This window comes from Balaenoptera borealis, assembly GCF_965194805.1.
Source record: "Balaenoptera borealis genome assembly, chromosome: 4".
NCBI classification, from domain to species: Eukaryota; Metazoa; Chordata; class Mammalia; order Artiodactyla; family Balaenopteridae; genus Balaenoptera; species Balaenoptera borealis.
Genome location: NC_138861.1, coordinates 91,361,915 through 91,434,003, shown reverse-complemented (window position 1 = coordinate 91,434,003; position 72,089 = coordinate 91,361,915).

Genomic DNA, 72,089 nt, shown 5'->3' with positions numbered 1-72,089 from the left:
TTTGGGCAATTGTAAAAGAGTTCTGACCTAGCATTGCTGCCTATTCAGAATTTTTCAAGAAAAAGCAATTCTTAAAATGTTTTATGAGATAAAAAAGTTTAAGAAGGGTTACCTATTTCAAAAACAGACAAATACATAAATAATAAAGCAATTAGCGAGGGGAAAAACCTGTATGTAGTGTTCAAGTTATAGGTAATTTATGACTCCTAGATCTTCAAAATCAATGCCTATATAAGGTTGTCTCTGGAACACAAGACATATTCCTTTTTTCTCATGTCCTGAAATATGAAAAATAGGTCAGCTTCCCCAAAGGCCAAGAATCCCAGTGCTGACACCAATTCCTGATACAATGCATGGCATATTGTGTGGGTTATAAAAAGTCAACTTTATTTGTTCTAGATGAGTTCATAGCTTTAAAATTAAAGTATATTAATTAATTTTAATAATCATATATTTATCTTCTATACCTGTATGAAGAAGTTTCTAATTATTTAACCTTTTTTTCCTTGCATGTATGTCTGGTCTCAGTTGGTAGAACCTTGGAATTTAGGCTCATGGGAAAGCTATTAGAGAGGAATGACTAAAATAGGATTCTAAAAATGGAAGAAGCCTTTTTATACCTACAAAGTTGTCTTTGACACCTACAGAGTTGTACTGATGTCCATAGATACCTGACTGCTGAGTTGCAAAAAGGGGAATGAGGATATCTAACATGAAGTTGACATAACAGCATTAAAATTGTTTTTTTAATTGAAGATTTCTGTCTCTTCACTTTAAGTAATTAATATGTTTAATTTTATATCTACCATACTGCTATTTGCTTGCTATTATTTTGTATTCAATTTTCTTTTTTTTCTTGGCCTCTTTTTGATTAATGAATTATTTTTACTGTTCCGCTTTTCCCTATGTTATTAATTATGATTTATTTTATTGATTCACTTAGATATTACCATATGCTCCCTTTACAAATTGCAGTTTAAATATTATTACTTTTATCACTCTTCTGATAATGCTAGAATATCAGAACATTTAAATTCCATTTGCCCCTCTCTCCTTTTGCTTTTCATTTCTATGCATCTTTTGTCTACAAATTTATGTGTATCTGACATGATGATTATTCAGTTAAAAACGTTTTGCAGTAACAGATTTTGAAAAATAATGCCATGTTTTGAATGATATTTTTAATGTCATTTTAATCTAAAAAACTATAAAAAGTAATATTTATCATTCCAGTTTCAGGCGAAAAATTCACTCATTCTCTCAACACAGCAGTTTCTAGACAAAGAATATTATTTTAAAAACATATTTGAAATATACTCTGTGTATGCATAAACCAAAATTGAAATAAAAAGTAAATATCTTTGTATGATTCTTTAGTCTGTTGTACTCATGCACTATTTTCATGTTTCAAAGAACTCACATTATCTTTATCTTGTCCTAAATGTATTTTTTCTATGCTAAACTTATACAGTATGGTGTGATTTTAAAGCAAAATACCATGAGCTCCCAATATGACAGTGGACCACAGAAAGAGTAAGATGAATATTTGAGAATTCCTGGGTGGTTTGGCCAACTGAAGAAGCACACATGATGTACATGTGAAAACAATGGGTCAAGTATCATCTGCTTATGCTGAAAGCAAAGAAAATTAATCATCATGTACTTCTGATTCTGATTTTGAATACCTGATTAAATGCTGGTCCTCAGACTCTCCACAACCTTCAAGATAATGACTCATTCACTGCCAATGTATTAAGGTCAGAATTCTCCCCAGAAACAGAACCAATAGGACATAAGAAATTGGCTCGTGCTATTATGGAGGTTGGCAAACCCAAGATCTATAGAGTTGATATCTCAGTTCCTGTTCAAAGGCCATCAGGTTGCTGTAGAACCAGGAAGACCCAGTGATCCAGTTTGAAGCCTGTCAGAACAAGAGAGAATTCTCTCTTCCTTGGAGGAGGGTCAACATTTTGTTCCATTCTGACCTTAAAATAATTGGATGAGACTCACATATATTATGGAGGTCACTCTGCTTTACTCAGTCTACCAATTTAAATATTACTCATCCAAAAACACTCTCACAGAAACATTCAGATGTTTATGTTCTTGTCATCAAATTTGGGAAGTTTTCAGCCATTATTTCTTCAAATATTCTCTCTGCTCCCATCTCTCCTTCTTTTGCTTCTGGAATTTTGACAATGTGTGCATTTGTCTCTTTGATGGTGTCCCACAGGTCCCTGAGGTTCTGTTCACATTTCTTTAATTTATTTTCTTTTTGTTTCTTAGATTTGATCATTTCCATCATTCTATCTTTAAGTTCACTTGTTCTTTTTTGGTCTGTTCAAATCTGCCTTTGAATATACCTCTAGTGGATTTTTCATTTTCATTATTATACTTTTCACCTCCAGAATTTATTTTTAGTTCCTTTTTAGGTTTTCTGTCTCTTTGTCAATGTTTCCATTTTATTCATAAATTGTTTTCTTGACTTTCTCTTTATCTTTCTTTAATGTTTTGAGCATATTTAAGATAGTTGTTTTAAAGTCTTTGTTTAGTAGATCCACCATCAGGTTTTTGTCAGGGACAGTTTCTGTTGATTGATTTTTCTTTTGAATAAGCCATGCTTTCCTGTTTGTTTGTATACCTTGCGATGTTTTGGTTGAGAGCTGGACATCAAATAATTGAATCAAATAATGTAGCAGCTTTGGAAGTCAAAGTCTTTCCCTTCCCCAGGATTAGCTGGGTTTTGTTGTTGTTTTCACTTTTTTGATTGTTGTAGGCTGTTTCTGTATCGAGGATCAGTATGAGGTGTAATCTCAAGGCCTTCTCAGGTCTTTTCTGAGCCTGCACCTTCCTCTGGGCATGCATGGTTTGTGTTTAATTTCCCCCTAATATGTAGTTGCTTTTGATGTCCTCGTCTTCAATATTTGGCTCCCAAAAGGGTAAAATAAGAAAAATAAAGGCGGGGGGGAACAAAAGGTGCCAGCCCTTTAAATTCAGTGGAAGTCATTTCAGCCACTGAAGGAGGGGCTTGAAACATGAGTGGAGGTGTGACAACAATGGCTGGCCACTTCTGTGTCTGCATGTCTGTGATCAGAAGCAGCACTGAGGTATCAGAGCACATATCTCCAATATTTGGAGGACAGCGTCCTTTTTGCCCACCCTGGCTTCTGAATGCTGTATGTAAACTGCTCCAGGAACATGTGAACAGGAGCCTGTCATAGAGCTAAGGAGTGAGGGATGGGTAGGTACTACTGTACTAAGATCTGAAATTTATGAAAATTAGCCACAATTTACCATCCAAGCCATGATCTGCAAGTGGTGACCATCAATAGGCTCCAGAGTTCTAAAATAGTTACATCAGACAGATTCTGCCAGTGCAATTGTTGTCTAGTTGGGGAGAAAAATTTCTGGTGCTTCCTACTCTGCCACCTTCCCAGAATTTTCTCATCAAGAGAGTTATATTTTTAACACATAACCATTATTACTTTGTTCAGTAAATATACATTTGATTTACCTTTGTAGTTTTATGTCTGTCATTTTACATTCTTTTCTGACAATAAATTCTCAGTTTGTGTGAAAATTGTGTTTACTTTATCATCACTTTTAGGGTATTTTCACTGAGTATGGAATTATAATTTAATAATTATTTTCTTTCAACACTTTGAGGATATCATTCCATTGTCCATGTCTTCCATTATTTCTACTGAAAAGTCAAATTAATGTCTTACTATTGCTCCTTTTATGTTTTTCCTTCCTCCCTCCCTCCCTTCTTCTTCCTCTTCCTCCTCTTTTTCTTCTTTTTCTTCTTCCTTCTCCTCCTCCTCCTCTTCTTCTCCTTTTCCTCTTCCTGCTCTTCATCCTCCTCCTCTCAATTACAATTTACAGAATGTCCTGAATCTGTGACTTACTGCCTTTTGACAGTTTTTGAAAAAAATTTTTAAATAATGTATCTTCAAATAATGTCTAATGCCATTCACTCTCTTCTTTTTCTCTGAGATTCCAATTACATGTATCTTTGAACTTTTCCTTGTGTCCCACAAGGTTTTAAAACATTTTTGTGTATTTTTCATTCATCCCTCTGTGCTTCAGTCTATATGATTGATATTGATATACCTTCTAGTTAGCTATTTCTGACTTCAATGGTGTCTAATGTGAAAATTAATAAAGGGAAATCCTGCTAAAGTGGAATCAGGAGACCAGAAGAGGGAGCTCTCTGCAGTACCACTCGATGTTGATTACAGGAAGAATTGCCAGTTGCAGACCCTAACAAAAGAATCATCAACAGGAAAGAATCATCAGTTACAGGCCCCAACAGGAAAAGATGTACATTGCATCTCCTACAAGAAATTGACTACACCAGCAGCCCAGCCAATGAGAAACCATTATCACCCTGAACTCTCACATTTCCTCAATGCTCTTTCATTCAAAACAACCCCTCCTGACTTCTTCCTTTTTCTCTATAAAATAATGTTCATCTCCTTTGTTTGTTGGCCTTGCCTATGGCTTTTGCTATAGCTTGCTTGTCCCAAATTGTAATTTCTCTGCTGTTCCTGAATTAACCCATTTTTGCTGGTAAAATAACTCACTGTTTTATTTTTAAGGTCAACACTAATTTTTTGTGAAAGCTATCACTAGATTGTTTGTTACAAATGTTTGATTTTTCAGTTTCAGTATGTCTATTTAATTTTTTGTTATGCAATTCTATGGAAAAAAATTCTTTTTTCAATTGTTTTCTCCATATTTTGGTCTCTTGTCTTAAATATAACAATCATAGATCTTTTAAAGACTTTGTCACCAATCTCTAATATCTGGATAATCCTTGGAAATATTTTTCTTTGGGGCCTGATTTTTGTCATGATTTTTGGTCATGTGGCATGTCTGATAGGTTTTTTAAAAATTGACTGTAGTATATTTTGTATAGAAAATATAAAGACCCCAAATGACGTTAAATTCTTCCAGAGAGAATATAATTTTCCCTCTATTAGAGTGATAAAGTAGTAGTCAATATCTTTTATCTAGTCAGGGACTGTGCTCACTCTCAGCTGGGTTGCTGTTCTGGTAATGCTTATGCTACCTCGACATTTCTGTTAGCTCTTACATGTTCTCAGATTAGAGTCCTGAGTGTTCTTCATGGTCTCTCTGGATTTTTGTTTCATAAAAAAGCAAATAACTCTTGTTTGCTTTTCAACATCTTTTCACTTAGGAATTTAGCTTCCTGCTCAAGGTGCACAGCCCAAAACTTCAGCAGATGTCCTAGGGAAAAAAACAGATTATGTAGTGCCTCACCCATGTGTCCTTCAAAAGTTCTGCTGGTTTTTCTGTCCCCAGAAGGGCCATCTTGGGTTCTTTGACTTGTATCTTTATCTAGTAACTGAAATACCTCCAGGGCAATATTAGTGGCTGAGTTCAGCTTACCTCTCTATGGCTCATAATTTTCTGCAGCTTTAACCCATTCCTGCTTTTTCTGTTCTCAAAAGGATTATTTCTCTGATTTCTCTGAATGTTTAAAGTAGATCTCATTAGAAGTGCTGACTTACTAATAGCTTCTCAATATCACTCAAAAGCAAAACTGTGTATTTATTGAATTAGCCAATTATTTCTAGAACAACCCATATGATAAAAACTATATTGGAGATTTTCAACATGTATGTTAGAAACACATTACATAGATTGTGTATATATAAAATGATAAATATATATCCTAATGATAAAACTTTATGAATGATACAATCATATCATTCAATTAGAAAGATAGTGTAGACTTGTCAAAGGTTCTTTTGCCATGAGATAATATATTGGAGAATTTGATTTATTCTTTATTTTAAGGAAGATAAGCTGTTATATTAATTTATTAACATTAACTGTCACACTTTGATTCCAGAAACATTTGCTATAATTTTGAAACTGAGAGAAAGTAATTTTTGTTGTTGTTGTTGTTTTGTTTTGTCTCTTTGGCCATGCTGAGCAGCCTGTGGGGTCTTAGTTTCCTGACCAGGGATTGAACCCATGCCCCCTGCAATGGAAGCGTAGAGCCCTAACCACTGGACTGCCAGGAAATTCCCGAGAGAAAGTAATGTTTTTAAATGAGGCCAGGGGGCTTGAGGGGGAATGTCTTACATATTTCTCCAAATAAGCTGAGTACAAGTTTAAAAGGGCATGGAGAGAAAATACCTTATAAATTTCCAGGAAACAAAAATTTAATTAAAAAAATTCTCTCATTTCATAATGAATGAAAAAGAATTCAGTTCAATAATGTTGAAATATGGACAGTTTCCACAAAGCATAAAGTATAAATTAAAAACAGCATTTAGAAAAATAGATTAGCTCTTTTGGAATGAATTAATTTAAAAATGTTTTACACTTATTCTTTTGTATGAACTTATATTTTAAAATTTAGCAAATACAATCAGCCCTCCATGAAAACATTCAAAATTTGAAAAAAAATATTTTGGAAGACATTAATTCCTAAGACTGCCATTGTAAACATGATTAGCATATATTTTAACTACCTTCTGCTGTGTGAAACTGATGATGTTAGTAGATTTTACTGAGAAAATGTTCTATTTAAAACCTCAAAACTTTCACACATTCAATTTATTAAAGCATTTTTGTTGTTTTAGAGAGAAAAATCAATTTACATTTCCTCTTATTCAAAAAATTCACAAAGTGATGAGGTAAACTGGATTTTCTTATTTTGCAATACTTTTAACTAGAAAGCATTATTCATTTATGTCTTAATCTAATTCCAGAGAGTTATATTTGCCTACCTTTTAAATACTATGCAAACTTAACTGAAGATTACTGATAATCAGTTTCAGCTCACTTTTCAATAAATTGGAAAAATCTAGAAATTAGTTTTTATCCCATATGTTAATTACATTTTGAAGAATGTAGTCCATTCCCCGATATATTAAGTATAACAAGATCTAATTTAATTTGTGAATATTAAAGATGTATACTTGACATCATAAAACATACTTTATTGGTATAAATATAAATATAGATAATACTGAGCTCTCATTATGTACCTGGGAGTATCAGGTAGTATTCAAATCTCATTTTGCATATTGAGAAACTAATAGAAATTATATAAGTGAATTGACCAAATTCACAGGTCTAGAAGTGGTGGAGCTAAGATTTGTATCTAGCCATCTGAGTTGTTTAGCAGCCATAATCCTAGTCACCATTATAGGACTTGATCTGTAGCACATCTTCTTCCAGAATATGAACTCTGAGTAAAAGACTCAGGAGGTACGCAGGTAAAGATCAAATTACTGTGTCAATGGTGTTATTGATAGAACAGCTGGAGACCATTACTTAAATATTTGGCAAACATGAACATCTTAATACAAAACCACAGAAGTAAAGGTTTCCTTACTCTTTTGCAGGCAGACCTGGCTGAATGCCAGGTTTCCTCTACAGTGAAGTACAGAATTCCTTCTGGAGATCTTAGATGCCAACTGATTCCTCCTTCCCAGAGCTAGAGTGAGTGAGCGAGCAGAAAATGACTAAGAGTATTGAGATACTCATAATATTCATTTCTCTGCACATGAGGTAAATGATGTTTGCCTTCCCACAAATCCACTATGATGTCATATACAGATGATAGATAGATAGATAGACAGATAATAGATGAGAGATAGGTAGAACTATATATCAATAAAAGGTATAAATTAATTAAAATCTTAGGGCATTTTCTAGAAATTTTGTTATATTTTCTTCTTTAGTTTAGGATGCCAACATAATATTTGGGAAATAAAGTTTGTTTTCTAAAATTCTCAATCTGATTTTGTAATTTTTCCATAAACTCAAGTTTTATGTTAAAGCATAATGTGTTTTTGCTCCAGTAACTTCCCAACATTTTTAAAGTAATAAATATTCAGACATCTTTTAAATGCTAGTTCAAAGTAATGATTTATTTTTTTCATAGTTCTTCCAGCAATTCTGGCAGCTGCTTCTCTCTCTTTTTGCAATTGATAAAATCAGTCTCTAGGCCCAGATGCCAGTGTACCACAGCCAGTATCATTGTACACTGTATTTCCTAAAACATCATCTTGTGATAGCACATTCATTTTACATTCATTCTCAAAACCAAAAACTGCAGTTTTCACTGGTTAATTGGTCACTTATTTGAGTAAATAGAATTTTGCCCAAGTCAATACACATAAGATATTTACTTTGTAATCTGATTTTGTTTGAAAGCTATGGCTATCGAGTGACTTGGATTTCAAAGTTTCAAAGCTTATGATCTAGTAGAATTATGGCTCAGTTAACCATGAAGCTTAATTGTTATAATGAAGTACAAGCATACATACCTCAGAGATATTGCAGGTTTGGTTCCAGATCACTGCAATAAAGCAAATACTGCAATATAGTGAGTTACATGAAATTTTTGTTTTCCCAGTGCATATAAAATTATGTTTACACTATATAACATTATGTTTAAAAAAACAATGTATATACCTCAATTAAAAATACTTTATTGCTAAAAAGTGCTAACCATCATCTGAACCCTCAGCGAATTAAAATCTTTTTGCTGGTGGAAGGTCTTGCCTTGATGTTAATGTCTGCTGACTGATCAAGGTGATGCTTAAGGCTGCGGTGGCTGTGGCCATTTCTTGAAATAATACCACAAAGAAGTTTGCTACATAGATTGACTCTTCCTTTCACTTGAGCACTTAGAGGCCATTGTAGGGTTAGTAATTGGCCTCCTTTCAATATTGTGGTGTCTCAGGGAATAGGGAGGCCAGGGGAGAAAAAGAGAGAGAGATGGGGGAATGACCAGTTGGTGGAGCAGTCAGAACACACACAACATTTATAGATTAAGTTCACCATCTTATATGAACACAGTTCATGGCACCCCGAAACAACTGCAATAGTAGCATCAAGATCACTGGTCACACATCACCATAACAAATACAACTAGTAATGAAAATGTTTGAAATACTGCAGGAATTATCAAAATGTGAAACAGCGAAAGAAAGTGAGCAAATTCTCTTAGAAAAATGGTGCCAATAGATGTTTGATGAAGGGTTGCCATATATCTTCAATTTATTAAAAAACAAAACAAAACAAGGTATCAGCAGAGTGCAATATAGTGAACTGCAATATAATGACGTATGCCTGTACAATCAACATTTCATGGACCATTTTGGGTGTTTCACAATGATTTTGTAGGTCACTTATCCTGCAAAAAAGGTAAACTCTGCAGATGAATTTAAATAGATCATAAAAGGACATCAATCTGACAAGTCACAGTTTTTGTTAACATTGGCATGAACTTTCACTTAGAGGAGGAATTAAAGCAGTAGATGTAAGGAACCACCAGCTTTGATCATAACCTGGGTCTCTGATCTTTTCAGTCATGGTAAGCAAGGTAAAGGACACAAACAGTTTGAGATTTGGTCAGTACAGAGAATTTGGTCTTTAATGTAAGTTTCCTGGCTCTCTGCTTAATTTATATTATTTCCTGTTAATGGAATTTCTTAACAGAAACATGAGTGAGAACGTTGCTTATAAAATAATTTATAGGCACACCTGTCACATAATATCAGGAGTACTGGAAAAGAGTGATATGCCAACAAGGCAATAGTCCATAAAACTAATTAACTGGATAACTCATGAAAGAGGACTCTGACCTGGGCATGAGATGTAAATTCCTAACACAGATATGTCTTGAAGTGTGAATCTATGCATTATTATTACTACTGTTGTTCTTGTGACAAGAAAATATTTTTATCAGCAAAAGGCAAAAATTATGAACTGAACTGTTTCAAGAAGATATTTGGCTTTGATTGAAAATACATGCATCACCCTCACCACCTTATCACTCTTATACATGGTTTCTGATCTGTCAGTGATATCCGTTGAATATCCCTCCAAATTAAACCTTAAATCCCCATCTTCAGTTTCCATCTACACAGTCTTTCCTCCAAGCCAACAAAGTAGATTCTCAGTGATGCTTTTGTCCCTCTCAACTGTTCATTCCTTATTGCTTTGGTAAAAGGATTGTCCTCCAAGTCCTCCAGTGAAAATATTTTTCTGACAAATCTTCCAGCTTTACATAAGCATATGCAATCTAGCATGCTCAATTCTGAGTCTTTTGTTCCTCTCCATTACAGCAGTTCTAGAATCTCTAATTCACTTAGTTTAGCCCATAAAATTTTCCAGTCTTCCAAGAGACATATGAGTACCATGTTTGCGCCACTTCCCAGGGTTCTTACCAGAGTAATCATGAATTCCAGAAAAATGCTCTCCTATTGATAAACTTTCCCTTAGCCAACCGTACCTTCTAGCCATTGCTCATTTGATTCAGCATCCTCAGAATATAGCCCTGTATGCTGTGCTCTCCTGGATCCTGCTTGCACACGTAGGTTATACATTTCACTGTTTTCAGGGTACAGTACCTTTTCTTCCATTCTTCCTTTAACAGTCTCAGCACTTTCCTGGCTGCAGCTTAACCTTAGCTATGGGTTTAAATGCTAGAAAGGAAGATAGAGACAGTTTGTGGAAGTCAGAGAATGTATTGTCTTGCATAATTTTCAACTAAGGAGAAGTATCAAAATTTAGTAGATGGGGTAGACTACTTTTGCAGGCTTAGGAGAATCTGGGAATTCACAGTTTTCAAGTGCATCAGCTCAGATATCTTAATGACGTATCACAGTGTCTCCTTCTTTCCTAATCAAGACCCTGATCTTGGCATAACAGATGTGTCTAGGAACCTCATTACACTTATGATTAAGTATCAGGGCTCAGTTTTTTCTGCCTGCTTACTGAAGGGAGATAAGAGTCTCCTTACAGCTGCTAAGTAGGTTCTCTGATAGCCACAATTCATTGTTTACAGGCTTTATTTTTTAGAGCAGTTTTAGGTTCACAACAAAATTGAGAGAAAAGTACAGAGATTACACATATACCCCTGCCTCCACAAAGCCTCCTCCATTATCAACATCACTCACCAGAATGATAACTTTGTTACTAAGGATGAGCCTAAATTGACACATCATTATCACCCAAAGTCCATAGTTTACTTTGGGGTTTACTCTTAGTATTGTACACTGTGGGTTTGGATAAATGTATAATGATGTACATACATCATTATAATTTCATACATAGTTTCTTCACTGCCCTAAAAATTCTCTACACTTTGCCTATTAATCCTTCCCCCTCCATTTCACCCCAGGCAACCACTGATCTTTTAATTATTTCCATAGCTTTGTCTTTTCCAGAATGTCATATACAGTTAACCCTTGAACAACACAAGTTTGAATTGCACAGGTCCACCTAACGTGGATTTTTTTCAATAGTAAATACTACAGTACTACATGATCCACTGTTGGTTGAATCTGTGGTTGCAGAACCACTGATGGGGAGGAACCATGTATACAGAGGGCCAACTATAAGTTATGTGTGGATTTTCAACCATGTAGAGGGTTGGCAGCCCTAACCCTGACATTGCAAAGTTCAACTGTAGTTGGAATCACATACAGATTGGCTTCTTTCACTTAGTATGCACTTAAGATTTCTCCATGCCTTTTCATGGCTTGATAGCTCATTTCTTTTTAGTGCTAAGTAATATTCCATTGTCTGGATGTACCACAGTTTATTTATCCATTCACCTATTGAAGAATATCTTGGTTGCTTCCAAGTTTTGGCAATCATGAATAAAACTACTATAAAATCCATGTGCAGGATTTTTATGTAGACATAAATTTTCAACTACTTCTTTGGGTACATACCAAGGAACATGATTGCTGGATCATATGGTAAGAGTATATTTAACTTTGTAAGAAAACTAAACTGTGTTTCAAAGTGGCTATACCATTTTGCATTCCTAACAGCAATGTATGAGAATTCCCGTTGCTTCATATTCTCATCAGTATGTGGCGTTGTCAGTATTCCAGATTTTGGCCATTCTAGCAAGTGTATAGTGGTATGTTATTGTGGTTTTAATTTGCATTTCCCTAATGACATATGATGTGAGCATCTTTTCATATGCTTATTTGTCATGTGTATATCTTCTTTCATGGGTTGTCTGTTAAGGTCTTTGGCCCATTTTTTAATTGAGTTGTTTGTTTACTTACTGTTGAGTTTTACACACTTAATTTTTAGATTTATCACAGTCAGCCTTTTATTGTATTTATCTAGAAAATTAAGTGCTCTGAGCAAAAAATATTTAATTCCATTATCCTTATAATTAATATCTCACCCACATTTCTATAACACCTAATACACTCTACTTGCTAATACAATTCCTTTCACCAATATAACATCCCAGTTCATGACTGATGGCTATTTTAATAATTGCACTGTTGTTTTTTTTTTTTTTATGCACAGTGCTGTGATTATCATTGCCAGCCAGCTGGAGGAATATCCAGTTCTGAAAACCCATTTTTACCATCTTCTGAGAATTCCTCCTTGTGTGTAGATACAATTCTCCAAAAACTGCCTTTGTTTCAGACTATGTTTTTCTAGAATGCTTATACAGAAAATAGCCTTTAAAATAGAGATAGTGTCTCCCTCTGGAGCAAAGGGAAAGTTTGTTTACTGTCCACTAATATAAAGATAATGTCTTCCTCTGGCAAAGCCTTGTCAGGCTGTGTGTTTGTAAGTTTTGGGTACGCTAAACTTTGGTTTCCTTTCCTGTAACGCACATCACTATGAATGCACTACATCATCCGGCATTGTGTAACCCCGTGGTAACTGAGCTTGGGGAATAAACACAAATGTTAATCTGGCTATTATTATTACTCTGGGTAATAAACTGCCCTCTGTGTCTGTCATAGTCCTCTTCTGTCTTCTGCCAACATCCATCAAACTTTGGCAAGCTAGATGGTTTTTTTGCAGGTAGGCTAAAAATCGCATAACCTTCACAGTTCTTAACATTGGAACCAGTTTTTAAAGTTCAGATTCCTAGGTAAACAGACTCTGTGATAGAGATGCATACAGGAATTTTGTTGGAAAATAAAATTGGGGGAAATCCTCTCAGGATCAGCACTGTGGCAGAGGGGGAGGAAGTATGGTTTATCACAGGAGAAAATTGGGTGTGTTGCAGTCTCAACCAAAGCCTCAGCCAACCTCACTGGGATCTTGGCAGTAAGAATAGCCATGCATACTTTTACCAGTTGGAGAGAAGGGGCCATGACTTCATACTCATGTATTAACTACTCATTGGACATAGGTTGCCCCAGGAGTGTATTAGGACCTTAAGCAACGTGGTTGTATTCAGCTGATAGCAGTTTTCATTGCCAGAGAGAGCACACAGGTGATCTGCTGGAATAATAAGTCATTCAGTCCTTATAGGAGATGCTGGGTGGTATAGCATGGCCTCTACTACAAGGGAAAATCCAGGAAAAATATAAATTGCTCTATTCAGAACCCTGACATCATTGACCTTCTTAATTCTTCAACCCACAAATCTTTTTTATGTTAAATTTTCTTGGATATTGTTATCTACAAGCTGTACATCTAATGCACATGCTTAAAATTCTCCCATGTCATTTTATTTTAAATCTCAAGTATTTTAAAGTTTAGTTTAAATATCAACTATTTACTACTATGTTTAACATCTTACATGGGTCACTGCCTTATGACACATGATCCTATTTCTTGCTGACTTTCAATACACTCTTACTACTCCTTTTTATGCTTTAGATTTCAGATTAGATGCCACTTTCTCAGAGATATTAGCTAAAGTGTCTCCTCCATTATTTTCTAATAGTAAACCCTCTTCATTCATTCACAGTACTCACAATGATTTAGAACTGTAGACATATTTAATCACCTGTTTATTTTCTGAATTCCCTAGTAGATTGTGAATGTCAGGAAGACAGAATAAACCGGCTTTGTTCAGTCCTGTTGTAGTAATCACGAGTGCTGTCACACAAATATTCCCAGCTTTCTGCCGTCCATGCCACAGTAATATTGCATTTCCTGGTCCCTTTGTGGTGGTTGTGGCCATGTGATTAATTGTAACCAATGCTCTGGGAGCAGAAGTGATGTGGGTCACTTCTGTGACCAAGCACTTAATTGCCTATATGGGACTCCATAGAGCAATTTTCCCTCTAGCACCACAATGGGTACCGTTTGAGATGAAGGCTGCTCTGTCAGCCTGATTTCCTGCAAAGCTATGATGAGTCATCCCCATCTGGCTACTTTTGATGTGGGTGCTCCGTGGGATTAAACAACAACCTAATGTTATTCTAAACCACTTGGATTGTTTAGTTGTTTGATAACAGAGCATAACCTAGACTATCCTGGATGATGTACTGCCTGATATCACACTAAGCCCAGAGCCTTGTATATAGAATAAACTAGATAATTGTTGATGGAGAGAAAGAATAATGCTGTTTATTTAGTAGTGTATGTTGTATTCTTGGATCTGTGGTCCACTTTTTAAATGAGAAGTTTCTCACTAATTTTTTCAACATGGATACTGCAAAACCAAAGAGCACCTCCAGAATGCAATGTAAGAAAAAAAAGAACTAATATTTGTTTACCAAAGGAGTCATCTTTTGGGACATTGTTAGAATACAAAACTTCTTTGTTGATTAAAAAATTGGTGGATTAGAAAAGAACAAAATGTTTCCAGCACTTTTGAGGGTGTTATGTCTAATAAAACCTACATGTTTCAGTGCAGGCAGAGAGACTCTATTTGGTTCAGCCTCCTAACGAATAAAAATCCACTAAAGAAATAGTATGAGGTGGTTAGAGGGAAGATTGCACTAGCGCTTTGCCAAAAACTAAGATATAGTCTTTTTACTCTAAATCAGGTATCTAGAATGTTTCCAAAAAATGTGTTCACCAGTGCCAACTGTGCTTCTTATTCCTACCACCTGACAGGTTTGTAAAGTGCCTCTGCTTCAGGAATCCTTGCAGTGCTATAATTCTGTGACGATCCTAGAGGCTTGCCTCAGTTTCTCTTAAAGGACTGTTGTTACCCTACCCAGCTACATCCATTCCTTTTCTCCTCATCGTCAGGTTGATTCCTAACATTTGTGAACATCTCTCATGGTAAGTCAGAGCTATTTATTTTCTATCAATGACATTTTCAAATATCTATCACATCCAATGTCTGTGGAAAGGTCTGTATGAATTTCAAATTATTTACTTTATTCAATGAAGTACAAAGTGTTCTTTTCTACCTATTTGAATATTATTACTGAATATGTGTTGTTTCACTCAGTTGCTTTTGTCTTCTTTTAAAACTCATGGAAACAGACATTTCTAAGACTCTCCAAAATTATCTCTTCTCTCAGGTCTCTAGACTTTAGCCTGGCAACTCTGTCCTATATTCCTTTCTTCTTTCTTTCCTTCCTTCCTTTCTGTCTTGCCTTTCTTCTTTCACCATAAATATAAGTCTGAATCCTTCTTTCTGTCATTTTGGTACGGGATTGGTGATGATGACAGGATTAGATAAGAGGGTTTGGCTTCAGTTGCTTTTTACTCTTTTTTTCTTTTTAAGCATTCAGATATAGTCCTTTTTGAAATGATACAAATGTTCCTTCATAATCCTTATATTTTTTTCAAACTTCTCCAAAAATTGAATCAGAGTTGTGAAAAGGGTGGTTTTGTTGATTCATCACAATCAGACTCAAGTATGGTGAGGTCCTTGAGTGTGACCATATACCACCATGTTGTCAGTATTATAGACTCCACTTGATGATTTCCTAATATAACTTAACACTTACCACCTATTGTTTTAAAATATATTTAAACTCAATGTTACTGTACATATACAAAGATTTCACCACTTTTGTTCCGCTGATATCCACTAACAGATTGGGGAAAACATTTTATTATGAAGAATCTAAAGAACTAAGGAATAGTTATGAATCACGGAAGAGATATAAAATTAACTCTATAGTCTTATTGCTGAAACAGATTTGCTAGGTTATAATTACTTTTAATCCTTCCATTGAAGTTATCATGATTTAATGAAAATCAAATTTTGTGATATCAATGCCACATTTTGAATCTCTCCCTTAATACTCAGTTTTAGTGTTGATAATGAATGCATTTGTTCAAGACTAGAAAATTATGGGTTGGAGATAGGCAGATGAGTATAATGAGAAAATCTGTTTTGCAATTATGATGGAAGGCAAATGCGTCAAAGATTAAGAAAGACATTTTTGGGGAAAAAGTAACTGTGCTTAGTTTAAGTTATATTATTAATAAATAATTATTCATACCATACTTTTATTCTCTGTACTGTGAATGTAGGTCAAAGAAGCTAATTATTGAGCATTACAAAGATATCACAAAGATAAACTATTTGAATTCTCAGAGATTATCAGTGTACTTTCGATGAAAAGTAAAGCATAATTTATTATCTCAAATTCCCAGAAGTGTTGTGACAAAAACTGTTGGACACATCAACTATCCAGGAGATTGCTTATTAAAACTGACGTGGTCTATTTAAAACATGATTCTTTCCTTCTTATACCCATGAGTTAAATATACATGTCAATACTAATTTTTAATGAATTGTAGCATTTGGCAGCTACTGTCACAACTTTCACATTCAACAGTAAAAGTTTATCCTATTAATTGTAGATTTATATTAGACTAATATTAGCATATAAATTTTTAAACTAACTTTTATTTTATGACTCCTTTAATTTAACATGAGGCCAGCTTTTTGTTTTAAATGCTAAACCAAGTTTAATAAGTTAATTTGTCTTAAAGTACTATTTTTCTAACTAGCTAAGAATACTTTATAGTTCTTTAGCCAAACTTGGATAGATGAATATTGCCAGAAGTCATTTTCAGGTTACTGCTGGTGAAGCTCCCCTTCACAGTACAAGCTCAGTAGCAATACAATAGTTTCCACTTATCCATGGGGAATATGTTCCAAGAACCCCAATGGATGCCTGAAACCATGGATAGAACAAAACCCTTGGGACTTCCCTGGGTCCAGTGATTAAGACACCATGCTTCCACTGCAGGGCGTGCACATTCAATCCCTGGTCTGGGAACTAAGATCCCGCATGCCACATGGCGTGGCCAAAAAAACAAAAAAACAAAAAACAAAAAACCCTATATACACTATGATTTTTTCTTATACATGCATACCTATGATAAAGTTTAATTTATAGTCACAGTAGGAGAATATCCAAATTGCCAGCATCACTACTCTTGCAGTTGGGGCCACTATTAAGTAAAATAAGGGTTACTTGAACACAAGCCCTGCAATACCTTGACAATCTGACAACCATGCCTACAAAGTGACTAATGGTTGGGTAGTGTATGTGGACACACTGGACAAAGGGATGATTCACATCCTGGGTGGGACAGAGAGGGAAGGTGCAAGATTCCATCATACTACTCAGAACAGCATGCACATTAAAACTTAAAAATTTTTTATTTCTGGAATTTTCCATTTAATAATTTTGGAGCATGGTTGACTGCAGGAAATTGAAACCATGGAAAGCAAACCGTGGGTAAGGGAGCACTACTGTGTATAATTTTATCTCCCAATAGGATTTGACTGTACTTTCTTATTTATTTGAAAATGATAAAATATAATATCTGAATAATGTTCTTAGCAAAACCCATGTATCTTTTCATAATTTATAATCCTGAATAATTATATTTTACCTTCTTTTTTCTGTAAGGTTAGTATTAACCCTTATTGGAAAAGCAGAGTACTGTAATAACTGCCTCACCCACCCCCATAGAAAGAAAATCAAAACAAATTCAAACTAACAACACCACAACACAACACAATTTGGTTGGGAATATATTCAGATTATGTCAATGAAAGCCAAGACTCTCAAGATAAACTCATTTTCTTTTCTCCTTTCTGCATTTTACTAACTTTTTAAAAAACAATCTTACTAATGGTGCTGCAGTATTCTTAGGACATATGCAGGGAAGGTAAGAGAAATATGAGGTGCTAGGTTCAATGATATCTCACCCTAGCAGAGGAAATTTTAATTGTCAGCTGTGATAGAGTCAGGCAGCTGGACCTGGCCTTAAGGATATAACCCTCCCAGAAAAAAGCCTAAGGTAAACCTTGTAGTTAGAAAGTACAAACCAAAAAGAAACACTGAAAAACTCTCTTTTTGTTCCTGTGATCAGCCATCACAAGGTTTTGTAATGATTGGCAGCACTCTCTGGGCTGTCGGTGACACCCATAAGCACTACCACAATAGGAAGTGAACCTGGCCTTGGTCTCACTGTTTCCAAGTATATGCAAATACATGGATCTTCAGAAATTTCTGGGAATGAGGGCTGCTTATCCGGTTGCTCTCAGGTGAATCATTTGACCTTTCTTTTTTAATCTAGTCCCTATGGATATGGAATGAAGGTAAAAATTGAAGACTCGAAATAAAAGACTGTAACATGAGTTATTTCAGTATTTCTCATTTTATTTCAATAGGTATCGGTAAATTAAAGCTTTTTCAATTTCCCCCACTAGTCCCACCAAAATTTCTGAAATGGTGGAATTTAAATACAAGTTAGAGAGTTCTTTAGTGCATAAACTCAGAGGTATACATTGACCCAAAATAATAACCCTCTAAATATATATATATTTATTTTTAAAATAGTACCTAAGCATGAACAGGTTGGCATTCAGTTTCCATCTAATGGAATATTACACAGAAAAATTCCAGAACTACCTATGGGATGTAGACATGACATTTTCAATCTTTTAACCTCAATTCCATCTTCTTTAAAATGGGGGGCTTCAACTAGATGATTCTCTAAAGCATCTGCTTAATCTAAGGTAGGAAATGATTTGAGCGAATTTTCTAGTATAAAAAAACTGAGATAACAAAGTGCTCTGAGTATTTGAAATCATTGTCTTATTTTATGCACACACTCACTTATCTTCCATTCCACTTTTCACGTCTTATTACTGCTAATAATAGCCAAAATGTTTTGAATGTTTACTATGTTCCAACCATTGTTCTGAAAACATTACATGGCTTATTTTGTAATTCTTACAACAGCTCTGAGGGAGATGTTTTTGTTATTACTATTACGGCCATTTTACAGATGAAGGAGAGAAAGTTCAATTGGCTCGTCATCACAGAGCTAGTAAGTGGTAAAAGAGATAGTTAATAAGCTCACTCTAAAAGACACACCATTAGCACTTATAATGCTGTCTCCTGCCAAGGTTGACTAAACAAAAGCAAGCACCAAGCTGTTATGCACACCCATTGCCTTTACCAAAGTCCATTCCTTTAGAGATTCTGTCTGTAAAAGGTAAGAGTAAGCAACAAAGTGAAATATTAGGATGGAAGAGTCAGAGGAAAATAGAAATATACAATTTTGTCTTAAAACATAAAAAATAAAATTCCAAGAATAGATGGCAGACAACAATGTCAAATGATACAGTTTTTGAATAGGACATAAGATTCCAAAGGTCTGGTAATTAGAAATTGTTGGTGGCTTTAGAGTGAGAAGGTTCACCAGTGTAACTGATAAGGAAGGAGATTAAAGTCAGTCGACTAGCATATACAAAGGGGAGCTAGAACATAGGGAAAGCCTATGTTTATTTAAGATATTTATACAGAGAGGGGAAGGAGAGAAGTGAAATTTATTAGGGCTAATTGTAAACCATTTGACTTATTTTTTTCTTTTTAAAATGGAAGTAATCTAAAAGAAAGTAACCAACCTGGAAGAAAATTTTAAGACAGATCCTTGAAGAAGTACAAAGAAAAGGTCTTTGGAGGGGGAAAAAAAAAATCAGTTTTTTTTTCTCAGAGTCAGTAAAAAAGGAGATAAAGCAAAAAGAGGATGGGGGAGCATAAAGCTGTTAGGAGAGAGGTTCAAACCCGAATGTTTCCGTTTCCTTGGGGAAGTTGGCTAGGTCAGCTGCTGAAGATGAACTTAAGATGGGGTTGGAGAGTAGAGTTAATTTGTGCATCTCATTGTCTAGGGCAGGCACAGAGGAAATGTGTTCCTCGGGTCTTTTCCTTCAGATCTCATGTATTCAAATTTCTTATTTTTGTATTAGAATTGATGTTAGGAAGCAAAATACTTGAGGATAAATTTATAACACCATATGAGTTAGCATATTATTTAATTATGAAAATCAGAGAGCAGAGAAGTGACAAAGTTGAGAGCAGCATATTGAAAAGGTGAGAAAAAAAGATTAGATATATCCTCAGAATAACATTCAAGGAATTCAGAGCTGGATAGAATTTAGTATTTAATAATCACTTATTTAACACCTATGGATACAGCAGTTTTGAAAATTTGTGGGAAATAGGGATATAAAGAGAGAAAACATTAACACTTGTTCATTGAAAAGCTACAATATAGAAGCTACTTTGACAGAATCTTGGAAGTTAAAAAAAAGGAATAAAATCATGACTTTGCCCTCAAATAGATGGTAATTTGTATCCATTTATTTATTAATATTTTATACTGGAGCAAATCAGTACTATTGATAATACTATTAAAAGTAATGCAGAATTTTAATATAAAAGAGGTCTTTTTTCCAACTTAAGTCACAGGGATGGAGGCTACTTAGACCTTGAATTAGTCAACAAATATGTTATAGGGCATTTTCACCAAAAGGTGAGCACCATACTAAGGTCAGTGGAAAGCACAAGTAGAGGATTGTCTTCCTACCATTTTAAGTTCACTCTTCAGTCCATTTCCTGGAAGATGTGAACTTAGACCTTGAAGGAGAGGTTGAATTTGGATATATAGAAGGGGGAGGAGTATTCTAGTTGAAGGAAATGTTATAAACAAAGTTATAGCTGTGGGAAATTATTTAGGCCCATGGAGTTGATTTAATGCAGTTTAAATATGTTGGAGGACAGGATGTGAGAAGGTAACTTGATGCCAGATTGAAAGATGTGTTAAAGAGTTTGGACATTTTAGAGTATGAGTTTTAATGGATTTTTGAGCAAAGTATGATAGCATTAGAAGTGTGTTTCAAGCATTATTCTCTTTGTCTTCTCTGACCTACCCTTCTCCCAAAGTAAAGCTAAGTTAAATGAACATTTTAGCAATAAGTACTTATATCTATGACAGTATTTACCCATGATACTATAATTACCTGTTTACCTATGGAATTCTACCACTGAATTTTAAACTGCTAAAAAGCAAAGACTAATTTTTACTTATCTCCGATTTCCAAGTACCCAGTGCAGTGCCCAGCATATTTCAGAGTTCAATATATTTTAAATTAAATGAAGATTTATCTATATGTAAGATAGATATTAAATTCAACAGAAGTGTGAAAGAATGGGAATGAGTAGTGTCGACAAAAAATTTATCAGTCAATCTAAGAAAGAATTGTAAAATTTTATTTGAGCCAAATTTGAGAATAATAACCCAGGAAGACCATTTCAGAAGGGCCTGAGAACTGTTCCACACTTTTAGAAGTCAAGACACAGTTTATATAAACTTTTTTGAGATAGAGGGCTGTATGTCAGATAATGTACTATTGACAGTTTACATAATCCAGATCTAAGCGCCATTGTGTTGGGTCATGTGACCCCTTACATGATCAAGAAGGAATGTTATCTTTTTTAAAGAGTTGTCTTGTTGATCCTGGGAGAATGTTGCTCTTTATGTTTGAGCAGGTATTCCTGCTGATGGGGAAGGTTTGGTCAATGCATAATGCTGGTACACAATGTATAGTGGAGAGAGAGAGGAAGCCAAAGGGCAGAGAATTTTTAGGTTTAAATTTTTCTTGTCTTGCCATAAAATATGAACTTTATTTCGCAGTAGGAAAAAAGTATTTGTCTCTAGGACGGTAACTTTTATTGTTCTCCAGTTTACATCATACCTCTAGGGTACAAATTTATTGTTAGCTCTTTCCTCTGTTTACAACTAGGTAAGAAAAAGCTATATATGGTGTTCAGTCAACCTTTCTACAGTTCTACTTTGGAATTTGAGGCTAATGTCATATCTAATTATTATTTTTTCGATGTTCTTCCTACTGTTATATGGCTAAGATGACAGTTTCGGGGGTATCTCTGAGGTAGCTCTTCCTTATGACCCAGATGGCCTTAACATTTCCCTCAGCTTGACTAAATGTTAAATAGACTTCTTCGTGCCTCTACGTCCCTGAACTCCTTCCCACTCCAGTCCTTAGAGTATCCAGATAGCATAACCAGAGAGGTTTCTCTCCTTCTTTTTCTTGGAGCATTTACTTAAGAAAACTTAGTACATCTACTTCATTGTCAATTCTTCTCTGCCCCTTGAAATGTAGGTTTTTGTTTTTGTTTTTTAAAGTCTCTTGCCAGTTTTACAACTTAGAACCATCTTTCTCGGGGACATGGGAGGCATCCCTTTGAAATGTAATCATCAAGGAAGATACTACTCTGACCTCCCAGTCTCTGTGAGAGGTCAGGAGCCTAACTTCAGTGATGCCTTGCTCCGGGTTACAAAATTATCTCCTGTCATAAAGAGAGGAGGAAGTTTACTTTCTCTTTGGGTAAGTCCAATTAGCAATTTCAGGTATCCTACAATTCCTCCAACCCCAGATCTTAAAAATTCTCCCACTCTTTGTTTCAGCAGAGCTGAGCTCAGACTATGCACGGATCTCTCTCTCCTAGTGCGCTCACCTTGAAAAAAGTCTTTCTTCCCTGTTTAACTTTGTTGCAATTTTTGCTGTGACTTTTACCTGGAGTAAGTGACATACACAGTGTTTATTGAAGCTTTGGGACCAACCCTTTCACTTCTCCCTTGACTCCTCATTTACACTCTCATCCATCATACCTTCCCTTGTCTTGAATTGGTAAAACACCATATTATCTTTGAGAATGGGTTGGAAGTAGGAAAATTTAACCTTTCTGCTGGCTTTTATTCTAGTCTATATGGACGTGACAGTTGAAGAAGAAAGGGCTTCTTTAAGTAACTCAACAAACCTCTATATGTGTTTAGATTTAAAGCCTTGTGGGTGATGAAATATTCCTTTGTACCTCTTCACCTTGTTTCTCAATAAAATTTCCATTAGTAACTCAGGAAACAAAGCTAGATATTAGAGGGCAGAGATTAAGTATCCTTAATCCTTGGCCTATTACATATCATTTTATTTAGTCACAACTATAATGAACCCCAAATTTCTTATAATTCAACATTAATTAAAGAAAATCTGCCTTAGGGTTATGGGGGCAAAATAAAAATGCAACAGATATTTTAAAAATCAAATCAAAATGATTTTTCAAAATATGCAATGTGAGTAAAAGAGTTAAGGGCTATTTTTTCCTTCTCTAAAGAACACAGTAGAGTTGTGGAGACAGAACAAAGAAATACTTGAATGTCTAATGGTTGATCTCCATGATTTGAAACAACAGCTTGTAAATATCCATTCATAACACAAACATTTTTCTATGTATAAATGCTAGAGGTGATCAGAAGTTAGCCAATTCATTTAAACTGGGGTGGATTGCATACAATCATAAGAAAAATATTGGATTTATTTTGGCTTAGGACAAAAAGCAAGAATTAGATAAATGGAGTATTACCAAGTTATAGTATATTAGGGACAAAACTGAAGTGGGTCAGGGGAATAGTGAACAGAATATTTCAGTTGCAGCAAGACTACCATAGTGAAAATCAGCAGCCAAAGTGAAGCAAGAGAATTCTGAAGAAGGAAAAGAATGAGGACAAACAAATGCAGAGTTAGAAGAACTGAAGAGGGTGAAGATAAAATTCTCTGGGTACCACAGCAAGTAATGACTTCCCAGACAATTTTAGAGAGTAAATTATTGTTCTTATTCTCCAATGTGTTTTATTCAGAGTATACCTCCAGTTAAATATAAAGACATAAAATGATATCATAGATTCATAATGATGGTATAATTCTACTCAAACTCCCAGATCCCCTAATTTTAATTTTTATATATGTTATAGGTTTGTGATATTGTTATCTAAGGAAAAATGGAATTTGTGCCAAGGGCCAATTATTATAAGGAATAGAGTAGCTTTATGAAAAGCAGTTTCTAGAGCAGATATGACACAACTGCCCCTTCCTTCTCCAGCCCCATTCTCAAGAAACTCAAAAGGCTTTCAGAGCTTTTGCATCAGATTTCTGAGAGATGGCTAGGATTTTTGAAGAGTTGGTTATGGAGGAGCCATAAAAATACTATTCTGTGGATGTTTATATTATCCTAGTCTTAACTTCAGACTTGGATAGCTTGTTAAATAAAAATTGCTTGGTTTTCCTGTTTATCTTAGTGTAAAATGTGCAAAATTTATTCTAACAGCCTTGTCCTCAGGTTGGCAATTATTGTTTTAGTTATATTTTTAGGTATCAAACCTCTAAATATGCTATTAAAAATGAAAATTCTTTCATGACTGTTCTCTGAAGCTTTTCTTCATCAATGTCAGAAAATATATGAGGTCTGAAACTTGACTTTTGAAGAATCAGGGGTTGTTGCTATCAAAATCAGGTTATGACCCAGGACAGCCACCACCAGAGAACACTCACATAATAGCATTGTAAGACCCGATGCTACAAGGATCTGGGAAGGGCAACTAGCCATAGGCACTACTATTTGGTTCAGAGAAGCACCAATTAATTTTCTGCTCTCTGATCCACTTGAAGAACTCAGCTGGAAACCAAATAAAGCCAGCTTTTAAAAAATCTAACATTTGAGTTATTTTATGTGTTCTTTCAAGTAGACTATATTTTAGACTCTAGAAGTAAGGGTCATAACTCTTGTATCCCTCTCTCTCTTCATAGAGTTAGAGTTTGTCAAAGATGTTAAAAATAAAATGAGTGTGAAAGCTCTATGAGGGTTATGAGAAGGGTGAGGAAAAAGTAAAGAAGGACTAAGGCACTACCTTTAGATAAGAGTAATAATAACAATAATGATAATGATGAAGATGAAACTTTCTTTTCACCTTCTTTGCTTCCCAATATTGCTTTTAAGAATCAAATTTGTATGTAACTTAAATTTCAGTGAGGATAACTATTAAAAAAATTAATCTACAGACTTTGAGTAAGGAACTGATGGAATTAAGCATTGATTTAAGAATTGATTTTGCATACCTGCAAAAATCCCAACAATCTCTCCATTTCCTAAATCCCTATCAAATATAGTACTATATACATGACCTTCCTCATTCTGTTAGAAATATACATAAACTTTATCACACATTGATAGTTATATCTGAGAACACTTCCCAGAAATTAAATTATTGCCCTAATCTCAGATATAATTTTGTGTTTCTTCCAAATTCCAAGTTTTCATCTTTTCAAGTCTAAGTGTCTCCAGAACTCTTACTCAATAAAAATTTTCTAGCACTGCCATATGTTCATATTTTTTTCTTTCTTGATTCTTTTTTGAGAGCCAGAGAGTTTTCAAGCATTGTGTGTGCATGTGTATGTGAGTAATGTGTGTCTGTGTCTGTGTTTAGCTCCCATAGAAATATATTTTTTTAAATATATAAAGAGACTTTCTCTCCTTGCCTTGATGGAATGATTGGCACCAGATTTACATTCTCTTTATCAGCTAGGAAACTGAACAGCACATATAAACAAGTGCTTTCAGGCTTTCAGACAGACAGTGGATAAAAGACATTACACAACTGTGATTCTTGGGATTAGGAAGAAGTTCTACAACATCACTGGCTTTCTGCCTGGAGGTACTTCTATTCTGTAGCATAGGGAGGGGAAATCCAGACATAGAGAAGGGAAATGAATAACACTGTGATCTTACTGAGTTGGGGAAACAGAAAATAAAGTTGAAGGAGGTTGAAGTGGCTAGAATTTACAGATCACAGTACCAAGAAAATAAAGCAAAGCAGAGAATGAAGTCCAGAAATCTGAATGGAGTAGCCTTGATTTTTTGTTGAATCCTAGACTGTAAATTCAGAGGGAGAACCTCCATAAGGTCAATGGAAAACTAAAAAGTTATAAGGTGAGCAATGCCCAACACTCACACAGGATGGTGTAGGCATTTGAATTCCAACAAAGCAGATTGAGAAAAAATGTTAAATACTAAGATAATTCAGTAGGATCTGTAGAAAGATTATAATCTCATAGTAAGATTAAACTTTCCCTAGAGGAAAAGCTATGGCCCCTCTATAACAAACCTCCAAAATAAGGCTTTGAAACCCTGGGGCTAATCCACAAGGAACTGGCTGTCTAAATAAAAGTCGACACATTTTAAAGGAAGAAAATACATCCAGACATTCAACAGCATAACATTCACCAAGTCTAGCACTCAATAAATTATACAGATATACCTGGAAAATCCCCAATATTTAGAAATTAAACAACATATTTTGAATAACTCGTTTATGATAAAATGTCTTGGCAAATAAACAATATAAGGGGACTTGATTAACTTGATAAAGGGACACTGCTAAAAACCGACAAGTGTATTTCCTCTCACAACTTCAAGTTAACATTAGCTGTCCTAGCATGTACAATAAGGCACGAAAAAGAAGTACAAGGCACAAAGCTTAGAAAGGAAGAAGAAAAGCCTCAATTCATAGAAAACAAGATCACTCTTGCAGGTTGGATTGCCTGCAGACTCTGAGATGGAGACTAGCAGCAGGTAGGGATTTTATTTAGAAACATCTCTGTAATCAATATCTGTGGTGGGGAGGATAAAGAAACAATATTGGGTAGAAGGAGAAGCCATGCTGAGATACAAAATCAACAAAGCTTCAAGTAACCCCATGGGATCTGTGGAATTAGAATGCCACTTTAGAGTTGGGACAAGGTAGACAAACTTTTATACTGATCCAGGAAGGGATTGATCTTTGGGCAAATTTGCTGCCTTGGACTGAGGCACTCTCTGAAAGAGTGAAAGCTGCACACTGACTACCAAGAGCATTCCCAGCATCTGGGTGGGAAGTCTTTCACTGAAGCATGATATGGCAGCAACACACAGTAACCACAGTAATTAAATGTATATAACATCCAAAATAATCTATTAAAAATTACTAGAAATAAGAAACATGAATTTACTAGGTAAAGGGATACATGATTTATATACAATAATAAAATGTGTTACTTTATACTAGCAATGAATAATTAGAAACTAAAATTAAAAAATATAATTTACAATACCATCCAAGTTAGGGAATGCTTAGGTATTAATTTAGCAAATTATGTACAAGACCTCTACACTGAAACTATACATCTGTGTTGGGAGAAATTAAAGAACTACTAGTAAATAAACATGTCATGTGCACAGACTGGGACTCATATTAAGTTGTCAATTCTCCCCTAAATGATGTATAAATTCAGTACAGGACCAATAAAAATCCCAGAAGACTTTATTTTATAGAATTTGACAAATGATTGTGAAATCTGTATAGCAATGTAAATGTCATAGAATAGTCAAAACAATTCTAAAGAAGAAAAACAAATTTGGAAGATTTCACTGCCTGATATGAAAACTTAGTTTAAAGCTATAGTAATAAAGAGAATCTAATCTTGGCATAGGAAGAGACAAATAGATGAGCAGAATAGAATAAAAACTCAAAATAGACAGATGCATATATGGTAGTTGGGTTTTAACAAAAATGCTGACATAATAAAATGGGGAAATAATAGTTGCTTCTACAAGTGATACTGGAACAATTAGACAGAGGTATGGAGAAAAGTGAATCTCAATGTTTATCTCACAAAATTTAAATTGATATGAACTTTAACCCTAAATACAAGCCCTAAAACTATTAAATTTCCAGATGAAAACATAAGAAAAAATCTTTTTACCTTGAGTTTGGCAAGCATTTCTTAGGACACAAAAAAGAAAAACCTAAAATAAAAACTTGATAAATTGGACTTAAACGCAATTAGAAAACTTCTGCTCTGAAAAACATCATTATGAAAGTAAAAAGACAAGGCACTAACATGGAAACTTATTTACAGCATAAGTATCTGACATAGTATGTGTATCCAGAATATATATAAAAAACTTATAATTCAATAATAAAACAATCAATTTTTTAAAAATATGCCAACAACTTGAATAGACACTTAACAATAAAATATTTACAAATGACCAATAAGCACATTAAAGGATGCTTAACAATATGTCATCAGGAAAATACAAATGAAAACCACAGTGAGATACTAGTACACACCAAGAAGGTTGAAGTAAAGGTCCAAATTGAAAGTAAGCATCTAGAAATATTTAGAGCACTCTGACAAAATAATTCCATGTCTGTTGCATCTAATGCTAACAAAATAGAGCCTGTATTGTAGAGGTTTTCCACTTAAATAGTAGTTTATTTTTGATAATTCATAATGTATCAGTTTTGAGAGACTGAAATTTTTTTAATGGTCCTTTACCACAGATATTTTGAGAAGCATTGCTCTAACTAATTGAAATTCAAAGTATTTGACCCATAGCAGTATACCAGCAAGATGACCACATGGAAATAGCGAGGAAGCTAAAGAAGTGTATGCTGTGGATATTTCTGTAATGTTTCTCACTTCCCTTTGGATTGCCCATGAAGACAGAAAGCACAAATAATTGCTTTGACTATCATGTTTCCCCCATATGTTATTACAATGTATGCATACCACGAGAGGTGAAAAGATTACAGAAAATGTGTATGTCTAATTCCCTGTGAGAGGAAGTTTAGAAACAGAAAATATGGCTAACCTTTGCATTGATGCAAATATGGAGACCAAATTTCATGCTGCTACTCCAGATGGCCACAACTTTCCAAAGCCTGACACACAAGTGTCAGGCTTACCCTTATAAAATGCTAAGTTAGTACATCAGTTGCTTAGCTTTAAATTAACATAATATCTTCTTTATGTGCTGTGATGATCAGACCTTCAGTAACTGAAAAAAGAGCAACATAAACCAAAATAATGCATTGATTGTGAAGTCTGGGCCTTTTAGCCAAAGGGAGTTGTGAATTGAGAATGTGCAGGCTTGTTTCCTTCCAATGTAAAGCTAAAACAAGTCCATTTGTTCAGGGCTACAATTTCAGTTATTAGATATTTTGTAGTGAAGGGGGCAACATCAATTTTACACATACACACAAAACCTCCCACAAATGGCAGTGTGCTCTGCTAGCATATGTTCAACTTAATGAAGTATTGTGATAAATGTTATTATATATTCTTTCTTTCTATTGCATGTAGACTAAAATGACATGGAAAACTAAGGAGAAATAGAGAATTGTTGTATCTCCAACTAGTTTTATTAAGTGATCAACAACAAGTAGAAGAAATGAAGTCTAATAATTATTTAGAATAAGTAACTTCATGTAAGGATTTATGGTTTAAATGATCCCTGTGCCCTAAACTCTTAGTATAGAAGGATGTGAAAAACACTGTATTGTTTCCATGTCTAGTAAAGATCCATCAGACTTAGGAGGGTATGTTTGTAGAGCTCTTTGGAAACTTTCTAAATATAGAAAACTTAATCTCAAAAAACTTTCTTGAACCTTGCTTTGCTAATAGATTCTATGTGAAAAGAAATTAATATATAACAGGTTGCTTTGGAAAACCTTTGTGATTATCCCCCCAATCTTTCTCTTCCACCAAAGAAATTAAACTGTGACTCAGTGTAGTAGTAAAAGTTTTCTGAAGAGACAGGCATGGTAGTTAGCTTTAAAATAGTTTTTGTTCTTTTTGTATGCCCGTCAGTGACTTATTTCCTATAGAGCAGTGAATGGAAAATCTAATACTTCTCCCAAATGTTTAATTGAAAATTCATATTCATAAAGTGGTAAAGTGTTTGTATAAAGGTAAACTTTCTGGAAAGATGTAAACCAGCGTATATAGGTAAGTGTGTAATTTTTCTGCATTTATTAGTTCTTACTGTTTTACAGTGGGAGTTGTTATTTGGCCATTATAGTATTGTATTAATTTTTTTGAGTAAATTTCTTGTTATAAAGCACTATAATTGATTTCATTTAATTATAGAAGTATCTGTTTTTCTTCACAAAGACATTGGATAACACTGAAGGTATTAAATTATATCAGTAACTCAAAGACCTTTGCTTGTTTATAGACAATACTTCACTCTGTGGGAGATTTTAGTGTAATTAATAATCATCAGTCATCCATGCTTCCTCTGTATCTGTTGTCCTCTTCTCTTCCACAGAGATAATCATAGTACTTGCTGCAAAAAACTGTTGGGAGAATTAAATGAGCTTTAAAAAAAAATGCGTGGAACATAATAAGGGCTGCATAAATGTTTGCTGGTATTATTATTATTATCATTCAAGCTATGAACAAAGTATCTTTAGCTTCCTCTTCACTTTTTATCATATCATTTTGCTCTTCTTTTCTTATTTCAATGAACCTTGATTCCATGTTCTAATTCTCTGAACCATGTGAATTTTTGGTTTTCTGTTTATTTTACAGTTTAAAATAATTATTGATTCTTTGAAAAAATGACAATGATAAATTGATATATTTTAACATAAGTATAACATTATTTCTGGAAAAGTAATTATATTTTCTAAAATCAAAAATTGGTTTTCCAGATTTATTGAGGAATAAATGACAAATATAATTGTATATATTTAAAGTGTACAATATGATGATTTAACATACATATACATTGTGGCTGCTTTGAATCTGGTTTCCTGTGTTGTGTGTGTGTATGTGAGTGTGTGTATATGTGTGTGTTATATTTCATTATTTGTATATCTCCAATTTCTGTGTTTTGTTTAGGAAATGGGTGGGTAATTGTAATTTTCATGCAGGCCCACATAGCTTGCATTCAATATGTAATTGTTCTAGAAAGTGAGTTCCTGTACACAAAGATGAGGAGTTTCTTAATCAAAAGCTCTGGGGATAGTAAAAACAGAGGAACAAAAACAGAAGAATAAGCCAAATTGATACTAAATCAGGAAACCAGATTTAGTGTACAGGAACTCACTTTCTAGAACAATTACATATTGAATGCAAGCTATGTGGGCCTGCATGAAAATTACACTTACCCACCCATTTCCTAAACAAAACACAGAAATTGGAGATATACAAATAATGAAATATAACACACACACACACACACTCACACACACACACACAACACACACAGTCATATTTCTGATCCAATTTAATGTATAATTATTGAGTGGGTATTATGTGCTCAAAACATGTGTTGGTAGGGAAAGAGGTGAGAAGGCTTGAGGCAGAGAGCTGCTTGGAATATTTGAGGATGGTCAGCTAGTTTGCTGCTCTTTAGAGAAATTTAGGCCCTTGTGAAGCATAGCGCACTCACCCTGGATTCTGACAAGCTTTCCTTGGCCTGTGTCAAGGGGAATGACTGTCCTTGTGTCAGTAGACTGAGTGGAAATGGGGAGTGATTACTGTTCTAAAGTGGACACTGGAGGAGGATCCATTAGGTCATGGCTCTTCCAGAGTGTGTGCCTTTGCCAGTGTCCTGCTCCTGTGGTGTGTGGCAGTCAAGAGTGCCCAGTGGCCAGCAGCTTCCCTGGCACCTTCTTGGATGATTTTGTAGCAGATTGCCTTCAGTGAGATACCTCCCATGAATAACTTTCCCTAGCCCCATAGAGGATGCATTTCCAGCAAATTTGGCCAACCAGCACAATGATGGCTTCTGTGCCATCTAGTGAGTCAAAGCTGTGCCCTCTCCAACACAGTCAGAATCTCTGCCCTGGGGTGGGTGCCTCTTCCTTGGGTGCTCTACCTCAGTCCCAGGGTTGTAGCTGTTCCTTATAGCTGGTCTTCCTATATGCTTTAGAGTCCCTTGAATTGCTCTTACTAGTCAATCTCTTGTTACCCCAGTCCTGGTTGTAGTTAAATATTGCTTATATTAAGCTTTTCTTGTTCAAATTACTGTGTGATTTCCATCTCATGATTGGACTGACTGATAGAAGACACCTTAAAGTATTGTCCGGAAAAATTGTGAAAGACTCTGAAATAAGCAAAAAAGATTACTTAGTATCTAGTGCACCCTTCTGTGTTATCTGTGCCTTTCATTTTCTTTGAACATTTTTATGTTTTGTCAAGCTATAGAAAAATGATAGTAGTGGAAATGATTCTTGTTCACAGAAATGCAAATTAATTTTATCCAGTGCAGATACGGTTGATGCCTCCCCTCCAAAACAGCTTTATATATATGTTAACACATTTATTTCAATATCCCTGACTGCCTACATATGTGGGCAGTTTGAATCTGTTGTAATATCCTCTGGTTCCATCTTTAATTAATGAACTAAATATAATCTTTGGTATCTGTTAAAAAATATGTTGGTAAAAATAACACTTACTACATGAAATGTCTGTGAAAATTAAATGAGGAATTGGGTGTGATGACACACATGCATAGCCTCTCCCGTCATCAACATCCCCCACCAAAGTGGTACATTTGTTATAACTGATGAACCTTCATTGACATAACATTATCACCCCAGCCCATAACTACATGAGGGTTGATTCTTGGTGTCGTATACTCTGAGTTTGGACAAATTTATAGTGACGTATATCTGCCATTATAACATCATACAGAATTGTTTCAGTGCCCTAAAAATTTTCTGGGTTTCTCCTATTCATTGCTCCCTCCCACTTAAGCCCCAGCTACCACTAATCATATTACTGTCTCCATAGTTTTTGCCTTTTTCAGAATACCACATAGTTGGAGTCGTATAATATGTAGCCTTCTCACATTGGCTTCTTTTACTTAGTAATATGCACTCAAGTTTCCTCCTTGTCTTTTCATGACTTGAAAGCTAATTTCTTTTTAGTGTTGAACAATATTGTGGAAATTGAAAAACTGATTCTAAAATTTATATAAATAGGCAAATAACCTAAAATAGCCAATTTTTAAAGATAAATATGAAGTTCTTACACTATCTGAATTCAATAATTAGTCAACCTTCAGTGAATAGTACAGTATGGCATTGGCTTAAAGGTAAGCAAGTACATCAATGGTACAGAATATAGTTCAGAAATAGGTCGACCTGTATATAGACAACTGATTTTCAAGAAAGATGCAAAGGCAATTTGGTGGAGAATGGAAAGATTAAACGAGTGGTGCTGGAACTATTGGAAATCCATATGCAAACCCAAACCAGAACAAAACAAAAGAAAATAAACTTTGATTCTAACCTTGAATTATAATCAAATATTAACCCCAAATGGATCCTTATCTGTTTTTTAGCATATTCACTAATAATCTTTCTTTTTTAAAATTTTAATTTCTATTAGACTACTAAGGGAAGCAATGGAGACAATTCAGTTTAAAAGATTTTCCAAAGTTCCTTATTAATTTTAGGCCTGTTTGTACCCATGCCTTATGGCTGAGATGCATAAATTTAGTAAATGCACAGAAGGGAATGAGAATCTATACCCAGATATTATGTAAGACTTATTTTGGTATGAGCATACCAGGCAATTGAATTCACTTTAATAGTTTTAAAAATAATTTTTCATTTTTACTTACTCTAAATTAGTTTATTGTTTTACTAAATTGCTAGTTGATCATAGTTTAAAAAAAAAGATTGCTTGAAAGAATTAATTTCAGATTTTATATATAGAATGGCTCTTTTTTGACAGGAGAAGAAACACTCTTGGATGAGGCCTTTGATCTTTACAGTCCCTCAAAGGATAATTCCTGCCCACTGAAGTAAATGATAACCCTTTCCTTCTGTGAGCACAAGGAAAGTGCAATTTCCATTGAGATTCCTTGTTTGTTCACCTTGAAGTTGATTGTTTGGGATCCATTTCCCTATGAAAATAACATTATCTCCCAAAGGGAACCAGCAATAGAAGTTTACTAACCATTACCCCACACAGAGAAGAATGTGTACACTATCTTCTGGAATTGCTTAGCAAAGACACGTACAGAGAGACAGCTTCTTTTACTTTTATCCTAAATAGTGCTATCCATTTTATTTTAGTACTTTTTGGTCAATGCTGTAAATCTCATGTTTATTCATGGTTGGATATAGTTCCTGGACCTATTATTTTAGGGCACACTACCTCTATGTTGTCCTTGATCATCTTTGTATCCAGCCCCAGAACCTAGCATGGTATCTGAAATATACTTGGTGCTCAATAAATATTCAATAATTTTTTTAAATGGTCAATTCTGGAAGGAGTTCAATGAAAGAGCTACTTTTCTATACTGGTGGTAGACAGTAATTTCTGAAGGGCATTTTGCCGAAAAGTATCAGTAATTCAAAAGATTTATATCTTTTATCTACTAATTTATCTTTTGGAACCATATCCAAAAGAAATAATCAGAACAATGCAAAGATGTACACATAAATAACTTCAATATAGCTGTGTTTATAATAGAATACACAAACAAATGCTAGTATAATCTAAGAGGCATAGTATATAAGAGAATGGGTAAGTAAATTATTCCAAAACTATAAAATGGAAGAATATGCTTCTCTTGAAAAGATATTTATAGTTTATTTATTTTTTCAGTTTCAAAATGTCCTCTTACCTATTCTTTTTCACACTTCGGGCTTTCATTATTTTTTATATCTATATATATACATATTTATACATTAATCTCTCCATATATAATATATATGTATATGTATGTGTGTATAAATATATATATATATATATTTTTTTTTTTTTGATAGGAGTAAAGTTTACCTTTTTCTTTGCTTTGGTTTTGGTTTTTTGTTTTTTTGCCAAATTTTCTTTGGATGAGATTAATTCCATCTGGGTTACTATTTGCCTCAAAAAGCATCTCTTCTCTGTTTACCTGGAGACTCTTAATCTTTTTGACACCGAGTGGGAGGACTGGGTGTACATGCTTTATTTTTATGAGTCAGCAGTTCTCTACCTGAGGAGAGTAAAGAAAGGAGACGGGGGCTTGTTTCAGCAGTCAACAGTTGGAAAACTTCAATTTAGCACATTTTCTCTCTGATTTTGTTGAAACTATTTTACCAGTGTTATCATAAGAATTACCCTAACCTTAGGTTTCTGTTTATACTTCAGCTTTGGGTATTCCCATCTAATTCATGGAGAACACTGGTAACAATGAGACACTACTGTAGGACTTTTGTCTGTGGTTACTCAGCACATATTTTTTCTGCATTGCCATGTCACTTCTGATTACAAATGTGAAATTGTAAAGACTTACAGTTTCCTTAAAGGACTTTGCCTTCTTAGTTTACAACCAGAATCAGGATAAAGAAAGTATAACTGCATGATGAAATTTCTTCACCTCCAATCCAGCCAGAATGATTGAGCCAGCTGGGGTAGTATTAGCCCTTTTTGTAACTTACTTTAGCTCTAACTCCAGCCTCTAGGTGGAAAAATATTAGTGGTGTCCTTAAAAGTGTATACTTCTTACATAAATCACTGCTAATAATTCTCTGCAACAAAAGAATATCGTGCCAGCTCCCTATGATTTGTTCCAATTTGTTTCTCTTTGGTCCATGGTATATTGTATTTAGCTGATAGTTCACAGACTTTGTTCTTTAAGTTATGGGCTCTAGTTCTAGTAGAAATTAATATTCTATGTTTTTTAAATTCTTTAGAAAAGAGAATCTGTTTCGTCTATCTCAGGTTAAATGTCCTTAAGTCCAAGCAGCCATGATTCACATATGTTGAATTCATCTACAAACATGTTTGGAGGGGCTCTATTTCTAGGTAAGGAGCAGTTCTTATGGAAAAAGTAAACAAATCAAAAAAATTAAATAATTGAGAAATGGATATACATTCAGAAATTTTTTACTAAAATCAATTAATTTCATTTTAGATAGTTGAGACACTTCACCTAATTCATTATCAATCAATCCCAAATTCAAAAGGACTTATCATAGTGAAATTGTTTTCCTTAATTGCATATATAATCTATCAAAGCAAATATTGCACCAGACAAAATTAGACAGGCAAGAAAGACTTTATTCAATGCTATTGCAATAGGAGAGAAAAGACAGAGTTGGGTACAGGCTGAACTCTGCTGACAAAAAGGGAGGGGGGTTTTTGTTCTTTTTTTTTTTTTTTCATCACTGGGGTGAGCTAGTGGAAAAGTACTGGAACATTAGGATGGAAGTTGATCAATGGGATATGTGATATTAAGTTATTGCTGAGTTTGCAACTGTTTTTCTCTATGATTAGGCCATCTGTGTTTGCTAATTGGCACCAATCAAAGTCAGGCTCCTACTCTGCACAGAGACTGAGAGATACAGCTTCTATATTTCTGGATAATTACATTTCAAAGGGATGGCTCTCAGGTCCTTGAGAAAGAAATTCCTGGGTTGTACAACTGGCTAGACCCTTTAGAAGAGATTTACATATATCACAAAGTGTTAGAGAAAGAATTTACAATGATAAGTTCACTAAAGTAAAGCTGAGAGAAACATTAAGGCCATCTTGGTCAAATCTTAGGTAAATAAAAATACTTTTAACTTCTCCCAATTCATTGTTATTTAGCCTATGCTAATTCTTATTGAATACCATCTTTTAAAGTAATGTCAAAACATCTTTTGTTTTCAAAACGTGTTAAAAGATGCTAAGTTCATGAGTTAGCTTTGAAAAACAAGTCTGTAAGTTTCAGTGCCACTTTTTTCTCTGTAGAATTGTTTGAATTACTCAGTTATGGTAGAAACAACAGGGGTGACAATGACATGGGTGAAAATTAGTCTTGTGTTCAAATCACTACTGAAGTACTTACTTACTTACCATCTTTGCTGGTTGGGGAAATTTCTCCAAGTGTCATTTTCCTTATTTGAAAAATGAAGGACATATTTACCTTGTAGAACTTTTATAAAGTATAATGAGATAATTTGTGTAAGGGGTCTAAATGAATAGAATATGTTCATAGTATGAACTCAATAAATATGTATATTATTATTACAATATTTGTGGGAAAAATTGTAATCCTTGAGTTGTAAATAATTAAGATTTGCAAGAACTCTCTGAGGGAAATTTAACAGAGAATAGGATGCCTGTAGCTTCCACCTTGGATCTGATGAGTTGACCCTATCATGACAGAGCTGCTGAGTACATTGCATTTACTTAAATTCTGTGGTCTTGTCTGCCAGCTCCACAAGAAATAGTTAACATTCTAGAACAGAGAGTTCAAATATGGACAGGGATATTCTTGCAAAGAAAGGTATAGTCTTGGTATAAGTCAAAGGAGTATGGCTAAAGCAGAAAAATAAGGTAAAAGATATGGGCCATATAGGCTATACTTCTTTTTTTTTAAATTTTTCTGTTGATATCTATACTCTGTGAAGAAATCTACAGGTAAGAATTATATAAGGAACATTGGGGGACTTTCAAGATGGTGGAGGAGTAAGATGTGGAGATCACTGTCCTCCCCACAAATACAGCAAAAATACATCTGAATGTGTAACAACCCCTACAGAACACCTACTGAACGCTGGCAGAAGACCTCAGACTTCCCAAAAGGCAAGAAACTCCCCACGTACCTGGGTAGGGCAAAAGAAAAAGGAAAAAACAGACAAAAGAATAGGGATGGGACCTGCACCTCTGGGAGGGAGCTGTGAAGGAGGAAAAGCTTCCACGCACTAGGAAGCCCCTTCGCTGGTGGAGACGGGGAGTGGGTGGGGGGGAAGCTTCAGAGCCACAGAGGAGAGCGCAGCAACAGGGGTGTGGAGGGCAAAGCGGAGAGATTCCCGCACAGAAGATCAGTGCTGACCAGCACTCACGAGCCTGGGAGGTTTGTCTGCTCACCCACTGGGGTGGTTGGGGGCTGGGAGCTGAGGCTTGGGCTTCAGAGGTCAGACCCCAGGGAGAGGACTGGGGTTGGCTGTGTGAACACAGCCTGAAGGGGGCTAGTGCTCCACAGCTAGATGGGAGGGAGTCCGGGAAAATGTCTGGAACTGTGTAAGAGTCAAGAGACCATTGTTTTGGGGTACGTGAGGAGAGGGGATTCAGAGCACTGCCTAAAACGAGATTCAGAGATGGGCATGAGCCGCAGCTATCAGCGCGGACACCAGAGACGGGCATGAAATGCTAAGGCTGCTGCTGCAGCCACCAAAAATCCTGTGTGCAAGCACAGGTCACTATCCACACCTCCCCTCCCGGAAGCCTGTGCAGCCTGCCACTGCCAGGGTCCCATGAATCAGGGACAACTTCCTGGGAGAACAAATGGCATGCCTCAGGCTAGTGCAACATCACGCTGGCCTCTATCAATGCAGGCTCACCCTGCATTCCGTGCCCCTCCCTCCCCCCAGCGTGAGCCCTCTAATCAACCGCTTCTTTAACCACCTCCTGTCTGGGAGAAGAACAGATACCAGAGGGCAACCTACATGCACAAGCAGGGCAAAATCCAAAGCTGAACCCCAGGAGCTGTGCGAACAAAGAAGAAAAAAGGAAATCTGTCTATGCAGCCTAAGGAGCAGAGGATTAAGTCTCCACAATCAACTTGATGTACCTGCATCTGTGGAATACCCGAATAGACAATGACTCATCCCAAAATTGAGGCGGTAGACTTTGGGAGCAACTGTAGACTTGAGGTTTGCTTTCTGCATCTAATTTGCTCCTGGTTTTATGTTTATCTTAGTTTACTATTTAGAGCTTATTATCATTGGTAGATTTATTTATTGATTTAGTTGCTCTCTTTTTATATACACATATATATATTTTTTCCTTTTTCTCTTTTTGTGAGTGTGTATGTGTATGCTTCTTTGTGTGATTTTGTCTGTATAGCTTTGCTTTTACCATTTGTCCTAGAGATCTGTCTGTCCTTATTTTTTTTTTTTTTTTAGTATAGTTTTTAGAGCTTGTTATCATTGCTGGATCTGTTTATTGGTTTGATTGCTCTCTTCTTTCTTTTTTTTAATTACTATTTTATTTTAATGATTTTTTTATTTTAATAAATTTTTAATTTTTTTAATTTTATTTTATTCTTTCTTTCTCTCTCTCTCTCTTCTTTTATTTTCTTACTTTCTTTTCTTTCTTTCTTTCTTTCTTTCTTTCTTTCTTTCTTTCCTTCTTTCCTTCCTTCCTTTCTTTCTTCCTCCCTTTTCTTCTGAGCCGTGTGGCTGACAGGGTCTTGTTGCTCTGGCCAGGTGTCAGGCCTGAGCCTCTGAGGTGGGAGAGCCGAGTTCAGGACATTGCTCCACCAGAGACCTCCTGGCCCCATGTAATATCAATGGGCAAGAGCTCTCCCAGAGATCTCTGCCATAACGCTAAGACCCAGCTCTACTCAACAACCAGCAGGCTCCAGTGCTGGACACCCCATGCCAAAAAACTAGCAAGACAGGCACACAACCCCACCCATTAGCAGAGAGGCTGCCTAAAATCATAATAAGGTTACAGACACCCCAAAACAAACCACTGGGTGCGGTCCTGCCCACCAGAAAGACCAGATCCAGATTCATCCACCAGAACACAGGCACCAGTCCCCTCCACCAGGAGGCCTACACAACCCACTTAACCAAGCTTACCCACTGGGGACAGACACCACAAACAATGGGAACTACAAACATGCAGCTGCGAAAAGGAGACCCCAAACACAGTTAGGTTATGCAAAATGAGAAGACAGAGAAATACGCAGCAGATGAAGGAGAAAGATAAAAACCCACCAGACCAAACAAATGAAGAGGACATAGGTAGTCTACCTGAAAAAGAATTTAGAGTAATGATGGTAAAGATGATCCAAAATCTTGGAAATAGAATGGAAAAAATACAAGAAAGTTTTAACAAGGACCTAGAAGAACAAAAGAGCAAACAAACAATGATGAACAATAAAATAAATGAAATTAAAAATTCTCTAGAAGGAATCAATAGCAGAATAACTGAGGCAGAGGAACAGATAAGTGTCCTGGAAGAAAAATAGTGAAAATAACTACCACAGAGCAGAATAAAGAAAAAAGAATGAAAAGACTTGAGGACAGGCTCAGAGACCTCTGGGTCAAACTTAAACACACCAACATTCGCATTATAGGGGTCCTAGAGGAAAAAGAGAAAAAGAAAGGGTCTGAGAAAATATTTGAAGAGATTAGAGTTGAAAACTTCCCTAATATGGGAAAGGAAATAGTGAATCAAGTCCAAGAAGCACAGAGAGTCCCATAGAGGAAAACTCCAAGGAGAAACACGTCAAGACACAGATTAATCAAACTATCAAAAATTAAGTACAAAGAAAAAATATTAAAAGCAGCAAGGGAAAAGCAACAAATAACACATAAGGGAATCCCCATAAGGTTAACAGTTGATCTTTCAGCAGAAGTTCTGTAAGCCAGAAGGGTGTGGCAGGACATATTTAAAGTGATGAAAGGAAAAACCTACAACCAAGGTTACTCTACCCAGCAAAGATCTCATTCAGATTCGCTGGAGAAATTAAAACCTTTACAGACAAGCAAAAGCTTAGAGAATTCAGCACCAGCAAACCAGCTTTACAACAAATGCTAAAGGAACTTCTCTAGGCAGGAAACACAAGAGAAGGAAAACACCTCCAATAAGAAACCCAAAACAATTAAGAAAATGGTAATAGGAATATACATCTCGATAATTACCTTAAATGTAAATGGATTAAATGCTCCCACCAAAAGATATCAACTGGCTGAATGGGTAAAAAAACAAGACCCATATATATGCTGTCTACAAGAGACCAACTTCAGACCTAGGGACACATATGGACTGAAAGTGAGGGGATGGAAAAAGATATTCCATGCAAAAGAAAATCAAAAGAAAGCTGGACTAGCAATTCTCATATCAGACAAAATAGACTTAAAAATAAAGACTATTACAAGAGAAAAAGAGGACACAACATAATGATCAAGGGATCAATCCAAGAAGAAGATATAACAATTGTAAGTATTTATGCACCCAACATACGAGCACCACAATCCATAAGGCAAATGCTAGCAGCCATAAAAGGGGAAATCAACAGTAACAGAATCATAGTAGATGACTTTACAATCCCAGTTTCACCAATGGACAGATCATCCAAAATGAAAATAAATACGGAAACACAAGCTTTAAATGACACATTAGACAAGATGGACTTAATTGATATTTATAGGACATTCCATCCAAAAAAAAACAGAATACACTTTCTACTCAAGTGCTCATGGAACATTCTCCAGGATAGATCGTACCTTGGGTCACAAATCAAGCCTTGGTAAATTTAAGAAAATTGAAATTGTATCAAGTATCTTTTCTGACCACAATGCTATGAGACTAGATATCAATTACAGGAAAAAATGTGTAAAAAATACAAACACATGGAGGCTAAACAATGCACTACTTAATAACCAAGAGTTCACTGAAGAAATCAAAGAGGAAATAAAAGAATACCTAGAAACACGTGACAATGAAAACACGACGTCCCAAAACCTATGGGATGCAGCGAAAGCAGTTCTAAGAGGGAAGTTTATAGCAATACAATCCTACCTCAAGAAACAAGAAACACCTCAAATAAACAACCAAAAACAATTAGAGGAAGAAGAAGAAGAACAACAACAACAAAAAGTTATCAGAAGGAAAGAAATCATAATGATCAGAAATAAATGAAAAAGAAATGAAGAAAACAATAGGAAAGATCAATAAAACTAAAAGCTGGTTCTTTGAGAAGATAAATAAAATTGATAAACCATTAGGCAGACTCATCAAGAAAAAAAGGGAGAAGACACTCAAATCAATAGAATTACAAATGAAAAAGGAGAAGTAACAACTGACACTGCAGAAATACAAAGGATCATGAGAGATTACTAGAAGCAACTCTATGCCAATAAAATGGACAACCTGGAAGAAATGGACAAATTCTTAGAAAAGCACAACTTTTTGAGACTACAACAGGAAGAAATAGGGAATAAAAACAGACCAATCACAAGCACTGAAATTGAAACTGTCATTAAAAACCTTCCAACAAACAAAAGCTCAGGACCAGATGGCCTCACAGGCAAATTCTACCAAACATTTAGAGAAGAGCTGACACCTATGCTTCTCAAACTCTTCCAAAATACAGCAGAGAGAAGAACACTCCCAAACTCATTCTGCGAGGCCACCATCACCCTGATACCAAAACCAGACAAAGATGTCACAAAAAAAGAAAACTACAGACCAATATCACTGGAAGATAGATGCAAAAATCCTTAACAAAATACTAGCGAACAGAATCCAACAGCACATTAAAAGTATCATACACCATGATCAAGTAGGATTTATCCAAGGAATGCAAGGATTCTTCGATATATGGAAATCAATCAATATAATAAACCATATTAACAAATTGAGTGAGAAAAACCATATGATCTTCTCAATAGATGCAGAAAAAGCTTTTGACAAAATTCAACACCCATTTATGATAAAAACCCTCCAGAAAGTAGGCATAGGGAGAACTTACCTCAACATAATAAGGTCCATATATGACAAACCCACAGGCAACATCATTCTCAATGCTGAAAAACTAAAAACATTTCCACTAAGATCAGGAACAAGACAAGGTTGCCCACTCTCACCACTATTTTTCAACATCGTTTTGGAAGTTTTAGCCACAGCAATCAGAGAAGAAAAAGAAATGAAAGGAAGCCAAATTGGAAAAGAAGAAGTAAACCTGTCACTGTTTGCAGATGACATGATACTATACATAGAGAATCCTATAGATGCTACCCGAAAACTACTAGAGGTAATCAATGAATTTGGTAATGTGTTAGGATACAAAATTAATTCACAGAAATCTCTTGCATTCCTATACACGAATGATGAAAAATCTGAAAGAGCAATTGAGGAAACATTCCCACTTACCATTGCAACAAAAAGAATAAAATACCTAGGACTAAACCTACCTAAGGAGACAAAAGACCTGTATGCAGACAATGATAAGACAATGATGAAAGAATTTAAAGATGATACAAACAGATGGAGAGATATAATATGTCCTTGGATTGGAAGAATCAACATTGTGAAAATGACTCTACTACCCAAAGCAATCTACAGATTCAATGCAATCCCTATCAAACTACCAATGGCATTGTTCACAGAACTAGAACAAAAAAATTCACAATTTGTATGGAAACACAAAAGACCCTGAATAACCAAAGGCATCTTGAGAAAGAAAATCAGAGCTGGAGGAATCAGGCTGCCTGACTTCAGATTCTCCTACAAAGCTACAGTAATCAACAAAGTATGGTACTGGCAAAAAAACAAATATAGATCAATGGTACAGGATAGAAAGCCCAGAGATAAACCCATGCACGTATGGTCACCTTATCTTTGATAAAAGAGGCAAGAATATACAATGAAGAAAAGACAGCCTCTTCAATAAGTGATGCTGGCAAAACTGAACAGTTACATGTAAAAGAATGAAATTAGAACACTCTCTAACACCATACACAAAAATAAACTCAAAATGGATTAAATACCTAAATTTAAGGCCAGACACTATAAGACTCTTAGAGGAAAACATAGGCAGAACACACTGTGACATAAATTGCAGCAAGATCCTTTTTTACCCATCTCCTAGAAAAAGGGACATAAAAACAAAAATAAACAAATGGTACCTAATGAAACTTAAAAGCTTTTGCACAGCAAAGGAAACCATAAACAAGACAAAAGGACAACCCTCAGAATGGGAGAAAATATTTGCAAATGAAGCAACTGACAAAGGATTAATCTCCAAAATATACAAGCAGCTCATGCAGCTCAATATCAAAAAAACAAACAACCCAATCTAAAAATGTGTAGAAGACATAAATAGACATTTCTCCAAAGAAGATATACAGATTGCCAACAAACACGTGAAAGGATGCTCAACATCACTAATCATTAGAGAAATGCAAATCAAAACTACAATGAGGTATCACCTCACACCAGTTAAAATGGCCATTAACAAAAAATCTACAAACAATAAATGCTGGAGAGGGTGTGGAGAAAAGGGAACCCTCTTGCACTGTTGGTGTGAATGTAAATTGATACAGCCCCTATGGAGAACATGTATGGAGGTTCCTTAAAAAACTAAAAATAGAACTACCATATGACCCAGCAGTCCCACTACTGGGCATATACCCTGAGAAAACCATAATTCAAAAACAGTCATGTTCCACAATGTTCATTGCAGCTCTATTTACAATAGCCAGGACATGAAAGCAACCTAAGTGTCCATCGACAGATGAATGGATAAAGAAGATGTGGCACATATATACAATGGAATATTACTCAGCCATAAAAAGAAATGAAATTGAGTTATTTGTAGTGAGATGGACGGACTTAGAGACTCTCATACAGAGTGAAGTAAGTCAGAAAGAGAAAAACAAATACTGTATGCTAACACATATATATGGAATGTAAAGGAAAAAAAGAGGTTCTGAAGAACCTAGGGACAGGACAGGAATAAAGACGCAGACATAGAGAATGGACTTGAGGACACAGGGAGCTGGGACAAAGTGAGAGAGTGGCATGGACATATATACACTATGAAATGAAAAATAGATAGCTAGTGGGAAGCAGCAGCATAGCACAGGGAGATCAGCTTGGTGCTTTGTGACCACCTAGAGGGGTGGGATAGGGAGGGTGGGAGGGAAATGCAAGAGGAGCAGATATGGGGATATATGTACATGTATAGTTGATCCACTTTGTTATATAGCAGAATCTAACACACCATTGTAAAGCAATTATACTCCAATGAAGATGTTAAAAAACAACAAAAAAAGAATTCTATAAGAAAATTTTTTTTTTTTTTTGGCCAGGGTACAAAGTGGATCCATATTTTAAAAGCTTACATTTGGGGGCTTTTATGGACTGAATTGTGTCTCTTCGAAATTCATATGTTGGTCCCTTAACCCCCAGTATAATGGTATTTGGGCTGCAGTATTTGGGAGACATTTAGGTTTAGATGAGATCATGAGGGTAGAGCCCTCATGACCTCCTGGGATTAGTACCTTGTAAGCAGAGGAAGAGACAGTAGTATTCTCTCTCTGTGACATAAGGACTCAGCTAGCAGATGGCCATCTCCAAGCAGAAAGAGAGCTCTCACACCAGGACTCAGCTATGCTGGCATCCTGATCTTGGACTTCCAGCCTCCAGAACTTGGAGAAAATTAATTTCTGTTTAAAATCTGTGCTATTTTATTCAGCCCACACTGACTAAGACAGAGCCCATCCTAGATTACCAAAAACTTAGAAAAAATGCAAAGAACTTCTTTCTAAAGAATCTTCTGAAAAATAAATGTCTCTGTGAAAATAAACCCTAAATGATCTCAAAATGAGTGTTCAGAAAAATGGATTAGTTTCCTCTTCATAAAATTCACTTGCCAGTGATGGAGTCCAGGGCACACTACCCCCAAATTTGGGAACATTGCACTTTGAATAAATTAAGCCAAAGGAGTTTGAGAAAATGGCAGAAGCAGGAAGATCACTCTGATATCCCCCGCCATCCACACCCCTCCCCAACTTCTTCCCTGAAATAAGTCACAGAACCTAATGTGAGAAGTGCCCTCCCTATACTCGGAAGAAAGGTGCATCCTTATATCCAAATACTAAGGGATGCTGAGAAGAATCCTTACAAACAAACTTGCTGAGTTTCCCCCAGTTTACTACATTTCCTCATACTCTTTAATTTCTCATAATTTCTCCACAACTGTCCACACTTCATCCAATTTAGCATAAAAGTACTCAAGCTTACCTGTTTTTTTCAGGTCATTTCCTTATGAAGTCTCCTGTGTCACATAAAATTTAAATAAATTTGTATGCTTTTCACCTGTTAGGCTTCTTTGTCAGTTCAATTTTTAGACCCGGTCAAGGACCCTAAGAGGATTGGGGACAACTTTTTCCTTCCCTACACCAGTTATTTAGGAGGAAATGGATTTCTATAAAGTAGATTTTACTCCAAGACAAAGTAATCCACTGGTGTTTGAAATCCAAGCATTTGAAATACCCTTTCTTGCAACTTTCTTTTCTTGAATCTAGTCTTGAAGCCAAACCTATCTTTAAACATATTGGTTAACTCCTCAAATTTTCTTCAACAAATGCTGCATTTCTTTAGCTTTAGGGGTTCCTTGACCTATTATAATGCAAACAAGTTTTTAAAAGTTAACATTATGAGTCAATAGTTCATTCATTGCACATTTTATTTATTTGTTTATTCAATAAGCTTTCACTAAGCCCTTATTGTCTCCCAGGCAGTGCTCTAGGAGTAGGGGACACAGTCCAGAACAAAGCAGACCCAAAGGCCAACCTTTTGGAGTTTATACTGTTTAAGTAGCTAACAGTCCTAGTTTCAGTTGGACAGTTAAAAGACCTATAAGAACCAGAAAATGAGAGAAACAGACACCTATAATATATAGATCATTAAATGCTCAAAGCTAACTTCACTTATTTGAAAACTTTCAGAGCTTGTGCTGCTTAGTGGATGTGTCCTAGTATCTTCTCTTCTCTGGTTTTGCTTTCTCTCTCTGGAAATTGAAGGGTTGGGAACCTCCCACTTCTAAAATTTACAGAATCTGTTAAGAGTTTGTAAAGGAATGGGTCTCAGCACAATGCCAAAGACTATATTACAGAGACACATTCTAAAAGGGAGATACATCTTCCTTTAAAATGTGAACATCTCCTCTGATTTATCCTTCATGATTTTATATCACAAGGCCACTTTATATGTAGTTCCCAAGGTCTAATTGAAGATCTGTTCACCAGAAGAAAGAAGGCAATTAAGGACAGCAGGACCCAGTTCACTTACCTTCTACTTGTGTCTAATTATGGAAAAGTTGTGCTTTTTAGTTTATATTTTCAGACGCTCCTGAAAACCTTTTTGGTTGTGTAGGTAAGCATCTTTCAGAAAAACATACCTTCCCCTGAGATGCTTGCAAATATCACATCTGTTGTAGAACACACAGAAAACAGAACTGTGTGCTCTAATTAGAGAGGAAAATTGAAATATATCAGTGGATCGCTAAGAGTGACTGATGCAAATAGTTGGAGGAAAATAGCTCTTTCTGATTTGAAACTATGCTTTCTACACTATTGGTATCCACATAATAGGTAAATCAAATCATGACTTTACTCCTCCATGACTGTAAATTAACAGTGAGTAAATGGCAAGACATTAGAATTGTACTGTTCCATAAGCATAAGTATAAGTGTTAATCTGAATCTCTTGAGTTTGCAAAATTTGACTGGAAATACTGTTAAAACATACTTTCTCAAGAGAATGTTCTTTGCTTCCACCCTCCAAAAAAACTGCAAATACAACAGCAGCAGCTTTTCATTGCAGCATTTTGGAACTGTCCCCATCCAGCAGGAAATAGGATATATGCAAAGGTCTGCAAAACTAAAAAAAAAAAAAAAAAAAAAAATACTGCTGTTTTAAAATAAAGTTCAACAAACTTTGGTTTAACTTCTTGCAAAGGTCGCATCAGGATTAGTTTAAATTTCAGGTCAAGAGGCAGCTTGCTTCCTATTTGATCTGCAGCAATTGAAGCATATCTAATAGAAGCACTATTTTAAACACAAAGGTTAAACACTGTTGCATTTTGACAAAGGTTAAATGCCTATTTACTGAAGTTAATGACTTAATAGCATTTTGAATACCATTCTTTATATAAAGGTTAATCTCATATTTTTAACTTCATGTTTCCTTTCTTAAAAGGAAATACTCATTAGGACCCAAACAATTATCTAATTGTTAATTTGTTTTGACCTTATTTATAGTTCTTCAACCAGAGTATTATCTGTTTTGATTGCAAGAGATTTTTTAAAGCATTCAAGAAGAAAAATGCTTAAAGAGAGAAATCAGGCTATTAGAGAATTACTGCTTTCAAAGAGTCCAAAGGAAAGGAATGAAGATTTTAGAAAGATATCTATTGCAAAGATATAATCTATTGTGGGATCGTATACTTGCCAAGGATGTACATGAGACCAGTCAATTTCTATTTTTTGTAAAAGCAAATAGTTGATTTCTATTTGTTGTAAAAACATAATTTTCTGGGCTCAATAGAAAAATCACAATCAGATGATCATACTGTCAACTGAAAAAAGTGCACATTGTGAGTGTCGTGAGTTAAGTTTTATTTGGGGCAAATTGAGGACTATGGGCCGGGAGACAGCGTTTCAGATAGCTCTGAGAAACCACTCCAAAAAGGTCGGGGGGAGTTCAGTGTTATATATGAATTTAGTGAAGGGGTGGGTATGTGACTGCACACAGTCAAGTGCACATTTTGGCAGAGGCTTGCTGCTCGTCACGGGGAGCAGATGTCACCATTAATGATTTTAATGCTTTGTAGATATGGGGAGATAAAAGAATTGGGCTCATAAAATCTTCTCCTGAAAATAACTAACTATCTAACGGCCTGGTCTGCCAGTTTTTCCCAGAGCACAGAGTGCCTCATTCCTGATCTCCACCCTGAACTCCTTTCAGGGTGTGTTGAAGGTCAGTGGCTGCAGTGGTTGTTGACTTATTCCTTGTTGAGGCAGATGGCAAGTACCAATTTTTAGTTGGCAATACTTATCAGAAGATGTAAAAAAAAATTTACTACACAAGAGAAAGGCTCCTAGTCAATTTGGCATTTACTTTGGATGACATTTTTAGTTAATATGATTCCAATAGTTTAATGGGTATAGTGCATTAATTAGAAAAAAATATGCTAAAGTATATCGTCCATCCTTTTTTCAATATCTCTAAATGACTAAAAACACCTCACCTTACTTACTACTCAGAAATTAAACTTAAAATTCAGACATTGCAAATGGGTGCTGAGTTTTGAAGATGGTATACATTTGGGGAAAATACTCATATTTTCTGGTGCTATAGATTTATTGCTTTACAGGTAAAATATCAAACTTTGATGAAACATTTCAAATTCAATCACATGTACTATTAAGAGTAGCACAGTTGTGGCAAAGTTTGTTACCCAAAAACTGGGTTTGCCTTATGGTGTGTGCCAAGCCAATAGACACAACCAAGCCAAAGATCAGGAGAAGGAAGGATTTATTATGACTTGCAGCAAGTAAGGAGAACACCAGGCCTCTTTCCCAAAGCAGTGTCTGCCTGAACTGCAAAATTGGGGATGTTTCAAGCTAAGGGTACATGCGTATTCATGAAGGGGCTTGAGCAGAATTGGGGCAAAGATCAACAGAGTCCAGGCTTTAGTTGATGGATGTCAGGAGGGTCAACATCATCATTCCATGCTCCACCTGGGTGGGGGGCCTTAGTTCCTGCAGAACTGTATATCCCTTGAGGGGAACTAGGACTCTGCTTTATCACTGAACTATTGTTTGCCTTTTCTCTGCTCTTGCGTCCCTTTGTTCTTTTAAGATCATTAATTACTGAGACCTGTTCAAGGGCAAGCATTGGGGCCAGGCTGAGATCACAAAATGGCTTAGGTCAAAATGGATTCTCTTATGTCAAGAAAGCCATTCCTGATTCTCTTTCTCTGGAGACCCCCTAACCTATCTGCTTACAAGTTTGTGCATATTACATGTAATTTATTTCAAGGTTATGGTATAGATGACAGAAAGTGAAGGAGGACAATATCAGAAAAACGATTGTGAGAACCCCCCTCCTTTTAAAGGAGAGAGCTCAGTCAGGCAAAGGAATGCCATCTGATCTGTCAGAAGGTGAAATTCAGTGAAGAGTGAAAGCCAAATTTCACTTTTGAATGAGGTAAACAAATGGGATAATGTAAATGGAGCCACACAGGGAACAAAGGATAGTGTGCTAAACTCATGACTAGTTCAAAAAGAATCTGAGGGTAAATCTAGGACTTCTTGGGATAAGGGAGTGGATAAAATCAACTGGTTCAATGTCCCAATAGATCCATGCACCATTTTGTATTTTACTGGTTTCATTGCTGTTCTGAAAGTGTTCTGTGTTTATTTCTCCATGATAATTCTTTCTCTTTTATTTTAGTATTCCCCACCCCCACCCCCAACTTCAGTTTAGTGTTTCTTGGGAAATGTTACTTTAAGTTTTAATTATATAAACCTGGTGTCTCCTGTCCATTAGGCCTGCATTTTGGTATTGGTCACCAAAACTCTTTCAGGTGACAATGACCGAAGACAAAGTAGAATGTATAAAAGGGCAAGAGATTATTGGAGGCTGTTTGCAGCGTTATTCTCATTTTGTGACTGTAAAACATTTTAAAGATGTTATTGTACTTTAGCTTTAAGAAAATGCAAATTTCCCATTTCATAGTGATTCTGAATTGGTAGAAAATATGAAGAAATTGTTGAGCTAAGCACATTATGGTTGGTTTTCTGGCTATGACCAATGGGTACACTATCTATAAAAATCTAATTACTAAAAGATTTAATTCAAGGGATATATAAAGTTTCCTCCAGTTTGAAAAGATTGTTCATACAACATTAAAGGAAAGATGAATAAATCATTTGGTTCAAATGAGGAGAAATACTTTAAAATTAACTTATTAACCTTGTTATGTTTAACATGGTTAAGGGGAGGGGAATATTTCCCCCTCTACCCTTCTTGAGTTCTTGTATCTGGACTAATAATAAAACTGACACAAGATAGATTAACAGGTTGTATGGTCAGGCCACTCAAGAAGGCAGTTCTCTTGCTCTCTATCCATCCCCTGCCTGACCAGTGCCTGCTGCACCTACACTCTACTCACATGACTGACCTTCCGACAACTTGCCCCAGGCCCCAGCTAGTAATTGTTCTATCAAAGGGGCGGTGAGGGGCGTGCCCCTCTGCTGGTCTCCCTGGTAACCGATGAGCCAACCTGACTTAATTCCCCCTACAACTGGCAATCTCCCCTTCCCCCAGGGAACCAAAGACTGTCACCTTGTCCTGCCCGCAGTCTACCTCACACTGTGGGGTGTCAGGACCTGGCTTCAGACATGTAAGCTCCCCTATCCATTAGATCATCTATGTCTCTGTTGCTGACTCCGGGCTCTTTGGTCTTAAAGCTGGGCAAGCACAGGCCTTGTCAGCCTGTGGGGTGCAGCCCAACAATGGGAGAAAAATAAACAAATTTTAATTCAGGTGCCTGGAGGTACCATAGAAATGGGACCTAAGAAGTGGCCAAAGCAGGCAGCTTTTTTACTTTTCAGACTAAGAAACAATAAATTTGTGAGGAATTGACAGGACAAAGAAATTTAGCTTTTGGGTGCTCAATTAGTGAAGAATCTAAACAGAATTTAGGCCTGGGGTATAATTAAAGAAGTAACAAAGTTGTTGATATAGGCTTCTTGGCCCGAATGCCCTGTCTCAGGCGATGAGTGTCCATTTACCTCCAGATGCACGAAGTGCACTTTTCACATTAGAGATTTATTTCCTGCTTTCAGGGAGACAGAAAGGAGGGTCAGAGTGTCTTATGTTGGCTGTTTTTAAGTAATTTTAATTCAAAATAGTCAATATGCCATTGAGGAACCTTTTGGGGCGGCTTACCCTGGGCTCCAACAGGGACAAACTGTCACAGCTTTCAAGTCATATCAATAGGTAACTCTCCTAAGTGCATCTACTGATATAATTAATTTATAAACTAATACAGTATTATTATTATTACTATTATTTTAAATTAGTTTAAAGCAAGAGATATAAATTAATAAATCAAGTATCAGGAATATTTACCTAAAACATGGGCTAAAATTCATATTATATAGTATTATAATTATTTTTAAAGGTAAAACAATATTTCTTTCAATAATTAAGCTTTTTATGTACCTAGTAATATTTTGGATATTATCATTTAATTAAAAATTACAATGCATTGAGTAATCATAAACGTGTTATTTAAATGGAAAATCAAAAATGGAAACTGAGTCATAAAAGTCATCTATGCATATAGGAAAGTTTCCATTCACACAACAAATATTTATGGAATTCATAATTTCCGATATCAAGGAAAATAGTATTTTTGAACAACTGTTATACATTCATGTGGCATTTATCTCAGAAATAATTTTTAGTCTCTACTTGGGTATGATAGTATTTGGTTAAAGAATAATTATTTTATCTGAATTATGTAAAAGCAAATTGCATCTATGTAGTGATGATTTACAGAAGCTACAGCTTCCATTCCAGCAAATGCAAGATTTCAACTGGATCAGTTTTGGTACCACATGAAATTCTCGCACCCATTATAATTTATTATTTAAAATTGTTGAGAATTATTTGGACAAAGGCCATCAAAGTCATTGACATTCAGTTCAAGAAACAAAGTCATTCAAGGAGTAATCATGAAATTTGTAGTTTGCAAACCAAAATAAACTTCTCATTTTCTCACTAATTATTTTCTGTTGATATAGGAAATGCTCCCTGAGTAGATGACATTTACATTAAGACCTGAAGGATGATAATGAGATAAAGGAGCAAGGGCACATTAGAAATAGAAAACGGCTTGGTACAGAAGAATAGAAAGGAAGCCATTTCAAATAAAGGACACCGAATGAGATAGAAATGCAGAGTCATGGGCTTCGAAAATTGGCCAACAAATTAATCACAAAGGTGAAGGTGAGGATTTTGAGTTTTATTCCAAATCCAATGGGAATCCAATTTTATTATAGTAAATGACAAAGTTATAGCAATTAGAGGCTAAGAGGAAACAGACCATATCTAGATGTTCTAAAAGTTTCAAAGTTTCCTGTTACTATAAAGCAAGACAATAAAATATTTTCCGGATTAGATTAAATTCATTAGAATAAAACTTGAAGAGCAATAACTGTAGAGTTTTAGTGTAGAAAGTAATCACTTTTAGATACAGGTATTCATAGTAGTACAGAACTGGAAGAAACCATATAACATAATTTAATTCATCTATAAATGAAGAAACTGAAGTCTGAAGGAGTTAAATGTATGTTTTCCTTTGTATTTTAAAAAATTCCAGACGATAACTTTACCTAAATTAAATTATGTAAACTTGCGTATCAAAATGTAATTAGTTTAAAAGAGTTTAAATGCATGTTTAAATACTCAATGTTATGGAGAAGAGATTTTTATGAAAATTAAAGAATACATACGCCTTCCACTCATGAGTTTACACTACAGTTTAACTTTTTCCCGTTCATATCCCATTGATTATTATGATTCAATTGTATCTGTAATAAGTATTCAGGTAAGCACTGTTAGAGGGAAGCAGATGCAGTCTCTGCAAGGAATCAATTGTGCATCGAGGTATTAATGTGGAGAGATTTGGGGAGCCATACAGTTAGAGTTGTTGCTGATATATATTTGAATTTTGGGAGACAAATGTATCTACACAAAAGAATAATAGTAGGCAAGATATGAAAGGTAATTAGAAATGTAAAACGCAGAACAATAGAGTCTGAAGAATCAAGGGAAGCAACATTTTCCGGGGTAGGAATCGTCAAGAAATGATCTCTGGAGTTTTCAATTGAAAAATCAGAAAGTATATCAGCACTTGACATCCCTGCATTATAAGGTCACTGTAACTGCCAAAAACAAACGAATTTGAAAAAAACATTAAAATCAAAAATAAAACCCTAAGTAAATCTACTTATGACTGCTCTTGTGAAAAAGCCATCTAATTATTTTGTAGGATAGATTGTATGTAATGATACTCTTTTATTTGTACTTGTAAGCCAAAGATTTCTAACACATTTTTGTTTTAGTTTAAATCTATCAATGGAAATAAATGGAATGATAATTTCATCAGACTTCCAAGTGTATTTTCTAATAATTCAAAGTTTAGTTTATTTTCTCTTATAAATGGATCAAGTTATTTACTCATTTATTCTATATTATTATAGGTCTACTGATTCAGGTACCGTAGATTCAATGCAGACCTGAAGTCTGTACTTAGAGAGCTTATACCCTAGTGAAAGAAACAAGACATAGATAAAAATCACAAAATAAATTAAGTTGTGATGATGGCTATAAAGCAGAAGTATGGTGTGTTACAAAAGGTTTAGCAGTGATCATTGAGTCTATATGCGGGATGAAAGGTATATTTGGTTTAAGGCTCCTAGGTTTTTAATGACTCTCCAGCCAGGTTTTATTAAACAGACTTGCCAACCAGTACATGACTTCTGAAAAGTTGATAAAATGTTTAAATTTGTATATTGAATCTGCAGTTCTGTCGAAAATTTTATAAACAAAGTTGATTACAAAAGCAGGTATAGATATACATAACTTGAAGGACACAAAAAGAAATCTAATCTCCAATACTCTACATCAATTGTTTACTTCATTCATTGTAATATGATATGATATACAATATATATTATTTTATTATGTCATATAATGACACACAAAATATAACATAACAAAAATTAAATATTACTTTGACACATGATTCATGTTTTCTTTCGATTTCAGATTGCAAATTTGCCTTTGATTTATTAGTTTTAGGATGTATTTGCATGTTTCCTCCTAGCTAATTCTGCTATGTGGAACAGGCTCATGCATGGTGGAATCAATGTCTTGCCATATTCATAAAAGAATAAAGAGATAGATATGGACATAGATGTAGATATAGACTAGACATAGACATAGCTATAGATATGTACTATGTATGTGTATATGTATATCTATGTATGTAGTTATATACACATGCATAAACACGTATCTTCCTTATGCTTGGTTTATTAGGTCTGTCACAGTGTCAGGCAATATTAGATTTGTGGTATAACTGTAATTTTACTAAGTCATATAAGCAACTACTAAGTAGCTTGATCTCTTAGGGTTGCTCAGATTGATCTGGGAATTTTTTCTGAGTATTTGCCTTACCATCTAAGCATTGAAATTAAAACTGAAATTTTACTCCAGCTTCCCTTTGGGGTCAGGGAGAATTGGTGATAACCTATGATTTTGGTTCAAATTCTAACTTTATGGTTAATTAGCTGTGTGGGTCATTACTTTTGGCATTTACAGGCATACCTTAGAGATATTTCAGGTTCAGTTCCAGACCACTGCAATAAAGGGAATATTGCAATAAAGCAAGTCACAGGAATTTTTTGTTTCCCAGTGCATATAAAAGTTATGTTAACACTATACTGTAGTCTATTAAGTTTGCAATAACATTATGTCTAAAAAATGTACATACCTTAATTTAAAAATGCAAAACAAAAAACCTCTTCCAACGGTAACATCAAAGATCACCGATCACGGATCACCATAACAAACATAATAATAGTGGAAAATTTTGAAATATTTCATCATTCAACAAAATGTGACACAGAGACCACAAAGCGAGCTAATGCTGTTGGAAAAGCGACACCAATAGACTTGCTGTATGCAAGGTGCCACAAACCTTCAATTTATAAAAACTGCAATACCTGTGAAGTGCAATAAAATGAGGTGTGCCTATGATCTCTCTCAGCCTCACATTAAAATTGGAAATGTGAGGTGGAATTCTATAAAACCATTCGGATTCTCTTCCAGCAATAAAATTCTCCAATTATTTTCCTCATCTAAAATGTTTCAAAACTGGTCAGAGGGAGGTCTTGCTCTGACTGAATCACTACTTGTTATGGAGCCAGCCGATCTTTAGACACAGGATATATTGAAGATATATCCAGCTGACTCGATCCCTGAGTTCAGCTAAAATACATTAAACATGTATTCTGTGTTCTTAATCTTTCTTGAAAGCAAACTAGCAGGCAAAAAATATATTCATTCCTTATCAGCTTAGCCCAAAATGTAAGCAGCAAAATCCTCTATCCTAAATAAGCATTTGGTATACAAATGAATGTGACAGGCTTACAATAAGGGGGAAATAGTGCCGCTGAGAAACTGGAACTCATTTCTTGCCAAAGTATAGATTGCAGTCTGTTGCCATAAAACTAAATTAAATAAAATGCAAGCAAAAATAATGATAAATTGCACAGATATCAGAGTGCTGCATAATTAAACTTCTAATTTTTTTGGAACTTACTTTTGGAAGAAAAGAAAAAAATGTCTATTTTATGGGATATATTGACACTAAAAGAGACTACTAAGATTCAGGCATCTTTTTTAATTTAAGAAAAGCCAAATAATAGAACCAAAATGCACTGTACTATGACTAAATCCATTTTAAGTGGAATGAGCATGTCTGCATACATATGAATTATAAATGAATAAATCATAAACATTGGAAGGTCAGTAAAATGCTTCCATGCTATTATTTTCTATTAGGATGAATACAATTTATAAACAAGCATTTATTTCAGTTCTCCTGAAATATAAATTTGTCCAGATTTACTGTGTTTGCCCTCCCCTTAAATCAGTCATTCACAACTGGGAACGATTTTGCCCACCAGGGAACATTTGGCGATGTCTGGAGATTTTTTTTTTTCACGACTGGGCAGGGGCAGGGGGAGGGTGTTGCTACTGTCATTGATTGGGTAGAGGTCTAGGACGCTGCCACACAATGTCCAGGAAAGCCTCCTCAGCAACAAAGAACTATCTAGTTCAAAACATCACAGTCCTGAGCCTGAGAAACCCTGACTTAGATAAAATATTACCCCACCATCCATTTCACTTAAAGTATGGATTTTGAAAGCTAAATTTATTCAATTTTATAATGTAGAATGAAGAAAACAAGAAAATGGAAGCAATTTTTAAAAAATTAAGATCGAAACTTATGTAAATTTTTAAAAAATCAATGACAAAACTCCAGTTGTATAGCTGTTTATTCTCAAATTGCATTGAATCTTTTTTGGTTTACTATAACTCTGACTGTAGTCTAGCTTGATCACTGTCACTTAAATAGAATCAAGATACTAATGGCCATATACTGAACTACATATACTCATCCAAATCTAAAATTGGTTAGAGCAGACTTCCAAAATTAAGAAATATTAGAAAATAGCACAATTAAAATACAAATAATAAAACTAGATAGACTGTATGAAGAAGAAAAAGATATATTTTTGCTTTATTTTACCTAAAGAATAAGATAGTATCCTATCTTTGCAGTAGACTAATAACAAGATATTGAGTTGCCTTATACTACAAGATTCTGGTTATAAATGTTGACACAAATATTTTAAGAGTAATTTAGTAATCTAAAGTACACACATATTATTACAAAAGTAATAGATGTTTACCAGGAAAGTGGAAAATACAAAAAGCACAAAAGTTGAAAATAAAAATTTTCCATAATTGTGATCATAATATTTTATAAAATGATTCTCTTCCCTCATCATTTCCAACAAACATTTTAATAAAGATTGCATTGCATTCCATCACATGAATTTACCTTAATATAAGTAACCATTCCCTTATTAATATATTCATTCACTTGACAAATATTTGAACTTTTACTATCTACCAGGAATTCACTGGAGATGGGTTAGGAGGCAAACAAAATAAATTTCCTACCCTTATATTTTGAACCTATATGTTATTGCAGAAGACAGGTGTGTATATGTGTGTGTCAAGAAGTGATAAATGCTATGAATAAAATGAAGAAGGGTTATGTGGACATAAAATTATAATCAAGGGTGAATGGCTGCTTTCCCAGGATGAGCAGGGAAAGAGTCTTTGAGGAGGCAACATTTGGAGAGAGGCCTTCTTGAAAGCATCTCTCTCAAGTGAGAACGATTTACTCTCAGCTGCCAAAAAAACATCAAATTCAAAAGCCCTGAGATGAGACCATGCTTGGTGTTATCAAGGAAAGATAAGTAGACCAGAGTGACGAGTGACGGGAGCACAGGAAGGTAACCAGGGGCTTGGTCAGATGAGGGTGTGAAGGCTGAGGTTGGGAGATGGGACTTTAAGTGGGATGGGAAGCTATTGGAGGGGATGAAATGATACAATTATATTGTAAATAGACCACTCTGCTTGCTATGTGCAAAGAACATGGGAAGGAGACTAGAGTAGCTGTGGGGAACCAGTTAGGATGTTACTGCAGTTGTCCCACAAACATGAGAATGACCTGCACTGGGGTAATACTGGAGGAACAGAATAGCAGAATTGGGACATAACTTAAAATGGAGCCAGTAGGCATTGTTCACGACTTTGGTGATTGATGAGAGAGAGAGAGAACAAAAATGATGCAATTTTAGCAGTTTGAAATATTTCTTGGGTGACGATCCTTTTTCATAAATCTTCTTACCCATCTTTAATAATTTATTAAGGGTAATTACTTATAACTTGAATGATTGAATTTCAGATATGCACATTTTACATTTTAAAGCCTATTAATATAGTAGGTAGTATGTTTCTTTTAAACAAATACCTCATAATCAGAGCTTGTTAAAAGGTAAACTGAGGCATACTAAAATTTTTAAGACTTTATTTGAGCATCTATCCATTCCAGTCAGGCAGTGCCAAATCAGAAGTGGTTAGGAGCGCTCCACTGACAGAAGCTCGGGAGAGACTTGTCTAGAGAAAAGACAGAAGAAAAGTGAGGAACTTACTGATTGGCTATAGCTTAAAGCCTAGTTGGCTGTTTGTGATTGGCTGTCCTTAGGTTTTGATTTGGTAACCTGGAGGCATTTACTTGCTTGGATTTTGGTTTGCTTATGTGGGCCACCTTGGCCTTAGACCCCCCCTCAGTCAAATGGCCTCCTTGTTTAATTAGTTTAACAAGCTAAATACGGGGGGATAATTATTTTTCATCATTATTACATCATTACATTATTAAATTTTTCCATAATTAGCTTGTTTGTGAGAAAATAAGCACTAATATACAACCAGCAGTGTATCAGAATATCATTTTCCTAAACACTCACCAACATTGCCTATTGCATTCTTCTACTGACATTTTTACAGGAAGAAATTCAATGATATTATGTTTTTCACCTATGTATTAGCCTTTTATATTTCTGTTTTAGTGAATTGCATATTTATGTCATTTGTTTCTACTTACCTCAAAAACTGATCAATATTTTTGTATACAAAATATATTTAGCCTTTATGGTATGTTGTAAATATTTTTCCAGGTTTTTATTTACATTTAGATTTTTCATTCCTCTTCTGTTATAAAAATGTTTTACTTACTGTTTGAAAAATCAATTGAATTTACCTGTAATAGATTCTTACTATGTTTTTATAGTACCAAAGAACTCCATTCAAAGAACAAATACTTGTTTTTGTACTTGTATACAAATACAAATAGTTATCAAAAAGATAAATGTGGAATCACATTGAATAAGTATACTTACTCAATGTGATTCCACATTTATCTTTTTGATAACTAGTTTCCTCTAATTTCTTGGTGATGTGTTCTTAATCCTTAAACTTCTATTCATTCATCTACTATTCTATCAATATAAATACTTACTGATAATCAAACAAATACCAGGCACTGTGCTAGGGACCAGGGAAAATATCATATGTGAAAACAGAAATGGTGTCATTCCTTGTGAATTTATGCTATAATAAGTAGAAATAGTTATCAGATAATCACTAAAATGCACAGTAAATTCCAACAGCCATATGTTACAATGGAGAGGAATCAGTCTCTAGGCCAGGATATAATATAATGGATAGATTAAGCTCTTCAAGAGAGGTTAGGAAAGTTATTTCTATGACACAAAGAAGCTAAAATCTGAAGGATGTATGTATGTAAGTCAGTGTAGGGGTTTAAAGGAACATTCAAACAGGAAAAAATATTTATTCAAAGACTTAACATCAAAAAGGAACACTTAGCATTCAAGGGACTGAAGGAATTCCAACTATTTAAGCAGTAAGGTAGAAATTTAAAATCATTCTTCTTCCAAATAGTAAATAATTTTTCCAGAATGAATAACTAAATAATCTGTCCATTCCCCACCTTAATTATATACAACTATTTTTATATTTAGATCTAGGTCTCAGAATATTTGTGTCTCAAGAAACTAAGCTTTTAGTCTGTCCTTTCATGAATACCAGATACCTTTAATCACTTGGCTTCTACAATATTACTAAATGCATTTGAAATGAAATGCTATTTTTGAATTATGCAAATGAGGCAACATTTTCTAATCACTTGTAATTTTTTTCAGTGTCAACAGTTGTCTCTTCCTTTGTACCAGATGATTGAATCATTTAGCTACTGCATGTTTGATAATGTGTCTTACACTATAATGAAACTGTGGAAACCAGTAAAGTCAAAGAAACACATGCTATTTATGAACAACTATCTCAAATGAAGCTTTGCTTTTATATGTGCTTAAATTATTATAATAACAGTAAAGATGCCAATTACATTTTGAACATTTGCACACTATGATCTACTGTAATAAAAGCATTGCATGTGTATCATTTAATCTTTACAAATCCAACAAAGCATAGACGTAATTTACTCCATTTCATTAATAAGAAAATTAAGTCTCAGTGACTAATCCACAGTCACACACAACTAATAAGGGTTGTGTTCAGGATTCCAGTTCAGAACCACCTTTATTTCAAAAGTCACATATTTAAGTCCAGTGCTTTATAGTTGGGAATTCAGTTAGGTTTGGCAGATTAAGTTAAACCTCTAAATTTCCTCGTGTATTGGTATATTTTAGGTCTTCAAACCATATAGATTATGTCGGAAAGAAAATCTGTTTTGGCATAAATATTATTAAGCCCCCACTCCCGACATTTCAATGTATTGGATAAAGATTCAGTCCTGAATCATTTGATCAACTTGGCCTTGAATGCTGAATTGTACTTACGTAGTCAATATTGCTTGCTCCTTTAGTCACAGATTTTTATTCTAGAACTCCAACTAAAAAAATATAAGAATTGAGGATTACATTTCTTGAGAAGGACCATTTATATATGCCTGTCTATATTGTCTCCCTTTGAGGCCTAGAGCAATTTTAGACTAAATTATACCTTTTTAAACTTCAAAAGTTGTGTATAGTAATAAACATTTATTTCTGTGAGTGGATACTACTCAAATAACGAATACATATGTGGAATCACTGGATTCTAATACCTCACATGAAAACAGTTGTGGCAGAGAATGCTGTGTAGTTTAAGATCCCTCAGGGGTGAATAATTTTAAATCAATGACTTCAGATATTGTGCTTCTGAAATATAGCCTCTCACAGGAGTTTCTTGGCAACACTGGTAAACATTATGCCATCTGTGTAATTGCTCTGTGTACTTTCATTCCTTTAACTTAAAAGGCAGTGTTGGGGGGAAGGACGATATTAGAAATGGATTACTCTGAAAGCAATTGACAAAATTTATCTGTCATATATATATATATATATATATATATATATATATATATATATATATATATATATATATATATATATATATGTCAGATTAACAGTTAGACATTAGACTCTGGACATTTCCGTAGCTAAAACACATTAGACTTTATTTCCTTCTCATAAGTGAATGCGTAGCTTCCCTTCACAAAGTAATTTAGGTACTCTAGCTCCATCTGTGTCATGACTCCATTATTCATTTGCTTCCCATTGCAATCTGCATCTTTTTGGAGGAAATATAGTGAATGCTGTGGTGTGCCCCACTCCTCGGACTCAAGTACTCATTTCTTCACTCTTGAGGGCAGAAAGCTGAGTGCCTCTTCAATTATCCTTGGCTGAAGAAGCTGTCTTTCCCAAGGTTACTCTTCTCCTCAGAGGCTGTCCACAACAAATAACCGGTCAATACAGAGTTACAAAGATCCGTCCCATTGCCTCAAGTGTTGCTGTCTCTTAAAGGCCATTCTAGCCTTGAACTCACTGTGATGTTGGCTGAGGCCTCTACTGCAGATGCATTCTTCTGTTGCCGAGAGAAGTGTTTAGCTACTCTCTCTTTTCAGTACTGCTTCCTTCACTTCCCTACAGGTATTGTTCTTGAGTATTCTCCAAAATAAACCACCTGTATTCAAACATGTCTGTCTCCTATGGAAACAGATTACAAGAGAAGAGAGAGAAAGTGTGGAAGGCACACCCCTGTTTCTTAAAACTCCCTAGCCTGGAAGCCACATGTATCACTTTCATTCACACTGCAATAGCTAGAACTAGTCCCTTGACTATACGTAGATATAAGACTACTGAGAAATATACTGCTTTCCTGGAGTATCTACAAAAGAGGAGGGAATAGTAATCACTGCCAGAGTGGTTATGTGAATAGTAACTTTTAGAAGCTAGGGGACTCAGAATGAAATTGGATTTAAATTGTTAAGATGCTTCAAGTACAAAAATGAGATATCCTTTTTACTTATGCTTACATTCAAACCAACTATAGACATAACAGAATTATATTCTGTTTCTAGGAATATCCTTTATTTTTAAATAAATTCAAAATAAATATTTTCTTGTCAAAGGTAATTTGTACACACCATTCATTCATCTCACAAGTATATTTAAACTACCTACTATGCACTGTGTTAGACAGTAGGATCATATATGAAAAAACAAATTCATACCCATATAATATTCATATTATATTGGTGAAAATGGATAAGTAGTTCTATACTGTTGGGGTAAATTTTATGATGAAGTCTAGATTAAGAGCCATGGGATTAAAAGGAGTGGTATCCAGAAAACTACTAGAGCTAATCAATTAATTTGGTAAAGTAGCAGGATACAAAATTAATGCACAGAAATCTCTTGCATTCCTATACACTAATGATGAAAAATATGAAAGTGAAATTAAGAAAACACTCCCATTTACCACTGCAACAAAAAGAATAAAATATCTAGGAATAAACCTACCTAAGGAGACAAAAGACCTGTATGCAGAAAATTATAAGACACTGATGAAATAAATTAAAGATGTTACAAATAGATGGAGAGATATACCATGTTCTTGGATTGGAAGAATCAACATTGTGAAAATGACTCTACTACCCAAAGCAATCTACAGATTCAATGCAATCCCTATCAAACTACCACTGGCATTTTTCACAGAACTAGAACAAAAAATTTCACAATTTGTATGGAAACACAAAAGACCCCGAATAGCCAAAGCAATCTTGAGAACGAAAAATGGAGCTGGGGGAATCAGCTCCCTGACTTCAGACTATATTACAAAGCTACAGTAATCAAGACAGTTTGGTACTGGCACAAAAACAGAAACATAGATCAATGGAACAGGATAGAAATCCCAGAGATAAACCCACGCACATATGGTCATCTTATCTTTGATAAAGGAGGCAAGCATATACAGTGGAGAAAAGACAGCCTCTTCAATAAGTGGTGCTGGGAAAACTGGACAGGTACATGTAAAAGTAGGAAATTAGAACACTCCCTAACACCATACACAAAAATAAACTCAAAATGGATTAAAGACCTAAATGTAAGGCCAGACACTATCAAACTCTTAGAGGAAAACATAGGCAGAACACTCTATGACATAAATCACAGCAAGATCCTTTTTGACCCACCTCCTAGAGAAATGGAAATAAAAACACAAGTAAACAAATGGGACCTAATGAAACTTAAAAGCTTTTGCACAGCAAAGGAAACCCTAAAGAAGACCAAAAGACAACCCTCAGAATGGGAGAAAATATTTGCAAATGAAGCAACTGACAAAGGATTGATCTCCAAGATTTACAAGCAGCTCATGCAGCTCAATAACAAAAAAACGAAAAACCCAATCCAAAAATGGGCAGAAGACCTAAATAGACATTTCTCCAAAGAAGATATACTGATTGCCAACAAATGCATGAAAGAATGCTCAACATCATTAATCATTAGAGAAATGCAAATCAAAACTACAATGAGATATCATCTCACACCAGTCAGAATGGCCATCATCAAAAAATCTAGAAACAATAAATGCTGGAGAGGGTGTGGAGGAAAGGGAACCCTCTTGCACTGTTGGTGAGAATGTAAATTGATACAGCCACTATGGAGAACAGTATGGAGGTTCCTTAAAAAACTACAAATAGAACTACCATACGACCCAGCAATCCCAATACTGGGCATATACCCTGAGAAAACCATAGTTCAAAAAGAGTCATGTACCAAAATGTTCATTGCAGCTCTATTTACAATAGCCAGGACATGGAAGCAACCTAAGTGCCCATCATCAGATGAATGGATAAAGAAGATGTGGCACATATATACAATGGAATATTACTCAGCCATAAAAAGAAACGAAATGGAGGTATTTGTAGTGAGGTGGATGGAGTTAGAGTCTGTCATACAGAGTGAAGTAAGTCAGAAAGAGAAAAACAAATACTGTATGCTAACACGTATATATGGAATCTAAGGAGAAAAAAAAAAAGGTCATGAAGAACCGAGTGGCAAGACGGGAATAAAGACACAGACCTACTGGAGAATGGACTTGAGGATATGGGGAGGGGGAAGGGTAAGATGTGACAGGGTGAGAGAGTGGCATGGACATATATACACTACCAAATGTAAAATAGATAGCTAGTGGGAAGCAGCCGCATAGCACAGGGAGATCAGCTCGGTGCTTTGTGACCACCTAGAGGGGTGGGATAGGGAGGGTGGGAGGGAGGGAGACGCAAGAGGGAAGAGATATGGGAACATATGTGTATGTATAACTGATTTACTTTGTTATAAAGCAGAAACTAACACACCATTGTAAAGCAATTATACTCCAATAAAGATGTTAAAAAAAAAAAAAGGAGTGGTATCAAAATAATTTTGGAGAAACCAAGGAAGTTTCATCAGCACAGCCATTGTGTATGTTTGTTCACATTGTAGGTAGATGAAAAATACCCCCTTCAGTTATGCAGAGTACATCCAGGAAAGCTATACTAAGAGCCTCTATCTAGAAGATTATACAACATGAACTATGTTTTTATTCATAGTCACTAGCCCAGACAAGTAGTGGAAAAAAACTTTTCTCAATTACATGTGTATGAATCCTGTCACATGGTATGCATTCCATGTATAGTTGAGGAATGCATGTATGCATAAAGTAATAAGTGTATTATCACAACATTTATTCAACATTAAGCAGGCACATTCATGAACTGTAATAATTTGATTGTATGACTAGAGCAACATTAAGATTATTCAGTGGAAAGTATTACATCAAAAGGGAAATTTAGAAATGCAGAAGTGGCAGCAAATTTAGCCAGAAGACATTTTTAGAAAGGCTCATTAGTTATAGTGATTAACCAAATCTTGTGAAAAGAAAAAGATAAAACAGAGAGAACTGGGAAATGATTTGCATTCTTGCAACTACAAAAGGAATATTGCCAAGAGTTAACACCTATCCTTCTCAAATTATTCCGAAAAATTGCAGAGAAAGGAATGCTTCTGAACTCATTCCACAAGGCCAGCATAATCCTAATACCAAAACCTGTTAAAGATATCACAAAAATAAAATTACAAGCCAATATAACTGATGAACATAGATGCAAAAATACTCAACAAAATATTAACAAACCAAATTCAACAATATAGTAAAAGAATCATACACCATGATCAAGTGGGATTTGTCTCAGGGATACAAGGATGGTTCAATATCAGCAAATGAATCAGTGTGATACACCACATTAACAAACTGAAGCATAAAAATTAGTTGATTACCTCAATAGATGCATAAAAGTCTTTTGACAAAATTCAACTTCCATTTATGATTTAAAAACTCTCAAAAAGAAGGGTTTGAAGGGAATATACCTCAATATAGTAAAGGCCATGTATGATAAGCTCACAGTTAACATCATACTCAATGGTGAAAAGCTGAAATCATTTCCTTTAAGATCAGGAAAAGACAAGGATGTCCACCTTCATCACCTTTATTCAACATAGTACTGAAAGTCCTAGCCACAGCAATCAGACAAGGAAAGGAAATGAAAGGAATCCAAATTGGAAAGGAAGAAGTAAAACTGTCACTCTTTGTAGATGACATAATACTATATACAGAAAATCCTTAGACACTACCAAAAAGCTACTAGAGATCATAAATGAATTCAGTAAAGTTGCAGGGTACAAAATGAATATACAGAAATCTGTTGTATGCCAACAGTGAACTATTAGAAAGAGAAATTTAAAAAACAATCCCATTTAAAATCACATCAAAAAGAATAAAATACCTTGGAAAAAATCTAACTAAGGAGGTAAAAGACCTGTACTCTGAAAACTATAAGACATTGATGAAAGACGTTGAAGACAACACAAACAGATGGAAAGATATACCTTGTTCATGGATTGGAAGAATTAATATTGTTAAAATGGCCAGACTACCCAACACAATCTACAACTTAAATGCAATCCCTATCAAAATGCCAATGACATTTTTCACAGAACTAGAACAAATAATTCTAAAATTTGTATAGAAACACAAACGACCCCAAATATCCTGTGGAATCATCAGAATGAAGAGCAGAACTGAAGGAATCATGGCCCCTGACTTCAGACTACACTACACAGCTACAGTAATCAAAATAGCATGGTATTTGCACAAAAAAGGACATGTAGACCAATGGAACAGAATAGGGAGGCCAGAAATGAACTCACACTTACATGTGCGATTAATCTATGACAAAGGAGGCAAGAATATACAATGAGGAAAAGACAACCTCTTCAATAAATGGTATGGGAAAACTGGACATCTATATGCAAAAGGATCAAGCTGGGCTAGTCTCTCACACTATGCACAAAAATAAATTCAAAATGGATTAAAGACTTAAGTGTAATACCTGGAACCATAAATCTTCTAGAAGAAAACATACTCTCTTTGACACCAGACTTAGTAATTTTTTGTGGGGAGGGGGGGATATATCTCTTCAGGAGAGGGAAACAAAAGCAAAGGTAAACAAATGGGACTACAACAAACTAAAAAGCTTTTGCACAGTGAAGGAAATCATCAAAACATAAAAAGGAAGCATAAAGAATGGGAGAAGATATTTGCAAATGGTATGTCTGATAAGGGGTTAATATCCAAAAAAAAAAAAAAAACCTCATACAACTCAACATCAAAAAACAAACAAACAACCCAATTAAAAAATGGGCAGAGGATCTGAATTGACATTTTTCCAAAGAAGACATAAAGATGGGCAAGAGGCAAATGAAAAGATGTTCCACGTCATAGGGAAATGCAAATCAAAACCACAATGAGATATCACCTCACACCTGTCAGGATGGCTATTATCAAAAAGACAACAATAACAAGTGTTGGCAAGGATGTGGAGAAAAGGGAACCATCTGGCACTGTTGGTGGGAATGTAAACTGGTGTAGCCACTGTGGAAAACACTTTAGAGGTTCTTCAAAAAATTAAAAATAGAACTACCATATGATCCAGCAATTCTACTCCTGGATATTTACCCAAAGAAAACAAAAACAGTAATTAGAAAGGATATATGCATCCCTATGTTCATTGCGGCATTATTTACAATAGTCAACATATGGAAGCAACCCAAGTGCCCATCAATAGATGAATGAATAAAGAAGGTGTGGAATATATATACAATGAAATATTACTCAGCCATAAAAAGAATGAAATCTGCCATTTGTGACAACATGGATGAACCTAGAGGATATTATGCTAAGTGAAATTAGTCAGACAGAGAAAGACAAATACTGTATAACTTCACTTATATATGGAATCTAAAAAACAAAACAAACAAATGTAACAAAACAGAAACAGAGTTAAAGATACAGAGAATAAACAGATGATTGCCAGAGGGGAGGAAGGTGGGTAGAAGAAAGAAATAGGTACAAACTTCCAGTTGCAAAAGAAATTAATCACAGGTATGAAATATACAATGTGGGGAGTATAGTCAATAATTATGTATATCTTTGTATGATGCTATATTGTAATTAGATTTATTGTGGTAATCATTTAAAAATGTATAGAAATACCAAATCACTATGTTGTGTAACAGGAACTGACATAGTGTTGTAGGTCAATTATACTTCAAAAACAAAAACAGAAACAAACAAACTCATAGAAAAAGAGATCAGATTTGTGGTTACCAGAGGTGGGAAATAGAGGGAGCAGAAATGTGATGAAAGCTGTCAAATGGTAGAAACTTCCAGTTATAAGATAAATAAGTATCAGGGGTGTAATGTGCAACATGATAAATGTAATTAACACAGATGCATATTACATATAAAAGTAAGTTGTTAAGAGAGTAAATCCTAAGAGTTCTCATCACACACACACACACACACACACACACACACACACACACACACACACAAATTTTCTCTATTTAATTTTTTCTCCATATGAGATGATGGATGCTCACTAAACTTACTGTGATAATTGCTTCATGATGTATGTAATCAGATCATTATGCTGTGCACCTTAAACTTATACAGTGCTGTATGTCAATTACATCTCAATAAAACTGAAAGGAAAAAAAGGCGTAGTGCCAACAGGCCAATTTATTTATCAAAAACCAATCAGACACTCGTGTTATGTTCTAGGGTGGATCAAACAGAGTCTCTGACCTCAAGGATCTTATATTTCACTGGGGGAAACATCATACAAATGTTTTATGTGTATGTAATATGTAGCATGAAATGAAATAAAGCAAGTAGAAAGAGATATTGGTAATTAATTTATTTATGTTTTTAATAAGATAATCATTGAAGGCACCTATGAAGAGGTGACATTTGACCAGAGAACTGGCAGAAGCAAGGGAAGGAGCAATTTGGATATCTGGGGAAAGAGAGAACAGTAAGCAAAAGGGCCCTGCTAGAGAGCATGTTGAGTATATTGAATGAATAAGAAAGAGAAGAGGCAGTGTGGATAGAGTCTCGTAACAGCTGGATTTGCTGTGTCTTTTGTCACAATGCCTGGGCTCTCATAAAATAGTAAATAGCAAAGGCAAATACAAGTACATTCTCTTACTTGTAGCATTAAACCATGCCCCAGTATGACATTGAAATGGCCTTATATTCAAGTTTTGGATACTTTTAAATAACAATTACATACCACAAGGAACCACACTGTATAAAACATGACTTGTGTTTATTTTTAATACCATAAAATATTTAATGTCTCTACTTTTAACTATTTATTTTGCAAAATTATTTGAACATCAAACTTTGTTTTTGCTACTGTCAATTCTGGTGGTATATAATAAAACTCTTTTGACTTTTTAATTGAATTTTGAAAAGTTTGAAAATATGAACATGTGCAGAAGGAACTGTTAAACATGATGATGAAAACTGAATAGACTTAGACTTCAGATAAATTTATGGACTTTGAGGACAGGTAACTTGCAGGTGTTTGAAGAAGATAGAAAAACTTTAATCTGAAATATTTAAACCCTGAATTATGATAGGAAAGTTAGCTTAAGAGGAATCTAATGCAGACTCAAGCCATGTATCAGTAGTCTACAGACAACAAAATGTAGAAATTTGGGCCAAGAAAAGACAAACCAAACAAGCATTAATTCTATGAAAAAACAAAGAAATATCTTGAACATAATGACAAAGAACAACACATCATGCAATTCATGTTAAATAACATTTGATAGAGGATATAAAAAAGCATTTTTCATTCCCTTAGAAAGAACCACCCCCTCACACACACACACAAACCTGCACACAGACATGCATGCACAAATGAATAGCAGTGAACTTAAATCTGTGGAAACATTTGCTTTGTTTGCCATTTTTTCTCCTCTACAAAATGTCCATTTTTATTTCACCTAGTCACCTACATGAAAAACTCAGGAAAAACACCATAACGAAATCAAATCTACTTCATTAAATCCATGGGAACAAAGTTTAAAATTTATGATAGATTAACAATGTAGGGAAAAAAACCCAATTAGGCAATATTCTTAAGAATCTTCATGTATTATATGTATGTCCCTCTGATTTTCAGCAGATAATATAAAATTTATCATTTGAATTGTAAATCTCATAAAAATCTTTAACTGGATAAAATATATACATATTTATTTTTATCTAATAGTAAGACAAAAGCACCCCAAAGCATACAGTCTGGTAAACAGAAAGAAACCATGTTCTTACTGATGGTGGAAAGTTCCTACATGTAAATTTCTATGTGTGAAGAGCTGAGAAACTAACACTTTGTTCTAAGAGAGAAGCTAGGAGAATTCTCTTGAAGCTGCATTTGAATATCATGAACATTTTTACTTGGATTAATTGAATTGGCTTGGGAGTGGATGGATGATAGGGATGTGATCATCCCTATCATATCCCTGCCCCCCGCCAGAGCCACTCTTTGGCAGTGCCACTTTGCTAGACACATAAATCAAATGGCATTATGTGGCATGCATTTATAATAAGGAGATGAAAAAAATGGTTTCTATTTTCTAGAAGTTTAGTAACTGAGTGAAATAGAGAATTTAAAAATAACATGAAAATTTCTCAATTGTAAAAATGCAAAATGTACAGTAGCTTCAAACCAAATGGTCCTGGAATATAAGGGAAGCCTTTATTTTTAATATTCCTCTTCTGCTTTTTCTCTGTTGCTCATTCTTCTGTTTCTCTTCGCTTGATTTCCTGCAGATATTTGAACATTTTTTAGGATTTCATCCTGATTTGTTTATAGTGTTTCCTGGTATCTCACTTTGTATAAATCTCTTAGTAGTTACTCTAGGTATTAAAAATCATATATGAAATTTATCACTATCAGCTGGTATTGAAGTTTTGGCAGTTCGACTGAAATGTAGAAACCTTACTTCTATTAGGCCACTTTATCCTTCCCCTTTTCAAATTTTAATTGTCTTAAATATTTGTCTATATTCATTGAGCACCACATCAGATGGTATTATAATTGTTGCTTCCACTTTCAAATGTGACTTTATAAAACTCATGAAAATTAGAATTGTCTATTATATGTACCTTTACTTTTACACATATTTTATTTTTCCTTTCTGAAATTTCAATCTTTCTTCTGTTATCATTTCCTTTCTTTTAAGAGAACTTCTCCTAGCCATTCTTTAGGTTAGTTTTGCTAAAATAAATTCTCTTAGTTTTACTTCATCTGACAATGGTTCTATTTTCCCTTCATTCCTGAAGAATATTTTCACTGGATATAGGATTTCTGGTTGACAATTCTTTTCTTTTACCTGAAAGCTATTGAGCCATTTCCTCCTGGACTTTATGGTTTCAGATGAGAAATCTGTTGTCATTTAAATTGGTGTTTCTCTGTAAGTAATGTATCGTTTCTCTCTGGATGCTTCCAGACTTTTCTTTCTCCTTAGATTTCGTAAGTTTAATTATGAAGTGTCTTGGTATGGATTTCTTTTGTAGGTTTATGGCTTTTTACCAATTTGGGAAGTTTTCAGCAATTCTTTCTTCAAATACTTTTTTGACCCTATTCTCTTTCTTTTCCTCCTGTAACTCCAGTGATATGAATGTAAGCTCTTTTGTTACTGTCACACAGGCCCCTGGAATGCTACTGTTTTCCAGTTCTGTAATTTCCACTTGATTCTTCTTAAAAATTCTATTTCTTTACTGAGATTTTCCATTTTTTGGTTTTGTTTTAAAAGAATTCCCAATGGATTATTAAAGCGTTTTCATGATGGCTGCTGAAAAATACTTGTTGGATTATTCCAACAGCTGATTTATTTCAGTGTTGGTGTCTGCTGATTGTCCTTTCCCACTCATGTTGGGATTTTCCTGGTTCTTTGTATGACAGATGATATACTGGACATTTTGGATTTTATATTATGAGTCTCTGGATACTATTTAATCTTTCCTAGCAGGTAGTCCCCCTGTTGAGGTGGACCACTAGAGCCCGGTAGGTTGTATGTCCAGCCTGCCATTACGTCCCACCAATGCTATCTTGGCAAAAGTGGAGCACTTATGCACACCTCTTCATTTCAGGTGGGTAGGATAGAAGTACAGCTCCCCCAGGCCTTGCTGACACTTCCTTGGTAAAAACAGATCATTGATGATCACTGCTTTATTGCCTCTGATTAGGGATATAAGCTCAGTTCCCTGCTATGCACCTCTGACACCAGGAGAAGAAAGTAGAATGTCACCCACTTCACTTTCCACCACCTTGTCTACCTCATTGACACCTGGTGGGAGTAGAGACTCTGCTCTTCATTGTGTCTTGCTGACTCCAAGCAACAGGGAGTATTGGAGTACTGGCTCTGATTTGCACTGTATCATTCATTCTTGTTGCTGTCAGATGGATATAGAGGCTCAGCTCCCCAATGGGCCTCATTGATACCAAGAATTGTGGGGGGAAATAGAGAGCTTGCAAGCTCTAATTTCATTGTATTGCTCAATCTCACTGATGCTGAGTGGGATAGATGCTCAGACTGCCACTGGATCCTTTGAAACTACCCTTGCTGAGGGTATCAGAGTACTTCCTGCTTCTGCCAGGTGGGGAAGAAGAGCAACTCAATTCCTGGCCCACCATTACTATATTGGAAGGAAAATTGCATCACTGTCACCTACTTCCAAAGGGCATGGGAAGGAAGGTTGCTCTTTGTTCAGCCTGGCTGACACTCACAGATAGGGGAATCGGAGCACTATTGCCTACTTACATATGTCTTGAAAGGTAGGGTGGAAGATAACTCTCTTTTCTGACCCACAAAAACTGTGTAAGTGTGCGTAAAGGTGAGGAATCTTTTTTCTGTTTTTG